The following is a 71,579-nucleotide window of genomic DNA, read 5'->3' on the forward strand; positions in this document are numbered from 1 at the left end:
CCAGCCAGTCATGCATAATTGCCAAAGACGGGTGCTTGTCTTAATTTTCAACCCCGGCAGGTGTTAATTGCACTGAGAATAACACACTCAACAACCAAACCGCTTCTATCCGTCCTCTTTTGTAGATTTCAGTGAGAGCTCCGGGCCTTAGACGCCGGGCGTTCACTTGATCCGGTCACAAAACTCTTACAGGCTCATGTCCAACAACACTGACCTCAAGCGATGGATGACTCAGAAAAGAGTCCCTAAAATGTCAAAATACAAAGCGATCTGTCCTTTGACACACTGGTTAATAACAAAGTCATTAAAGAGAAGAAAAAAAAATCTTTACAATATAGTGCCTCATACAGTCACAACAAAAACGTTCTTTTCCTCATAAAAGTGTTTTTCGCATGGTGTTCATGTTATTGTGTCTCTGTAAACATGGCTTGAATAAGTTCTTCTGTACAAAGAGGGATTGTTACTGACATTTCAGGTGAGCTCCCTTTCGATTTGACCTCCAAATAAAGTGGTAATCAGGTTAAACTGTTCTTTACATTGTTGTCATAACCAATAGAAAAGAGGGTCAAAACTATGAAGAAACAGACACAAGGAGTCGAGTTCCTGTCTAAGTAGATGTAGTTGATCGACAGTCAGTCACAGGACAAAATGCTGCCATACAGCACAGCCCAACGGTTGAATAAAGTCTGTTAAATCAGCTGCATGAAGAGCAATCATGGCATGAGAAAGTCCATCCGATGATGTACATTATTCAAAGATGAAGATGTGTACGCAAGCGTCTCTAATGGCAAATATCTCTGGGCAGTAAATGTCATCTTGTCCTCGTAAAGTCAGCGATATAATCTCAGGTAACACATGATGATGTCATTTTGTTCTGCAGCAGCTCATACAATCCTCTTGATAGATGAGGCTTTTCCCATTTTCCTCAAGTAAATTATCTATTAATGAGCTTTCCATTGATTGTGTTCAGGCCGGTAGTGGGGCTTTACAGCCTCTGAGTTCTGCAGGAAAGAAATAGCTACTGTAGTGTGCATACTAACTGTGCCTACTGTAGAATACAGGGTGAAGCATTTACACATGCAGCATTGCATTGTATAACAAAAAGTAAGAAGTACTGTTCATTATTATTACATCCAAAAGGAAATTCCCCAGTGTATGTGATGGCTGTGCTCAAACTATGTACGTTCATTATTACACTAGTTGAAGTTAAAAGCTTAAACAACGTAACAATCTGAAAAGGAATAATTGACTCAGGGTTTTTATACTATATCGTATATTGTAGTGCCAAGCTTGTAGCTCATGCATTTTTGAGTGGAAAACTTTTAATTTAATCTAACAAAGCAAGTAACTAGTACTATAAAGGCAAGGGCTTGGCAAAAAACATTCAAAAAGGTTTACGTGTATATATATATATATGTAAGTATGTGCGTACATACATACATATATATATATATATATATGTATGTATGTACGCACACATATATATATATATACATACGCACAAACATAAATATACATATATAAATACATACATACATAATACACATAGACAATACACAATAACTTAGTTGAATAAAAGAAACATGACTTTAAACAATGATACCTTTTTTTATATTGTGACCATATGAGATCTTCTGAAATGCTCGCCGTCTGACACGCTTCACTGTAGCTTCTATACATGTCTCTCTCTACGTTTTTGTTGGATGATGGCTGATTGAACTGAATCACACAGAGGCAACAATAAACCAGCTGTGACTGATTAAAGTACAACGCTGCCACCTAGTGACAAAGATATGTTTTTACAAAAATCAGAAGTCAGTTGATTGTACTATTATGACAGTACAATGAACTTTCAAAACTAATCTCAAAATGTGTTGTACCTCAAACTAATCAAAGAAACAAATACTATTTTTCCTCAGTTCCTGATGGTGGACATAAATATTAATGCAAAGGGAAAAAACATCAATTTGGCATCATTTGAATCTTCAAAAGCGATGCTTTTGGTTTACGCCTTCAAGAAAAAGAGACAGATGTATACAAAATAAATCTTAATTTGAGTATGAATCACATTGTTGACAGTGGTTCTCTATATAATCCATGCCAAATATAACTACTACTGTTTACATTAATACACTTATTGACTTTTATAAACTGAGCTTTGCTGCCCTCAGCTGGCAGACTGCAGGTATGAAATACTTACATGAACAATAACAATAGCTTTTTAAAAAATATATATTTTCTAACTTTGTATTTTAGAAGTGTGCATGGTGGTTTCGTGCTTTCATTGAACAATGACTCACTCTTGTTTGTGTTAATGGTGCTCAGCTGTATATATCATCATTACGCAGGAAATACATAAAACCAAACTTTCAAACCAATCCGATCCTGATGTCTTTCTCGCTCTGGATATTTCTGTTTGTCTTCATCACAGTGAGAGATATAAAGCAGAGGAACATTAATGAAGAACAGGCAGCAGATGAAAGTCTATTTTTTCTATGTTTCCACACAGTGAACTCAAACAGCGGATTACAATATGTTGAGTTTTAGGCCTCCCAGCCTTAAAAACAGCTCCAGGCACTACAGTGACCTGACCTCCCTCACTGGCTCCCTCTGAAACAACTTCACATTAGCCCGTTTCTTTCATGTCACACCATCGAAATTATTAGCACACATGCTGCGGCGGTAGTGGGACTTTTAAACTGAAGGTGCTTGTTAGCCATTTCAAGAAAATGTCTCTCATATATTTGTCGGTTCGTTTTGTTCTAACCAGAAACACATGGTTGTTGGAACGTTTTATGCTTTAAATGTGATGAACTTTACAACTCGCTCTGTTTACTGTATGTGGGACACATTCTGCATTTGGATATAATACATCCAAATTTGCCAAAATATTGGGCCTGTTTCCAGGATTTAATATAATTATGTGTGAAAAGGAGCATTTATACAGAAATTTAACTCAGATGTTGAGAGAATGATGAACTGATTTTAAAGTGACAGTTTTGAGAGTGAGCAGTGTTATAAACCGAATGACGACTATACACAACCTAAAGCCATGGAAGTAAACATCCAACTTAAATGTTTAAAAATAGCTCAAATATGATTCTAAAAATCACAATTTTCAGTTAAATGTTTTTTTCATCAAAAAGCAATAGTTTCAGAACAAATTTTCTAAATAAAACAGATCCTCCTGATAACAAAAGTAACTTAATTAATCGCTATTACACCGGAAACGAAGTAACACAAATGTATGTAAACTGCGTTAAGATGGAAAATAGAATCAAACGTTGTATAATTTCCAAAAGAGCACGTGCGAATAGACTTTGTAGTGATAGGGTGCGATGAGTTTGTTTTTGTTAAAGTCAATAAAAACTATTCATTAAAAAACGCCGTAACATATTTTTTGATTCCAACTTCTTCCTAAAGTATTTCTAAATGGTGTTTTTGTTTCTGTAAAGTTCTAAAGTCATTGGTTTCGGTTTATCCGCTATTTAAACGTTTTACAGCTCAGCCAATCAGAACCAATAGATAATAAAATAATGAATAAATAGCCTACATTTGACTGTGTTTAATTGAATTCACTGAGGAAAATATTCAAATCAGAGCATCTTTACCGTAAGAATAAATACTGATGTCTTCATAGGATGTTATATTAATGAATATCTCTGACTTTATCTCAACCTCTCTTTTAAACTGAGCTTTGATTTGAGTTTGAGAAAAGTTTGGCCGCAAAATGTTTGTAAAAGTGGAACGACGGATTAGAGATCAGAAAATATCCGCTACATCTTAAAATAAGTTGTTTCTAAGAAAAACTAACAAACCAAACAAAATACATTATTTTCTTAACAAATCGGTTGAAAGTTTTCAAAATCTAAAATCATTTTAATCGAGACAGCCACGCAGCAGCAGAGTTGGTCTTGAAATAAATAAATAAAAACTTACACAACAGGTCAAAAGCTCTAGTCTCCATTATTTCCCCAAAACTTAAATGACTTTGATGAAGTTGAACTGACCATAATTGTACGTATCCATATATTGAGTCATCTATATTCCATTAATTATAATGTCATAAATTAAACATGTCGGCTTCCACCATTTTACACTAGAAGTTGTGTACACATTTTAGGCCCTCAACGTAACTGCAAGTGTGTCACAGACACTGATTTAAAAATGAAATGATATAAAAAAACCCTTTTTTTTTTTAGCCTGCTGACCAAAACGTAACTCGGCGATTTCTAACACATTCTCTCATTCTAACGCGTCACCTCGTCAGAGCGGAGTTGCGGGTTGGACTCCCGGGGCAGCAGCGGAGGACTCGCGTGACAAGAGGAGGAAAACACGACGGTGGAAATCTGTCCCGCAGGCAAACATTAAAGTGGACTCTTTCATCTTTGCTGCCGCTTCTGGTTTTTCTTGCCCTGCCCCTTTACATGTATGTTTAATCAGAGACTTTCCATAGATTGACCCCAATGTATAATGAAAGAGTAAAAGTGGACGAATAGAACATTTGTATACGGTCTTCTTCAGTGGGAACAAAGAGGAAAGAGGAGAAATGTATAAACTATAGACTGTTTCATACAGGTCTAAAGAATCATCAGAAATATTTTTGTCAATACTCTTATTTTTTTATTCATTCCTATAAACTTTGGCCTTTTGCTTTGGAATTGTACTCACAAGTTTGCTTAATTAACAGTAATAGTAAAGACAAACTAAATCCAATGTCTTTCAGAAGATTTATAAGTTTGTAAAATGTTATTGCCCTGAGGAATTTAAATTTGACAGAAAAATAACAGTTTTCTATATACTGCATATCTGAATATGATCCTCATTAAGTGTAATTTAGCAGTAGCAGTAGACCAGGAGAAAGCACATGCAGGCCATGCTGCAGCTCTAACAGCCCATGTGCTCCCAGCTATCCCTCAGGGGCATGATTTATTAAAAAATATGGATCCTGTGTATAAGCTAATATGACAGAAGTGCTTTGACCTCGGGGGGCACTGCACTCTCCACGGCAGTCAGCTGCTACCTTGAGCGTACTTCTTTCTCACGCGATTCCTCTAGTTGAGCTGGATGTCCATCTTTTCTGCAGATTTACTTCAGTTTATGTTAAAAAAAAAAAAAAAAAAACTATCTGAACCTCGGGGGTCAGATAGAGTGTGCTCAGGACGCCATAAATAGAGGGAGAACATGCTCTATTATTTGGCATCTATCTGCTTGAAGAAGTTTTAAAAGCCTTTTTAAAGTTTGACAAACATCAATTAGCTTTCCATCAAATTTTATTTAGCTAAAATTATCCCAAGAATCAAGTGCTACGTCAACATTTGACCCCAGTTCCTGGCACAGCTAAAGACATTAGCGGTATTAAAGGAGAGCTGATGTTTTCTCATTGATCTGATGTCCCATAAGTCCCGGTATTTGTGGTGGGCCTGTAATCCATCTGAAGTGCTCCTTGGTTCCCACCCCTCACCCACAGCCAAAAGACATGTTTCCTGTGTAGGTATATTGTACCTGCCTGCGGCTGCACTTATCTCATGTGATTAACCTTGATCACTTTAATGTGCATGGGAAAGAGCCGGTGATTGTTGAATCCTAAAGGAAACAAGACACTGAATAAGTTCATTAGAATGATGCAAAAACTCTTTTTTTTTCCCCTAATTGTTCCAATGTTTTTTTTTTTTTTTTTATAATTTTCTTTTTTTTTTTGCTTTTTAAAGAGAAAATGTTTTGCTCTACTCTTTCAGTCACAAAGAAAGGATGGGGAGGTGGCTTTCAGCCGGTTAAAATATCAAGCCTTTTCCTCCTTTGTGCTGAGCTGACAAGGTGGCTCTAACAGGGGTTAATTTGCCGTGCAAGGGTTAAACAAACAGGCGTTAATAGTTTATTCCAGCCAAGACTCTAATGTGTTTTCTTTCGAGGCTTGAGAGATAAAATTCTAACCAACAAAAACAACTAAAAACAACAAAGTTATTATTTTTGTTGCCAGGCCACAGAAGCTTACAACAAACCAAACAGCTCCCAGAATGCCTTTTGGCTTGACCAGATGAATTGGACTCCGGGTGCAGTAAGGTGAGGGCTAATAGGGATTAAGCAGGAGTGTCAGTTTCGATGCTTGTAATCTGGAGTTTTCTTTTTGGAGTTTCTGAGCAGGTATAAAACGCAGATTAAGCAGCGTTTCTGATAAGTGACGGTGGGAGCCTGGAGGTCTGTTTTCACGCAGGGTCCAACGCTGACCTGTTTGACACAAGCCGCCAGGGAAACGGCGTGTTTAAAATCTCATCTGATGGGAACGGGTTCAGCATTTTGAGCCAACAAAATAAAAAGGGACCACTGAAACAAAACAACAACACAGGCGGTGAGCAGGAGTTGCAGGAGAGCTGAAAATCAGACGGATTCGTCAATAGCTTGATGTGGCATAAAGGGGCCTTCTGGTTGACTGCCTCTGTTTAGGCCAACCTCAGATGTCTGGACCTTGCTGACCTCGTATACACTATTGCATTGTAGGCCGTGGCTTTAACCTCAACAGCTTGCATCGCCACAGTAGCCCATTATAGTGCCAGTAATGATGTGGAGGATTCCCCCAGCAGACTATTAATACAGTGATTGTCATCCTGCAGGAAGACAAACATATACACTGTTAATGATACTGGATTAGGACCCAGTGCGTATTAGACGCTTTTGTTTCGGATGAGATGTCGTCAGGAAATCAAAGTAATCAGCAAGAAATGCAGAGATTTGCTGTCCTGCACTTCTCCTTTCGGGAGGACCGTATAAGGACTATTTTATTAGAGCTGATGTTAAATCAAGGAGTAAAAAATAGCCAAATAGTCAGGTATTAGTAATAGAAAAAAGTACTTAACTGCAGTTTAAGGTAGGCTATACTTATGCCATGCTACTTTAAATTGCTCTGCATACAAAGGATTTATACAATATAATCAGCTTATTACATTTTATTAAATACAGTTGAAATGATATTAACATTAAAATACATGTTAATCATCAGTAAGGACAACTTGTAGAGTAATTTAATATATAATAATGTATGTAATCTGCCTCATGAATGGTTTAACTTTTGATACTTGAAGTGCATTTTACATATACAACTTGTGTACTTTTATTGAAGTACAATTGTAATTGGAGTATTCTTATATTGTTGCTATACTTTTCTTCTACCACCACTGCAAATACAAGTCTAATAATTCTTAACACATAATTCTTAACACATTTACATGAACCAAATATATTTTCTGAGTTTATATTTTATTTAAACAAATTAGAAATTTGACTGAATTTCGAAACAATAAGTGATACAAAAGGGTTCTTATCCTCAGCGTTCGTGCAGCAGGAGATGTTGAGGTTAAGTCCTTCATTGCATCATATCTACCTTGTGAAGCTGCAGTGCCACCATTAATTAAGGAATCTTAAACACGCGCCTCTGTGCAATGCTTCACAATGAGGCCAGACATGAAAGGAAGTGTTCGGTAATTGTGGCGTGAGATTGTTTCTAGCTATAGCTTCAAAGTGACACAAAAACATTGTCTGTGTGAATTATTGTTGGAGAAAGATCGTTGGGGGGGGGAAAAAAACAGCAGAAAGTTCTGCAAAAATCATTCTGCATCTTAAATAGCCAGACAGCTGAACTGCATGCAAGCAGCTGAAACATGGAGCCCTTTAACAGTTATTTATCGCCCGCAAAATAGTTCCAGATTAATAGGATGTGGGGTCATTTGAAGCAATTGTGGCCTTTGATAAAATTCCGGTCTCTGCCATGTCTCTGTATGACTTTATGAACCGCTGACCACTAAGCATGTAATGACACGACGCTAGAAGACCACCATCACAGACATGAACGGCCTGTGATGAGGGCTTGCAAATGGACACTGCTACTTTTAAAAGTTCTCCATCAGCTTCTCAACACCAGTGATGATTCCTTTAACGCTTTGGGTTATTGTGTTTAGTCTGTGTGCTTTTTAGCACTGGTTTGACATGGGCGGGGCTACATTTTTTGGGAGGGGGGGGGGGGGGGGTGATGTCACGTATGTGCATGCACCAATCAGGATTTGGCAACATTTGAACCAGAATTTGAGAAAGTTGGAGGCTGTGTGTTTTCTGTCAATAAAATGTGAGACATAGACACCCACACAGTCCTGATGAGGACGAATAGCTGATGTTTGCGTGTGAAACGCTTCTTAAATAATACTAAAGATGCTTTTTTTTCCCTAACTTGATAGACAAATACATGCCAAGTTTTCACAGACTTTAAAGGGTCACACAGCAAAAAGGTTGGAAACCATCGTCTCTCAACCGTTCTACTGAGAGAAAAGATAGTGTGTTTTTCAGATCTTGTGTGTGCTTTTCTATAAATAAATACAGAGCTGTTGTTTGTTAACTGCTGGAGTGGTTACATTTTAAACCAAATTCTTATTCAAATTTAATTTTAAACAAACATCAGATTTGGAAACAATTAGCTGTTTATGTGTTGCCATTTAAAACGTTTCCACAATATAATACTAACCCTCCTTATTCATTACAAACAGCTATACATACCCCCACATACTGCATTTATACCTCAGGCTACATAGCTACAGAGTGAAAAATAAACAAAGCATGTTGTATAATGAGTTTAATCACTTTTACTTGTCTGAAACTCTCTTGTAAATTGGGAATTTGTGTAAAACAATATCTGTGAGGTGTTGCACCCGAACCAGAATCCGGAGTATTAGGTTGATAGGCTATTACTGCAAAAGAGGCTTAAATAAAGTCAAGTTAGGGGCACAATGGAGAACGATTGTGCCACTAACTCCTCTGAGAAAACAAACGGTTTGTTGTTCTCTGCCTCTCTTCACCGATGGCTGGTCACACGGACTACCACGCCGTTCAGTTTCCTCTGTTTGTGATGCTTTATGATCTTTCATGCAGTGTTGTGTGGTGTTTCCTTTGTAAATAAAAAAGTAGAAAATACTTTGATTCAATCAGGGTTGATCAACACGTCGTCTGAAAACCTGCAGCCTGGAATGTTCTGAGCATTTGTTCAAGGCTACTTACAGATGAAAGTAAGCTTTTCATAGTGTTTAAATCCTATTACAACTCCAAAGGCAGTGGTGTTTTACTCCACCGTTCACAGCTTCCAAGCTGACTAAACATTCTCCACCTTCAGCATTAATTAACTCATGTTAAGCTGGAACACACTGTCACTCCATCTACGGACATTTAAGGTGGCATAGGCTCTTTCCAAGAAAGAAGAAGAAGAGATTCATTCTCCATGGATAAGATACACTTGAGTGTTCATATTAGGCTTTATTAAGATTTCTTAACCATGGCGGAACGCCGTCCCAGCCTGTCAATCAGCGTGAAAGTGAGACAGCAGTTTGAGGCCTGCGGTGGGGCGACACTTCACTGGTAGAGAAGAATATCTTGTCCCCACTGGTGGTGCCTGCAGGTATGTTGTGGTTACAACTCACACATAAACATAAAATATATTTGTTTTTTTTACAGGAGTTAAAGCCCACTGGAAAATGATTTTAGTCTTTTTACTTTGACATTTGACCCTTACTGTGCAGAGTTTGGGAGCAACGGTTGTGACATCACAAGTTAATCATGGTCCAGTACGAAACTTAAAGATACAACTATGATGTGGAAATTGAAGCCTCCGGTACACAAACACCGAGAATGGACTTCTGAGTGAAATGGGAGACATTTTGTGTCCGGTAATTCATATTGATCGATTCTACAAGGAGAGAAAGAGGCAGGCCTAGATAACTTTTTGTGGAAAAACCACATCAGACGTTATGAATTAGTATTTTATATGTCTCAAAGCATGTTGTAAGGAGATCTTTAAATAATGGAATTCATATTTAAAAGGAGGCAGCAAGATGCATAACTTAGACCACATGATCACACAGCAGATTTATAGACATTTAAGTAAATAACAAAAATTTAAAAAAATTATACAAATCAAAACAACTGTGGCTTATAACTGATTTTGAACAATAACCATTTTATGTCAGCTGTGACAGGATATTTTTTTAAATCTTTTCTTGAGTTCAAAAATCACAGATATTAATAATAAACATTAATAATAACATTTATAATAACACTAATAACATTTGTAGCACAACACAGATTTTTCCATTTTTTTTCCCTTCTTTGTTAAATGTTTTTAATGTCCACCTTTTTTCTCCTTGTCTTTGTAAATTGAACGGATAAAATAAAGGATTGCCGTGTTTTTGTTGCTCTTGTTTTTTGACTGAGTGAAAAACAACCTTTCTTAGTAATGAAAAGTGAAAATAGCTTCCATGACCAAAAAACACGTCCATGTTTGTGAATACAGGTTATAATAATGATTAATCAAGCAAGTGCCGTTTTATAAAGAAAAGAAAAAAGTGAATTTAAAGGATGCTGTCGCTTGAATGGCGCTATAATAAGAGCACAGAGTGAGAGAAGAGGAGATTTACAGAGTGCATCGCAAATCCAAAGTGTGCATGGTTCGATGTAACCAATAGGCGGTACTGTGCCATTCTTCATGAAGCTTTCTCCATCTCCAGCCCCGAGGACAACACTGTATCCCTGCTTTGGTTTGCTCCCTAATTGACCTAAATACTGGATCCTCACGATCCCTGAAGGCAGACTATCACATAGCTTACAAGAGGAGTCTCCGAAAAACGAGACAGTCTCGTGTGTGTGTGTTTTTTTTCTGGAGTAATTCCTGCCTCTTCTAGACGAAATTTCTGCCTGGATCTCACACAGCGGAGCTCTCGCTGCTCTGTGGACTGCTCCGGGATGGTTTCACGCGGAGCAGAGGACACTCCTGGCTGGAAACAAGACACATTCCTGGTGATGATTTCGTAAAAATCCAAATCTGGGATATATATATATATATGTTTTAACGGTGAAAGCGACAGACGAAGTGAACATGCTCGACAATAAAGCGCCGAGATCGAAGCTGGGTCCTCCGTCGAGAGGTCCGTCTTTCTACATTGAGAATCTGCTGCGGACTGCACACAGAGGGGCTTCGTCCGAGGAGCGCGTGGAGAGCCCGAGCTCCAAAGTTACCGTCCACAGCCCGGTGGTCTGCCCGGGACAGGAGTCAAAACGTCTGGACGGCAGCGAAGTGCTGAACTGGAGCGGGACATCACCAAACACAGTGCGCGGCACCTCGAGAAGTGAGTGCGCCTGTCAGTCAGTATACGATCTGTGCTAATCTGTAGAGTACGGGAATACAAATGTTGTGAACGGGTTTGCTCTCATTCTGTGTGTTTATTCGGGATAATCTGCTTTTACAGGGAGAAATCGGGATTAAAAACTATGGTTTTAACAAGTATCTTCACCCTATACCCTCCAAAACCAGTACACGCGTAGCAATACTAGTCTGGATCAGAATGAGGCTACAGCAGAGTCCAGCAATTATCCATCTCACAAAAATAAAAACATCTCACTCTGGTTCTTCAGCAGGCCACGAGAGGACATGACACTATGGTCTGAGCACGTTCCACCTTCACTTCCTCCGCGTAAAACACCCAAACTCTCCAGTTATCAGCCTGTGTTTGGCATATAGACAACAATATCATTCTGATGCTCCAAACGGACCAGCAGTTGAGATCTGACGCTCGTTTATAATCTTGGAGAGGACAGGCAGCATGAATACGCACGTGTGGTGCAAAACGGGAAATATATCCGATAATGTTTTGCTATTGGACACGAACGAAATTAAGCCCAATCAGTGATTTATTGATTTTTTTTATTTTCTCCACCATCCTCGCAGGTCCACTGTACAAAGATGAACAAACTGTGACAACGAGCGACCGGGATTCCCCAACCCTAACGGGACGGGCGGAGTCCGATGAGCCGGAGGAGAAGGGGGACGATAGTCTGACGGACGACCGAGAGGAGGACGACGCGCGCTCCTCCTACAGCTGTGATACAGGTGAGGCCAAAGTACACAGGCTACATGCCTACGCCTTAGAAAAATAGTCCGCCCCGTGATCTGCTATCTGCACAAGAGGGCACCACGCATGCGCTGTCCACCTGAAACGCTTCCTCTGGCATAAGAGTTGTTTGTCACATCCACAATTTTATATTTAGTTGTTGGCGTTTCACAAAGTTTTTAGTTTGGTGTAGTTTGATTATTTTTCTTGACAGAGGGTATCAGCAGCAAATGTCCACATATATGTTTTTTGTATCAGGGGTGTAGAGAGTTCCTGGTTCAGTGAGTCATGGGCGATATTAGTCCGTAAATACCTTGAATTTCCATCTACTGTATCGGATTCCCTGGATTGGCCAAAAACAGATCCTTTATCAATAAACTATCACTTAATTGTCTTTCCATAAACTCTTAATTATATTATCCCTTATAATTATATAATTATAAGCAGTTCCATTTACTTTAATCTCTCCATCTCTCAGCTGACATGAAAGTGGCGCGCAAGAAGAAGACCCGCACCGTGTTCAGCCGGAGTCAGGTGTTCCAGCTGGAGTCCACTTTCGACCTGAAGCGCTACCTGAGCAGCTCGGAGCGAGCCGGGCTGGCCGCCTCGCTGCAGCTCACCGAGACCCAGGTGAAGATCTGGTTTCAGAACCGCAGGAACAAGTGGAAGAGGCAGATCGCTGCCGACATGGAGGCCAGCAGCGCCGGCGTCCCCTACCCAGCCCAGAGGGTCGTCAGAGTTCCTGTGTTGTATCGCGAGAACGTCACGGCGCCAATGACGCTGACCGGCCTGCCTCAAGTGACGCCACCGATGTTGGGCTTCTCCAACACCATCAACTATCCATTGACTTCCCACTTCACCCACCCGGTGTCGTTCCTAACGCCACAGATGACCGGGCTGGTGTGACTTTAAGGGTGGAGGTGACTTTAAAGAGACCAAGCATACGTGTTCGTGAACTCTTTTGACACAAGTGAATCAAAATAAAGATGCTGCAAACATACTCATTCTAGTTCACTTTCAGATCCTGTAAAGTCAGACGATAATAAAGTAAATTCATCCTGTGTTTAAGTGTTCTAGGAGAATCCATCATGATCTTTGAATGGCTGCTTTAATAACCCTTAAAACAAGACTCTCTCTCTCCCAAATGTTGTTTTCCAATTTATTTTAAACTTAACAAGTGATTTGGAAATGTTGTGCAAGATGTAGAAACTATGATGGATGTTTGCAGTCTTTTAAACTGTCCACAATCCCGTCCTAACCGGAGGACATTTCACACCAGTTTCACGTATAGCTCTATTGTGTGATTCTTTTTCACAGAAATTGTATGGATGACCCACACATATTGGGTAAAATAAGGGTCACTACGACTTGTGAAATGAACCTGTAGCATCCTTGTAAACAAGTTAAGATTTTGGGGGGGGGGGGGGGGGGGGGGGGGGGGGGGGGGGGAATAGTGAATGTAAGAGTAAGTGCACAAATGATATCAATGCTCAACACCAAGAAAACAGATGTTTGTGAACATCTGAGTACAGATTCAAAACAGGAAACCAAAGTCACCAGACCCTGTGTGTTTTGGCCCAGCTTTAACAGACAAAACCAGGCCCCACATTTCCATTTTCTATTTCTTCTGTCTGCTTTTAATCTGCATTCCGAGTCTCATGCAGATTTTTGTCACATGTTTACAAAAGGAGATGTACAAGCACAGCTCTGAATCGTTTTGACCCTCATTTGAGCCCATACACACAATTTAGGAATAGTGTCCTCAGACTGACACGAAATAGTAGAAACTCGATCATTAATGAAAAAGGTGTTTGTGAGATGTGAGCATGGGTGCATTATAGCAATATTCTTTGACACAGTTTTTTTTTTTATTCAAGAGGATTTTAATACAGACTTTTGTACACTGATATGTTCACATGTGAATAAAATGTATGCACAACTTGTTTGGAGGGTTTTTACTGTAGGGCAACATTGGATGTGTTTTCTGTCCTAAATATATGAGCTAAACTATATGCATCAGAGAAGTTCACTTGATGAAGTGACACAACGTATCTTTATTTTAGGTCATATAGTTCACATGACCCCAAAGAGTTGTCAAGCTGCGGTGTGGGAAAAAAAAAGTTTGGTATCAAGCAACCACGATAGTGAGACCGACTCCAACTCTTAATCAAAGGGGAGCTCAAAGGAGCTCCGCAAACGTCTCGAGTTTGCTCAGTCTGGTGCGTGAAGCCAGCGGGCAGCAGTCTCGATGACATAAAAGTGTGTAAAGCTACAATATGGCAGCCAGACGTTTAAATCTGCATCCCGCCCTCATCTGCCCCACAACCTGCCCAATCAAAAGCCGCTAAACCGCAGTCTTCCGGGTCGCTGAAGAGCGTCGCACCTCGCTCCTCTGCGCGCGGCTAGTCGCAGCCGAGGAGCAATGGTGCTCGGAGCGTCCGGAGACGTCGGTGTTTCGGGAATCTCGGAGGAGCCGATGAAATGCCGGGGAACATGAGCAAAGAGGACGCCCCGAGTCGGAGCGCTTCTTTGACGTTCACCATCGACAACATCCTCAACCTGAAGCAGCGGGGCCGCGGGGACTCGGACGGGTCGAAGGAGCAGAGGGACAGTGGATGTAAGGGTGGCGGACACGCGCGGTACGATGAGGCGTGGGACGTCCGGAGCAGGCATGGCAGCGGATCAGACGAGACAGGTAACTGGGAATTTATCGGCCATGCATGTAAACCAGCAGAGAGACTAAGAGAGTCTCTCCAGTATTTTCGTTTTACATTTTAGGCATTTTCAGGCAGAAAAAATAAAAGATGGATGAAAAGTACAAGAGACTGGTGGTATTTCTTGAAAATATCTTCAGAAATGGTCTAGATCGTGGGCCAGAAGTCGTTGTTTATTGTTGTTCTATATATTATTAATCAGACTATTGCAATTATTGTGCAGCTTCTTTGCGGTTTTTTTGCACGCAAGAAAAACAACAACAAGTATGTGCGTTTGCCTTTACCGCCGCATTAAAGCACGTTTTGTCGCTTCATTCACAGCGCAAAGGAAGCCCAAAGTCCACCGCGGGGAGAACACATCGCCGATGACCGCTGGCTCCCGTCCCGGGGCGCAAAGTGCGCACACAGCCGAGGACGCGACCGAGCAGGAGCAGGAGCCCTGCGCGGATTCTAAAGCCACGGTCAAGAAGAAAACCCGCACCATCTTCTCAAAGAGACAGATCTTTCAGCTGGAGGCGACTTTTGACATGAAGAGGTATCTGAGCAGCTCGGAGAGAGCGTGTCTCGCCGGCTCTCTGCAGCTCACCGAGACGCAGGTCAAGATCTGGTTTCAAAACCGCCGCAACAAGCTGAAGAGACAGATATCCACGGACATGGAGGGGCCGCTGGCCGCCGAGCACCTCTCAGAAGCGGGGAAAAATGTGCAATTACCGACTTTTTACAAAGACAGCAGCCTGCTGGGCGGATGTTTGTTACCCATGCCTTTCCCTGTCGTGTACCCGACTGCAACCGCTGCGCCTTACATCTACTTCTCCAACACTGGCAAATATTTCGGCCTGTTTGATGCAGACTGATGCTTCTCTCTGTTTGGGATCAGATGACAGCGTGTGGACAGTCGGACATACGCGTTCCCCTGTTTTGGCTGTAGGCCTGTCACTTTTTTTTTTTTTTTTTTACTTAATAGAAATATTCCCAAATCTAATGTCAACATATCAACTAATCCAAGACATGCATGTGCCACTTTTTGTATTATTATTATTATTATCGTGTTATTATTATCAGACTATTATTATTATTATTATTATTATTATGATGCTTGAGGCATTTGAATAGAAAGCTTAACATCAGAAAAATGTGCGTGTGTAATGTCATCTGAACGAATGTAAGTTAACTCTGCATCAACTTTATAACTCCACGTCACTCACGTTGTCTTCTTCGTCCCCTGTGTTGAACTTTGAAATAAGTTTCTCTGGAGCGACACTCCGTTTCTATTTATATGGCCTTATTATTATTATTATTATTATTATTATTATTATTATTATTATTATTATTATAATTGTTATTGAATAACGAAACACTTGTTTGTTTTCACGTGACCTTTCATATGACAGACTGTTAAACTGTGAATACAGTTAGTATATCATGATGAATTTTGCAATAAAAGTGTAATATTTGCAATTTTACCAGAGTGTGTTGACTGAAGCTGAATAATATTCGGACAAAAGACGTTCTAGCAAAATCAACTTCCACGTTTGATGATTCATTGTGTTTTATTACATTATTTTTCTTTTTATTGTGCATTTGGTCCCGTGTAAAAAAATTAAAGTCTGTTGGAGACATTTTATAAAGTGTGAAAATAGGCAACAAGATAAAGTTCAGAGTTGTCCTCCGCAGTGCCAAATTCGGGGTTAATCCATGGTTTCTTAAAACCTAACTCTGTTGTATTTGCGCGTGCAGTAAACTGGACATAGGTGGAGCAAAAAAAAATACAAATATTTGCTTTATAACGAACAAAGTTTTGAAATAATGCCTAAGTTAATTTCTTATCACAGACAATCATTTACAGTAGTAGTTAACTATCTTGCGTATTTATTAACAGTGGTGGAAAAATTCTGATATTTTTTTCTTAATTAGAATTAACAATGCTACATTGTAAAAAATACTCTGATGCATGTAAAAGTCATGCATTCAAAATCTTACTTGAGTAAAAGTAGCCTACGAAAGAATTAGCATCAAATATATACTTAAGCACGAGCAGTAAAAGTGATATTTATACATAATGGCCGATTTCAGAATAGATACCTTTGGATAATAACCATTGATACATTCATGTGTTCATCACTTTAATGTTGCAGCTGGTAAAGGTGGTGCTAATTCTGACTACTTTGTACTGCTGTGTTTGACCTATATCAGAAGTTATTAGTTGATTTTTTTATTTTGTATGTATAATCTAAATCTGCAAAGTAACTAGTAACTCAATCTATCAAATGAATTAGGTAAAAAGTACAATATTTGCCTTCGAAGTGGTAAAAAGTGACAAAGTGGAAATACCTGAGTAAAATACCTCATAATTGTACTCAACCAGAGTATTTGAGTAAATGTAGTACACCAATGTGTCTCAGCCAATTGCATTAACTCTAGAGAACTCTATACATGTTGTTTTTTGTTTTAGTGCTACCAACATCACCACCAAAGTGTACATTTTTCACTTTTCAACAAAAAGTCATTAATGATCCTTTTTTGCTGATCCATCTATTAAAAGACATAATCTTATTACTCTCTGTTGAAACCATTTAGCTTCATACGTAACTTTATTCAGCATTTTCTATTCTGAAATTCATTTCATTATGACTGGTTATCAGAATCTGTCGTTAACTTAAATCATAAATGTATACACTCGGCTACACTAATATGACTTCCAAATGTAATTCTTTAATAATGTGCATAATCGCATGCACCAAATACAGTTTGGATTATTATTAAAATTAAAGCAGCAACGTGAGGAGAAAATTCATGTGGCAGCACTTAATACAAAAGAGCAAATGGTTTGGACATCCATATGTAATATTTAGTTTCAGATCAACATCTATAAAGACAGCAGGGGGAAGTTCAGTTTAAATATATATATGTATATATATCATTATTTTTTTAAGTGGGTTACAGAAAAGTAAAAAAACTAAAATGTCAAGAACAATTCATGACTGTATTTAACAGAATGTAGTCAAATGGTCAGGTTGGTAATGCTTGAAGTGTTTCATACATTTTGGCCAACGTAGTAAAGGACTTCAGAAAACATCTGCTTCTCTAAACTCAAATTTGACAATGAAAAAATAAATAAATAAATTACATATATATACACACACACACACACACACACACACACACACACACACACACACACACACACACACACACACACACACTTTACCACATCATACTTAATAAAAAGTGATAAAAAGTATTATCACATAAGTTTGGCCAACTGCTCGTAAATGTTATATTCAACATGAGGTTGACAAAAAGTCTATCACAACACAAAACATCACAGTCTGTGGGTCTACTGGACTGTGGGCCGATGGTGAGCGATTTCATAATGTAGAGACTTACAAAAATGTCTCAGTTACCTTAATCATTCTAAACAAAGAAGTAACAAATAAGGTTGGAAAATGCCACTTTATGGGAGTTATGAGAAAAACCGAAACAACCAATGACAGACTAGGCTATGGCATCATTATACACTGAGCACTGATTGTTGATCAATTAATACAGCATTAGCTTTGTGCAGCAGGATTTACATTCTCACGCATGCTCAAGCAAATTTCCAAAAAGCACAACCGAGAGACCAAGAGTAACGTCATGACAGTGTGACTAATGATGTGTCTCTTGCATTCACACTGTTTGACTGACAACTTCTATCTTTGACCAACAAGAAGCTCTTAATTTGAAAGAAAAGCAGTTCTCCTCACCCGAGAGCTGAAAATCTGCTCAAATCAGAGAGTCATGACAAGTTTTTGTTGTAGGTGATGAACACAGTCAGAGGTTCCCCCACTATCTGTTTTTCTTTGCCGTGAGAGCGCATGAGCACAAGTATAGCTGAGTAATGCGTCTCTGCAGAGAGAGCGAGAGAAATGAGAGAAATGTGTTTTTAGGTGGACTTGCATCAGTGCTTCTGGAGAGATTTTCTTCCTAAAGGGCCCAGCAAGCTGCACTTACACACCGTTTCCGGGTCACTTCCCCCTTCAGTGCTGGAGCCTCTCACTGCTTTCTCCCTGTCACAGCCATTCAAGGCCCCGTCGCTGTTAACCTGTGCACTCAACCACTTGGTCTGCCTGCAGATCTCTTGTTTTCTGCACTAAATTCCGGGTCTACCTTTGCGGTGCACGTTGAGGTTTACTGTATCTCATTATTCTCACAAAAGGAAATGAGTTGCTGTTGAACATGTTGCGCCTAAAATGCAAAAACTATAGCGAGGAAAGAAAGGAGTAACTCTTTCACGTGACTTTTAATGCTTCACACAAGTGTTCCCTTACTTTTAACTGAGAGCATCCTTCTAACTTTAGGACTAAAATAATAACTATAACTATTAACAGCACTGTTCCAGTTTGAATATTTAGTAGCGTGATACTAACTGTAAGCTACTGCAGGTCCCAGCCTTTAATGCTACACAGTTGAATTGGATTTTAGGATCACATCGTCTGACTGACAAATGTAAATATTTCATCTTTGGCAAGGATAACCTCCCTGCTTTACAATTTATAGAGTTGATTATACTGTAGCCAGTGTAGACTGAATAACTGAGGATATGTATTCTAATAATTAAAGGCAACCTGCAGCATATTATTACACTAAAGTGCATTTTAAGAAGTGATATCAAGTGAATATGTGTTATGAATACTGAGTGAGATGTATTTAGAACTGTCCAACTTATTGTTGACTTCTTGGTAGTAATATAATACAATATAGGTCTTTGCAAATATTTTTTTCATGATGCAAATTTGGGAGGATGTACTGTGAGTGCAGTGAATATATATGTGGTATATTCATTATGGTGTAGGGACTGTTTGCACCATCACATCTGGGACAAAAATTGAGTCAAGTCAGAGTTTTGTACCTGTGATCTTAGTTTTGCACAATTAAGTTTATCCTTGTAAACTTTGTGTTGCAAGCTGTCTGATATGTGCTTGCTGGTTTAATTTGTTTACGTTTAAATATTTAGCTTTCTTCATGCAAATTTGTTAGGAGGGCACAAAGTTAGAAAACATTTTGCAATCAAAAACCTAAATGTGCCATTAAATATTGAGCCTGCAAGCACAGACCTGAACACGGCTATTTCTAAATGATGAACGTGTGTGTGTGTGTGTGTGTGTGTGTGTGTGTGTGTGTGTGTGTGTGTGTGTGTGTGTGTGTGTGTGTGTGTGTGTGTGTGTGTGTGTGTACCTACATTTTAAGTTTACAAACTTACAATGCAGAAACTTTCAAGCACACCAGTAATAATGATATACTGGTGCATGATTTTAGCATTAACGTTTGGTTTTAGGGTTAAAGGGCCAATCTGTCATTTTCTTCTTCATTTTTTTAGGTTTAAGTATATTAACCTAAATAATTATATAGGTAACTAAGTGATAGAAAATTCCCATTTTGTAAAACTAATCTAATCTGATCATTATTTAAAATAAAGGCAAATTTTACTCCAGTGTTTACAAACATTAATGAAAACACTAATTGGATATAAAACACAAATAATTCAGATTTGTCATATTCTTTTGTTAATTCTGTGTTTTGTTGGTGGTGGGGTGACACTCTTGTTTACATTTGGATCACAGATTGAGCCTCTAAAGTCTAAAGTATGGCTGGATTTAAGTTAGGTTAAAGGTCAGGTTCTACATCGAGCCGGTAAATTAGACAGCAGAGGATGAATGGAAGTCAATACAAATGTCCTCCCAAGTGTAGTAGAAGCGGTTTGTGTGCAAAAGTGCCCGCTTGGCGTGTCATGGAGTGTGTCTGAGACCGGAGGGGGGGGGGGGGGGGTCGGTCGGGTGGGGTTTACAGTCGCCAGACTTCCTGACTCTCCCGCTGTCGGACACTTGTGAGCGCAGCGCTGGCTCTTTGTGTCTCAGCACTCTGCTCTGCAACCACAAGGTTCAAGTGACCCCACCGGCTGCCTGCAGTCTGCCCTGGGCCGGGCTGCACCCCCTCCACCCCACACACACACACACACACACACACACCCCTCCCACACACACACACACACACACACACACACACACACCCACCCAGCCTCGTCTGTCAGAGGCGAAGAAAAATCCATTAAAATCTCAACCTGATCAAAAAGAAGCCCAAAGCCAAGACACCATATGCACTCAGTTAGGGCTATCGATGACTGGCGAGCATTGTGGGGTAGCTTAATACATGCGATTGACTTACTGCCAACAGTGGCAACAAAGACTGTTTTCCTACAAAGAAACAGAGCTGCGAGTTTGGCAGAGTTATTCCGGGCCGATGTGCACCTCAAGGCCATCCAGAGCTGTCAGCACGTTCCTCCAGTTTGACCATCAGTAAAACCACAGAGCACATGGTTTCCATTCGGCGTTAAACGCATGAATGCCGAGCGCTATTGTTTGAAATCATTGATCCCCAAATTGCAAGTGATGATGGTCCCGCTGAATGATTGTGGTGGGAGTTTCTCTCATGCCATTAGCATGCAAATATGGAGACGCGACCAAACTGCTGTGGCTTCGTTTTAATGTCGGAACTTTGTTTGTACGTCCCGTCGAAGTCATTTAAGATCACGTCCAAAATACAGAGAGAGTGAAGGGAGACCAATGTTTGTACTGCAGTCACATAGTACTACTCAGTATTATTCGTACTACACTTGTGCACGTGTGTGTCAGCCAAAGGATCATCATCTCGTCTCCGTCTCAAAAGGTTGACATGTTGTCACATCCCATTTCATCTCCTTAACACAGAGCGACAACTTTCATTGACATTTCCGTATCATTCATTCACCACTGGCGCTGTTGTGAATAGTTGTTAAAGGAGCCTTTTAAGTCTACGTTCACACTTCTTGGCGCCCGACGCTGAAAAAAACAGGCCTATTTTGCTGTGAGCTATCGTTGTGCATTCTCAGATGAGATTTATAATTACTACCAATTACGGTTGGAGCTGCCTCGAGGTATGCTGGTTCTGGAGCAGCCACTAATTGTGGAGCCTGAGCTTAATTTTCTTAACATGATATATCAGAAGTGAGCTGTAACTGATGGAAAATACGACTGTTAAGGCTAATTTTGGGAGAGATAGTAAACAGTGGAGAGTTGGCTAGACATGTGAGCCAGTGATGCAGTATTTCAAAAGCTTAAAGATATAATTTTAAAAAAAAAACACCAATATGATAGTCAAATCTAAAATCAAAAGTCATGGTATTTCCCAGCAGTGGTGTACCAAACTCCAGCTAAGAGGGTGGTGTGTTCAAAGGACTCAATGACACTGCACTTTACAACATAAACAACACCGCATTCATTATGACTCGTAACGTGATAGCGACCAGGGGGATCTGGACCCTCCCGCCAGGCTTTCAGAGGGCTTATTGATCCATTAATTTCATTGACTTTAGTGGTCTGCAGTGACAGAGTGCCTCTGTAAATTGAATGGGGGCTGAGGGATTACAATGACCGTATCTGATGAAAAGGTCCTGCATGAGTGGCGACGACATAAATAAAGCCAAAGGTCATCCATCTTCCCCTATCAGGGACCGGTCCAGTGTGTCAAAGGGGCATCGCAACTCATGCCTGAAGGCCCCCTAGTGGCAAATATGCCACAGCAGTGAAGAGCGGCCAAACATCAGCATATGCTCATCACACTTTGGAGATGCTCAGAAGCAGTGCGAGGACCAAGGCACCTGGAGGATGCTAACACTGAATTTATGTTTGCATCTTTTTCACTAATTAAGGGTTCACGTTTTTTTTTTGATGTTTTAATACTAATTGAACCTGACTATTCTCCCCAATAAATGTCATTATCTTTCATATCAAACAGAGCCAAAGCTGCCAATGAGGAGACTGAGGTCATGTCTGAGGTTTTTGTAACTTCTTACTATGTACATAGATTTTAATTTTGGTGAAAATTGGGCAAGCAGATTGTCAGGACAGCAAGGATGATGATCAATGCTTATTTTATTTTTAAATAATCCCACACATAAAGTTAATTTAGGAGCCGTTCTGCTTGTGTCACATGATCATCAGCAGAGCTCTTTGAAAGGACTCGTCAATATATATATATATATATATATATATATATATAGCACAATGAACAAATCATGTTTATCACTTAAGGTCTTGTAATGTATATATCTTTTAAATATAAATTCCTTTTCACAAGACTGTATCTTGTGCTGCTGCATCAAACTCATTTCTCTAATTTCTCTTATCTAGTATAAATGGGACCCCTCAGTCTTGAGGCAGGAAGTTGAAGTCTGATATGACTAATATCACACCAGCGTGACACTCTTCAGAAACAGATGTAGTGTCAGAAAGCGACATCTCCAGGGATACAGGACCATATTGTGGCCTTTGTTTGCTGTGACATCCCAATATGTATGGCAACAACAGGTCATTTCATTGTGGCCTCTGAGATGAAAAGCCCTGACCTTCGAGGGCACCGGTCTAGCTACATGTCATCTGATCCACGATCGGATGTCTTCCATTTACACAACCACACATGTAGTGAGGCAATTACGAGCAGTAACAAGACTAGCGGAGCCATTCAGAGTGACAGAAGTTATGAAAATCCATTAATAAGTAGAATATGGAGGAACTTCGACGCCCCAGATGACAGAATCCACCCGTCCGATCAAGCTGTCCTCGTCTTTAAGATCCGTGTACACGCTCTGTTACAAAAGACCCACCGAGATCAATAGTACAAGTTGGAGGAAACAGATACTTGAGACTAATGGACACTGGGAATTGCGGCTGATGGGCGCAAAGGGCTGAAATTCATATTGATACCGACATCACAGGCCATTGGGCTCCAAGGGGGCGAGAGGAGGTCACAGGTTGCTTTGACAGCCTACCCCCTCTTAATGGAGGCCTATCGACTGAATTGGGAAGAGGCTACTGCGACTAACTGGGAGGCAGAGTCTGCGTATGCCTGCACTAGAATAAATGTATGGGCGCTTGTACATGTGCACCTTTAGTGTGTGTGTGAATGCAGACATATCAGTTTCTTAACAGTCCTGAGGGACTCTCTCTCTGATCAATAGTAGGTTATTAGTCGCTCAATTCCTTTTTTCTGCTCAGGACCAGGACGGTGTACATGCAGAAATAAAGGGACAAACTTGCTGTTTATTAGTGCACCAATATAACATAATTTAAAACTGCTGCTTGTATCTCACCGTGTGTTTAATGCTTTTACGAATGCTGAATGTCATGAAGTTGCTGCAAACAGCTTTCTAATTAGGAGAACACACACAAAGAGAGGCGCAGACCAGAGCATACTGCACAACTTTTCTCCTTTAAATAATATATATATTACAAACCTAATTATCGTCTTGAAGATTTCATTTTTGAACTTGGAAACAGTCAGATATTCTTACTAACAACTCAAACAGATGAGGTGCTATTAAAAATCTATTATATCAAAACAGATGCAAATATTCTAAACAACATTTCCTTGCTCATTGCTCATCAGTCATGATCACATTGAGCACAAAAGTGAATGGAGAAACAATCAAAGTTGATTTCTTTATCTAGACTGCAGAGATATTGTAGTGAGAAAGTGACAGTTCATTGACAGCTGGTGTATTTCCTGCTGATTTACCCTCCTCTTCCAGGCAATTGGCGTCAGGACAGTAACCCGACCGACATCTCTCACCGCAAAAATGTCATAATCTGCGCTGTAACCATTTTGCTTCCTTCTGAATTGGCGGCATGTGCTCCCAGCTCTGCTCCCCCCCCCCCCCCCCCCCCCCCCCGAGGGCAGAGCAGCTGCACATCTCTCAGCTCATCCAGTGCGACAGCCCGAAATCACAAGTGCAAAAGCCCAGTCATGGGAATTCATCATCGGTAAACACACATATCACTGAGCAATCAGCGGCTGAGTGGAATACAAGTCGAGCTGCGGCTGATGCAGCGAAAAGGACAACTACTCCCCAAATAGGGATCGTTGGATTATAGCCTGAGTGGCATCCTTCCAGGTAGATGCACCTGAGGCTCTTAAACAGGCCGTCTCATCGCCACAGTTAAACCATTACATACGGCTTTAGAGTACCAGGAGAACCACTAACTCACAGCCGCTGTGGGAAACAATCATTACACTCAATAGCACAACAGCTTCATTTATTCCTACGGTGTTCCACATAAACAAATTAAGTCATGGGATAAACTAACTGCACAAACACTTTGGTTGACCGGTCGCTGCCATCTTGGCAGTTACTGAGGCCTCTCTCACCACCAAGCATACATCCTTAATGTTTTAGTCTTACCGTCTTTGTAAGGAAACAATCCAAGAACTTAAGCGTAAACTGCAGAACACACATACCAGCTCAACAAATCAATACAACAGATAATACTAAACAGTAAGAGTAGAGGTTGCCCGTTTGAATTGCAACAAATTCCCACGTTAGAAGACTGATTTGTGAGAATCGGTCCCTACACACGAAGCTCCCACTGACTGAAATAAGCCATCCTTCCTCCATTTTATCTGACTGGTGATGATTTGGTGATTATTTTCAATTCCTACCTGTTCCCACACTGAAAGTCCCTCTGGATAGAAGCATCACTCTCAATCAAACATGAATGCGTCGCACTGTTTGACAATAATGTGGTGCCACAATGCGATTGTTTTCGGATTTAAGAATTAATCAGCAGCTTCCCGCTCCACTTGCCCTCTAAGGCGGGTCTCTGAAGCAGCGCTGGTCACATCAGAGCTGAACAGTGATGCCGCCTCGGTGCCAGAGCTCTGACCCGTTCACCAGCTCTTCGGCCCTCGCCGGAACCCCCAGTGTAACACAATTTGTGACGGTCCAGCTACTTCGGTTTCAACCACTCATCTGAAACAAATCCAGCGGCTCTGGGTGATAAGCAGATGCAGATGGTGCAACACAACTGTTCTGTTGATTGCTGCATGATGGACACTCAGCTACAGGCCTTGTGCAGAAAACAACCATCTACGCTGTGGAAATGCCAATAAGTCAACAAAGAAAATAAAGGACGACTATATTTGCTGGTGATGAATGCTTGAAGATCCTCTCTGCAGTATATCTCAGCTGACAACTGGATCCAGCGTGACAGCTGCCTGAGGTTGAGCCCTCGTCATGATCCGACGCTCAGAAGACGCTCACACAACCTGTCATCTGCTATCTAAGCCACTATTAACACGGTTGTCTCATCAGCTGAGATGAATAATGTGAAGAAAAGGCCACAGTTCACAGCCACTTCAGACTGTCAACAAACGTCCATGTCAATTCAGCTGTATGTCATACAGCACTGAATTTCAAGTATGTTAATTTGAACATTAGCCTTATTGCCACTGGAACATATTGTACATGTGCACAGAGTCAGAATCATCAGAGTAGCTATTTCATATTGCACTGAAAATGGTGTTCGGATGAGTAATACATTCAGGCAAGTACAACAAGGACTGATAATGTATATACAGAACACTTCCAATGTTAAAGGAGGCTACAGCGGCGGAGCACCACACCTCCGGGTCTGTCTCAGGTAAACACTATGAGCTATGTCAGCACAGAAGACTTTGTACTGTTAGCGCTGTTAGCCCCAAACGCTACGGGCCGCCATGTTGAGAGCCGCTGAGAGGCATTTGAAATGCTTGTGTATTATGCACCTTTAAAGCGAGGGGCCTTGCAGGTCTACATTTGCCATAATGCAACTCAACAGCATATTTTTGTTAGACTCTCCCTGCCTGGCAAACATCCATGAATTTCAAACGTGTCTGATTTGTTCTGCAGGAATTCTGTTAGAAATGTCTCTTAAAGACTAAAAGGTCACATCACGTTTCTGTTCAAAGAAATCTACCCAACCTGTAAACTTATGCGTAGTCTGGTAGTGTGACAATGTAATGTATAGTGATAAAACACAGTAGAGTAATAACTTCTCCATCATTGTCTCTTTTGGCTGACCAGGCACATCTGCTCTGATCACTATGACATCATTCGCTGTACAGCTACAGGTGCATTTAGTCACTCAGCCCTCATTCAATTTTGTTAAAACTCCCTGACATTCAGTTATTGAAGTCTGTCAAAGTTTTGTCCCTAGGCTTTTATAGCAGCTATATGTTTTCTACTATAACAGTGGGTCATTCAAAGTCTTTCCATCAGTTGGAAGCTACAAAGCTCAAAGGGGATTTCCGTGGTTATTTTGTCTAGAGTGGTCACTTGATAGCATTGGTTTGTTCTGAAATCAAACAAGGCTTCATAAATATCTGTGCTTACTTGCCTTCAGATCCCCTGCTGTCCAGAAGTGGCAACTCAGAGAGACGGATGCTTTCAGCCATGTATTATTCACCACTTTAATTCCACAACCCTACAAAAGAGAAAACAGAAGAGTTTGTGTTTATTTTATTCATCTCTTAAATCCACAAATAGATAGCTGCAAAATGTTCCACGTTAAAGATGTATGAGCAAAGTGAACCTTTGCTAGTGTTGCCCTAAAATGGTTCTGACCAATATCTGTGCATGTTTTCACTAGAAGTCCCAACACGCGACCAATCTGGAGAAAAGAAACTAAAACGGAGGACGTTTTAAGGGTTAATTAAAACTTGACCTATATAATACCTACAATGAAACATCCATTGTCTTTTTATACCAACATCTACTGATAGCGTCTGAGGTCACCATCATAAGTGCACATACATCACATCACTACAGAGACGAACAATTGATGAAATTTAAGCAACAAGTCCCATCCACAAATGCATTTCAGTAATAAAAAGGAATAGTTTTACATCTTGGAAAATAGGTTAGTTAGCATTCTGTCTGAGAGTTTAGTGAGAAGATTGATACCTACAGAGCTGGAGCCAGGAGGCGATTAGCCTAGCTTAGCATGATAAATGTGTATTTTATCTTTTTTCATTTTGTCAACTTGCAGCTACCTGTACAACTGCGCCAATTTTTTTCCAAACTAGTCATCATTTTCCATTTATAAAGCCAGGTAGTTAGCTATGAGGACGCCTTCATTCTTACTCCTACTAGTAAACTCTGTTCGATCAACCGTTTCTCCGACTGGTGGGAACAACCATCAGTGTGAAAAACAACAGACCTATTTGATTGTTGAACAAATCTGAGATGTGGACGGGGATCAAGAGGTCTGGAAACATGCCTGAGTGACTAACGGGAGTCCCTTGTGAAGAGTCAGGCTAGCCATTTCCCTCTACTTCCAGTCTATATGCTAAGCTAGGCTAATCACCTCATGGCTCTATAGTGGTGCACAGACATGAGGCTTGTACCAATCTTCTCCTCTCACTCTTGGGGGGGGGGGGATCCCCACATTTCTTTAATCAGTTACAGAGTTACTAATATTAAATAGAAGGCACATGTTTTTTTTCTCTTTGGACATTTACCACTCCGACATGAGGAACAAGTCAAAAAATAAATAAATAAAAGCTGTCAGATGAGCGCTGGTCAAAGCCATCTTTCAAACTCAATTGTGTTTAAACTCATTCAAAATGAGAGATGTTCAAAGCCATCCTCTCCCGTAGACTGAAGCACTCTCCAAAACTGCTTTGAGATTTACAGGGAAGTGGCTGAACAGATTGTTATGTCACCATTAGGGAGCTGTAATAAAGTCATATTTCTTTTGCATTTTGCATGACTGGAGGGCCTTCCACTCTCGCCTGTCTGCTCCTCTCACATCAGCCTCCATTAAGTGGAGCAGTTCTGGGCTGCAGGTTTTGCCTCGCTGCTGCCAGAGAGTGTCTGTGCCAGATAGCGTTGCATGATTACACTCAGCAGCGCACAATTTTGTAGACAGCGTTATAGCTGGAGAATAAAATATCTTAGGCCTCATTAAACGCCCACACATTTGGAAATTAAAAACCAGTTATTCATCATTGGGAGGGGAATAGGGATATCAAAATTAAGTGGTACATAACGAGCTACAAGGAGATGGACTGCTTAATGAAAATGCTGTGTGATAACGACCAAACCTTTGCCATAAATCAACAGTGAATGGGGAAAGTAAACTTTAAAAAGGTATAAACTGATTTTTTTTTTACAGTTGAGTGCGTTTGTGGGATGAGTTTAAATAACTGCAAGCTGAAAAAAATGCCCACAACATGCCCAATGGTCCTTCTTCTTTTTATTGCACCGTGGTGTCAAATTCCCAAGCATCGCTTGCATGTGTCATAGTTTTTGGAGCAAACACTGGAAATGATTATGATACTGATAAACAGTGACAATCGAGTGCATAAAATTCATTGTGTTTCCTCTGAGCTGTAAAGCACTAGAGCTGTTCTGACAGATATTTCTTTGCCAGGAGCCGATGGAAACAGAACAATAATGTTTTCTGCTGCATATGTGAACGTGCTATAAAAGAGCATGCTGTCATGTTAATGTTGTTCATAGTTTCAAGTGGTTTCCTGAATATGTGGGCCAAAAATTGCATGGCTGCTCATGAATATTTTACCAGTTGCTAAATTAATAAAAATAAAATCCTCATTGTCAACTAGCAAATGATAAGGCAGCAACCATCGTTATATAGAAAATGTCCTCTCTGTCTGCTGCTTGAGGGTGGAAATCTTTATCTCCCAATAATTGAGAGTAAATGTAAGAGACTTAATTAATCATGTTGAATACTTAAGAAAACTACCTCACTGGAAGAACGAAGACATACCATGTTATCTTGCTTTTAGCTGCATAGTTGCACATTTATGGTGATAACAAATATACCTAGTGTAGTTATTCATCACCTCGAGCAGCTCTGCTTTGCCCTTCTATCATAAAAAACATAAAGTCACTAATTAGTTAGCTGATGTTTGTTATGGAATGGATTTTGTATTAGAAGGACACATAGCAGTTCTCTTGATTGATTCATAAACCTATATGAATACTAAGTGGATTATCGAAGTAAAAGAAGTAGGAGAGACTGAACAAGCCACACATTCAGGAAGGAGCATAAACCTTACGACTTATTAAAAACACTAGGCAGCAGTTAGCAGCAGAATCTTGAGTTCTGACCGTAGACGACCCTGCAAATCCTGCAAGAACGCCAATTGTCGTACCGAATCAAACATGGACGCCAACCAGTGGCTTGCACTGTTTCTAAGCAGTTCAGCAAGGGCGAAAAAAAGAAGCAACAAAGCGAGTTCTGGTGAGATCGTGCTGGGTGGAGAGGCACGGCACTGTGTATGTCTCCGCTTATGTTCAAAACTTTACAAAAAAAAAAATCACTGGCAGCGACTGGATCTGAAGACATAAATCTTTACATATCACACACTGTATGATTTTATCTGACTGTCAACACCAGCTGACCCAGACTGGAACAGACCCGGTCAAACTTGGTCCCATCGGATAGCACAAATCATATTCATAATCGGCTAAACAGTCCCCTCCTTTAAGAAGCATTGGAATTGTTCAGACACAAATAAGAGTTAATGAAAACAAAAGGAAGAACTTGCAACTTTAAGCCCCTCGGTGGGCTTCAAAGAATCATGGCCCTATTTCAGCGACAAATAAACAAATCGACCACAAAGAGTCTGCGGTTTGTAATCCCGGACCTCAACAAGCTTCATCTCTTCGACACAAAACTTCTTAGGGACTATAGTTAGTGATGAAAAATGAAAAGCGTTTGTAGTGTCAGGCCTGTAGTACCCACTCTGTGATACCAAACAAACTTGTTGAAGGATTAGATTACCGGCCTTCCTCAAGTGGGCGTAGCTGCTGCTTTGGCTCTTCCTTGTGCCTCTCTGGGTTTGATTTGAGCCAAAAGAGCCACAGGACACAACTTTTAAAGGCATTAGCATTCTCAGCAGTCACCCAAAAAAAAAAGTTCAGATCATGGTAGTTTGAAGTGACAGCGTGCTTAAAATACAGTACATGAAGGTGAGAAACAACCGCTGCATGCTAACTACAAACACATTATGTAAGGAACGGTGATAGGCTCATGCCCTTTCATCTGCACAGTCTGTTTCTTACAGTATTTCCCAACGCTATAGTGTTACATCTCCTGGGTACGGACATGCTAATGCCTTAAGCACTGTGATTTTATGATGTGGTTCTACGCAATTTGGATACTGTGATGAAATGGTTGAGAACAATTGTTCTTTAACTCATTGTCCAAGTGTTTAGTCTAAGTCAGGCAAAACAAAGACAAGTAAACCTCCAGTGTTTAACTCAACCTGGCTGTTTATCTTGTGTTGTCTGTACATTCCGCCGGTTGCCATTGAAATCCGTCCGACGGAAAACAGCAGACCGGACGGCAGTTTTATTTTGAAAGTCTTTAAACTCATTCTGAAAAGCCAACTTAAAACAATCTGCACACAAGCATATTAATTCACCAAATTAATGCAGGATATGCCAGCTCTATGTTTAGCAAATTTATCTGGAAAGTGTTCATAGTTGTCCAAACTGAAGTCTATTTAAAGCATTTTGTCTGATTTTTCACAACAGTATTTATAAAGCGTTAATTAGGGCTTTCACACTTACATTTAGTTCCATTGACACACTATTTCATTTCTGTTACACTACCTTTACTGTTTCACTGTGAAAACATTGTTTTTTTAGTTGTTTTGGACAACTAAAACCAAGTTGAAGCTGCCTTCTATTGTTGTATTAAGCTTTTTTAAGTTTGGAATAATGTATGCCTTTTTGTCCACTGCTGTACGTCTTTTAGTCCAACTTGAATGATCGTGTTTTTTAACCACCGTTTCCACAAAGTTTGAAATGCAATCCATTCATAACATTCTGAAACATCCTGTTTACGGGCAGACTGGGTTGAAAACAGAGCCCCTGACTGACTCTCCAAATGAGAGTAATTTGGTGTAATTGCACCACGGGTGAAACCTTTGAAGACCCAGTTTGCTTTGTGACTGAAACAATGATGATTAGAGCTTGTTCACTTGTCAACTGCAAACAGGAGAGTGACCACGTTTAAAAAGCAGATCTTTCTATCATGCAAAACTTAGTATCCTATTTAAGTATACACTTTAAAAATGCATACTTCCATACAGTCTTTTGTTTAACTAATAATACAATGTCAAAAGGCTTATTTGCACTTTTCAAAACAGCTATCTTTTAGATAACCATAGTTATCTAAATGACTGAATGTATAAAAAAACATAGTTATCTAAATGACTGAAAAGAGGGTGATCAGCTATACAAACGGGACCCAAGAATATATTTACATTTTAGCTGCAGGGTTTCAGTGACAAACAATACAGCATGAGCTAACTTGAGGCTTGAAAGGCTGCTGCTCACACCACATGATATAGATTACCTTTAGAGAAATCTGGGCACCTATTAACACCGCTGTTTGATCTCACTGGCACAAATTGATCCAAGGTGAAGAAAGTGTGGCGTAATTATGATTGATGATGACAAAAAGGGGAAATGATTTGTGCCTTTAAATTCTCAGTGAGAAAGTTGTTCCTTTGTTAAAAGTCCACAGTAGGAACTAGAAACGTGGCGATTCAGCTGATTAGTAGTTCAACTTTATTGTTATTATTATTATTATTTGGGTCACAATCACTGCAGTATTGTTACAGTGGCACTATGCATTTTACAAAGCATTTCTGTTGTTTGGTTCTAAGCTTTGTAAAACCTTTGGTGCACACTGCAGTCCGATCTATACTGGACTTTTGACTCCAATAATTGATATGTTGATTGATACGAGTTTTTAAAATCTGGTAAAAAAATAAATAAATCACTGACAATTTTTTATTTTTATTTTATTTAAACACTGTTGAGCTTGAAAATAGCAGTTCGACAAAAAAGTCACTAAAGTCAGTCAGCAACATTCCATGTAATCAATCTGATAGTTGTTGAAGTATTTATTGACCTTTGCCAAATGTGTGGCTAATAATAAACTCAGTCAGTCTGCTAGACAAACAAAGATATTGCAGAACAGAATTATTACTTGTGTGCAGTTAGCATTATGTCTGTCATAAATCCAATATTGGCCATTAATATCAGCCAATTGCGGGTCAGGCTCCAGTACATGGAGGACAATTTAAGCTACATGAAGGAACTGGATACACTGCTTGTGCCGGAAATTGACAATATGGAGCACATTACGCCGTACGCACATCTGAAACACATTAATACAAGTACATTTAGGTTTATGGCCAAGCCCCATGGCCAAACATTAGATTGAAGGAGAGCACATTTCATAAAAAGATCCTGCCTGTTAACAGATGGATTAAACTTTACACACACATTCATTGTTATGTCAAGAAAAAGGAAGAAATTCATCGTCAAACCAGTCTATTTATGTTATGGTGTCAACTTGGTGCGTATCCTGCTACTGTCTCAGGAGGGATATAAAGTCAGCAGCCCAAATCTGTGACATATTTACAAAGGGAAAAACATGTTTGAGACACGATTGCTTTTCCTACTTCCCCACAGAGACCCGAGCCTTTAACATTTTCCTCCAACAGCCTCAATTGAGCAGGAAGGATTTTCATGATGGCAGGGCATCTGTAGCTCGGTGTCTAGAATAACTCTCTAAATAAAGAATAGAAGCAATCTGCTCTCGTTTCACTCAATGCACCTTTTTTCTTCCCTGTTGCCAGGGGGATGACCGAATGCATTTCATATGCAAGCGTCGCGCTCCACTGCCTCCTGAGCACAGAACCGAATCATGTTCCACTTTAAAAGATGTTAATTTTACATTTTTAATGACTGGCTGATGGCTTAAGTAAGTGAGTGCCGCTTACAACGGACGATGGGATGTTCTAGAAATCCGCCTCCACACACCTCCAACTCCTCGTCCTGGATAAAATGATCTCTTAGAAGGACGGAGATGGGACTCTTGTTAAAAGAAAGAAAAGTGGGGTGGAGTGCATATTTGTGTTCCAAAAGATTGTAAATGTTTTTATACTGAATTCAAATTTGAATGAAAACTATACTTTCTTTTGACCACTCTACACATCATGAGTTAACATGCTGCAGTGGAATCCATGAGATTCCTCAATTTCATGGCTGATTAGCCTGATGCCAGGATTATCTTATGTTATTTTAAGGCAGATAATACAAGATTATGACTAAATGGGATCTGTGAAATCAGCCGGAAGACGCCGGGGCCTCTCTCAAAGACAGATCTGCAAAATGCAGTTCACGCTAGGTAAAGAGGTGAATTAGCCGACCAAAACTCTATATCCAAAGGGAATATTTGACACATAAATCATCTATGTACCACGCATTAAGAGGTCACAGCTACTGCAGTGGAATTTACACAGCTTTTAAGCTTGAGGTCATGTACAATTTTTGCAAACACCTTCATGTAAATTCCACACATCCCACTTCCCAAGGGCTAGCCAGATTCCCAATGTTGGGAGGAGAGGTTTCAACGTGTCTCAGATATGAGCTAAGCGGTTTGTAGCACAAGTTCTGCTCGCTTTTTCCTTCTTTTTTTTTTTTTTAAGGGTAATTAGCTTGTGCTCAACGCTGTCACGTCCATAAGGGCAGCTGCTTTTGAAAAAACAGGGCAAGAAAACAAGAGGCCAAGCCTCCCCAGGGTCAGTGCCCAGCACAGCCTGGATTATGGCACCAAAGGAATCCTGGGAAGCGTGTATTGATTTGGCCTGACACTTGCTGCCACATTTAGCTTAGCCGCTGCTGACTCGCAAAGGCTTCAAGCAGTTATCTGCCATATTCTCTACTATCTTTAAAGAGCAATGAGAAATTACCTCATGCCATAGAAGATTTATCATCACATAATTAGCTTGCTGCACCTAACGGCAGATCTCTTTTGACTACTAATACGAGCTTAAAGTTCATGTGCAGAGGACTATGCTTAATTAACTTGTTAGTATGAGCATGCTGAGACGAAACACTGGCCTTTATACACCGCATTTGTTTTACAAATTGTCTTTGAGCTGCGCTGTACTGCGTCAGTTATCTGCTGGATGCTACAGACAGCACTGATGCTGCCGGCCCCTGCACACAACCATGGACAAGTTTAACAACGCTGCAGTTGCTATGAGCATATATTGTATTGCTCGATTGGATATTTTGTCAGAAAACAAATGAAATACATCATCAGTGAAAATGTTACTGACGCATACAATAAATAAATTTTTTGACTTGCCAGATATGTTATTTCACAACATTTCCTCATTAAGATAACAGGAAACATAATACAGACGGGATCGCTTCAAAACATATTTGATTTTACCAACCAGTTGTTGATGGACACTGCTGCTGCACAAAGCAATGTACAGTGTAAAATATGCAAGCTAATTTAAAATATTTAAAGTAATTTCAAATGTTAGTGGGAAAGCAATAAGGAAGTATTAACTCTTCGGAGAAACATTTCATTTTCTCTTCATGATGTTTAACTGACAGTGGCCTTCTAAATTCTAATCACATGTGTTGGTAGACACATTACATTTCCTTTCAGTACAAACCTGTACCAACAGTACAAACTATTTGTACAGTAGTTCGACAATAAATAAAATCTCAGCTCAAGGTCCACTTACAAGTTTTCTAATGCAATTCCAACAACAAGATGTTGTGAGATACGGTCTTCCTCGTGGCTTCAGGCGTGGGTGGCGCCCTTGGTCTTTGTAGGGCCCACCATTGGCTCCTGATCCGTAACTCTGGTCCCGTCGCTGGGACGAGTTTTAGGTCTCTGGCCACGTGATGAAAACTGAGCAAACTCCACCTGCTGAAACAGACCCATGAGACGCGGTTAAAAGCTCTGAGTGGACCTTAAATTTAAACTAATTAAATGTCTTGTAGCCTATACTCACTGCAAAAACACTTCTATGGCAGTGCATCTACTGTATACACCATATATTATGTAGTATGCAAATGACAGTTCTTCTTTATCCATTGCACAAACTAATGAATGAGTCAGCCATTTAATGCTAGCATTGGTTTCTGCTAACGTTGTGGCTTCACCTTTTTCCAGTAGGCATCTAATCAAGGCACTGTCACATGTGTGTACACCCAAGAGGAGAATTATTCTGTTTCCATGGGATGTGCTGTGAACAGCAGCATCAGATATTTCTCAACAAGCATCTCCCAAACATGAAGCAAAGGACAGGAGTTACACCAACGAGGAAGACGAAGGTCTGAAGCTGCGAAGGCGGCATGTTACCACATTTTGTTTTTGCAACCAAAAGGCTTACAAGAACCAAATATCCAGCTATCCATCCACAGCCATGCAGGACTGCAGAGAATCTGTCAGTTTAAGATTATGTGTTGCACAACCATCTTTAAGGCCTGAATCCTTTGCGTTTGTAATGTTCAGTGAAATTTTGTCCAGTGTCATGAGCAGATTTGACTCCTCACATGCCCAGTGTTCACATTTCTACTCAGCTGTAAACATCTCATCACCCAGTGTTGCTGCTCTGCATGGTTCTGGGCAACTACTATGTGCAAAGAGCAACCCTTGGCAAATCATCCAACACTTTACCCTTTGGAGCACCCATTGGCTTTAAGTGGCCTAACGCCATCTTATTTTATTCATGTTATGGCACTTCTGCCCTCTTTAGTCTGGCTTTCTCCTGGAGCAATAGTATAAGTCTCACCGCCTTTTCCTCTCTACAACTGTCAGCCGGATCGGATTTCTCTTCTTTATCCGAATGTTTTCCATTTAATTGAATTCCTCCGAGTAACAGTTGTAACATCATAAGGCATCTTCTTCTGCATCTCTGGCAGCTACAAATGCAGTTGTGGGACCGCGCTGGATGAAATGGGCAAAGACAGCTTTGCAGTCGCCAGGGGTGTTATTCTAAGATCAGGCTGGAATCAGAAGTTTTGTCGGTTTCAGTTAACCAGGGCGCTGCTAAATGGCTTAAGCCAAGCATCAGTGCACCCAGCGAAGGCTGTGAGATATTGCTGCATGACAGCTAAAGTAGCTGGGTGCATCACAGACATGTACCCAGCCTAAAGAGCCCTCGGGCTTTGTCTTCTTCATGACTGACTTTTAAGTGTTTTATCCCTGGGACACAGCGATAATGTGCATTAAGATCAAGAACACTTATTTCAATTGTGCTTTATGTTTTATACTGCCGTTAAATTCGGCAGTGTCTAGACTGCGCTTTACTGAGAATAGCTCGCTCCCATGGCTTTAGGTATGCTAACGTTAGTCCTCACTATTATCTTGTTGTTTTAAAGTGAGGTAAAAAGGCACAAGCAGAGCCAAATGATTTCCTTCTGTAAACATGTTAATAGCATGAATATGCTAAAATTATGCCTCACTCAGTCTCTTGATATAGATATGCATCGTCTGAGGTTTAAAAGAGAAGGCAGATTTTTTTTTTTTTTATTCTTTCAATTTTGCCATAAAAAGACCAAAACCAACAATAATGTGTTGACACTTTTGGACTTCCCCATCCTTTTTCAGACGTGAATTTAAAAAAATCCTAAAAGAACTGGGCACTCAAAGAGAAGCAAATAGTGCATTTGTTGGGCACTATTTTCAGCAGTGTATGTGGAATCAATTGAAAATAAACTATGGTGCTCATGTTTATTGTGATGGAGAAACATGTCACCCAGTGTAACGGTGTGGCTCACTGATGTGTTTTTAATAGTTTTGGAGAAAACTGGTGCTCTACGGCAGAAATGTGTATTACAGTTTGGCAACAGATAATAATAATAAAACACATAGCCACATTGCTAAAACTATGCATTATAACTTAAATCGTGATCCACTAAAAGGATGTGTTGTCAATTTAGGAACAGTAGGTTGCTGGAAAATCTGGTTCTGTGATATTATCACACTAACAAATAAAATGTATATACAGTATAAACCTTAGCAAAAATCATGAGTAAAATTAATTCAGGCTATACATTTACATGCACTGCTTTCTTTTCGGCTTTGGTTGCCTCTTGAAGTCTCAAATTCCAGACTGGTAAAATGGTGGTAAAATGACTTCGTATTTACTATAGTGTGTCACATATATATAATTTCTTTGAGAGTCCAAAATTAATATACTACACAATTTTATTAAAAAAAAAGGAAAATATGCATACATGTGCCAATGTAGTAAAGACGTCAATCAAACTGTGATTTCCAAAATATTTTGAATTCATTTTAAATTTTAAATTAAAATGTTCCAGTACCACAAGCAACAGTACATACTTTGTGAGGACAGCTGTAGTATGTGCTCAAAGTAAAAATAAAGTATATGATTTGGAGCACAGTAACGCTCAAGAGTTGTTATACTGACAGTTTGAGTACACTTAATTTTGTCCTGTGTGGACACACTACAAACTCAAAAACATAGATTCAGTTTGGGGTGAGGACACTTAAGTGTGCTGCCTCACTCCTCATACAACATTTAGAGCCCTCACACGCTTCAATTCCATGAGGGTTAGAAGAGGGAAAAGGGTGCAAGATTGTGTTGAAAAACTGCACAGGTAAACAGTAAATACTCTCAAAATGGTAATGCAATAATAAAAATAAAAAAAAGATCCAAGATCATTTCAAAATCTTCAAGTTCCAGGCCTAAAGCCCAGAAGAGAGACAGAATACGAAAGCAGTGTAATACAACACCTGATAGTGTGACAAAATATTCCTACTCACTGACACAATGAATTTAACTCCAGGTAGGAAAGTCCATGTGTTAATATTCATACATTCATGGAAAAGCTCCAGGTACTGCCATTACTTAAACACGCAACCTCAAACTTCATCAATCAATCCCAAAATGTGGGAATCTTCTCAAATCCCAGAGAACCACATTGCTTGGTGCTTACTCCGTTGGAAAGTACTGACAAAAAAAATTATCTGGATTTTTCTTGTGGATACTTTATTCCATGAAGCTTTACACCAAACCAGATTTGAGTTATTTGTATCGACCAACTCAGCAAACAGCTGATCCACTCTGTCATCCAAACAAACCCATGTGCTTTCTATCAGGTCAAAAATCAAACCTAAACAGAGCATGATACTGGAATATGAACACGCAGTTCAAATTACAACGTAAAGACAACACACGCTTACCTGTGTTGTCAGGAGACATGAGCAGGCAGCGCCAAAGTTAGACTTCTTTTTTTGTTAGAGAGAAGTCTGAAGACCCTTAAGAGATTATCACTTCCTGGAAACCTGTTACTTCCTGGAGAGTGTCATGCCCAGGTGGGCGTAAACAGGAACTCCAACCAATCAAGCCCCTGGCCTTGCAGTTCAATGCCATGTCCTGTCTTAAAATCCAATTTTAACAGAAAATACGGCACATTTTACAAAGCAATGAATGCATCTCAAACTGTGCTGCTTTTTAACATAAAAATCAATCATGCTGTCTAATATGAATTCAAATCATATGTACAGAGTTAAGTTATAGAGACAAGGAAGATATGTGTAGTACTGTAGATAAAGTTAAATACACAGAGTCTGGGTAAACATGTGCTTATATGTTGAATTCAAAGAAAATGACAAACGACATTTGGTGCACATATCATGTCCCCCTCAGGATTTATAACTTTGGTGATCCCCTGTCTTTTCATTTAGCACCACCATCTGGTCAAAATCATAAATTTCTTCAACCCTTGGTTTACGACCAATTACCTGCCAAACTATTGACATTCCCAGCAGACTCAGCTGTACTATGTGTTTATTAGAAAATATTAGTATACTTGCAGGCCAAAACCAAGTGAGAGAATCTGATAAATAATACCTACTAAACATCAGCATTTTAGCATTGTGAGAGAAGCATAGATATATTCCCAGGCTCCTAAGTTTCCCACCTGTTTGTGTTCTTAATATGACACGTTAACAAGACCTTTCAAAGGGTTTTATCTTCTCAGCAATGTATGTTTCTCTAGGTCAAAAGTTGAAGTCACCCACCTACAGCTTACAGCATGACTGATGTTTGACTCAATGAAACCCACACCTCAAATTTAGTTTTTTATCTTTTCTACATCAATATCTCCACTGTGGCTGAACAGATTTTTACCATTTGAACTGCATTTAAAATGCCCGTCTCCCTTCATTCTTTTACACTTGAACTGTGAAGATAGCCCTTACCAATCTCTTGCAATATCAAGCATATAGGACCCTGGGAACACAGGGGAAATGGTAGCATGCCGATGTTAGCATTTACGCTTTGTAGATTTAAGGGTCAGCGCTGCCCCTAGTCTACCAGGCCGAGGCCTATGACTTGAAAAGGACTGAACAAGCAGATGCCATGTCCACAAAGACCTCCCCTTTGATCCCTCGCTATAAGAGAGTATCTGAGCGTTGCAGGAATGAATCAAAACAAATGAACACAATCAAACTCAGGAGGAACATGTCAACAAACACGATTCTTCATCTGAGCCTGCAGGTCAAATTAAAGCCTGTGTGGCCTCTTTGTACGGTGACCCCTGACCGTCACGCTGAAGGAGAAACCCCAAATATACCAACAGCACAACGCAACAAAAGAAACTCTCCAATCCTCGACGTACCTCCCAAGTTCATAAACACCAGTAGTCAATCAGTCTCTTATTATGAAGGAAGTGACTCACAATCGGGCAGCTGTACTTTCAATTGTTATATTCTGTTGTGGTTCGGGATCCCAACACTATTAAAGTGGAATCACCTTAACCCAGTTGGACCAGCTTCTGTCATAGCTGAGGGGTTTTCTACAAGAACGTTTGGTGGGGTTTTGTACACACTCACGCTTGACTGGTCGCATTATCTTTGCTTCACGTGTTTCCCCCCCAAGTTTGTTCAGGGTCTGTAACAAAGAAAGTGGCTTATTATCACCCACCGGAGGAGTTGTCTGCACATGTACGATTCGGTAATTGCTGCCGCTTAACAAGCAGACTGAATTGGACTTGACATTGAGCCATTATTAGGAAATGAAATGCTGTTTTTGCAATTATGGGAGTTTTGCAGGGCCCATAAGAAAATTCAGTTACATCCACATAGATGCAGAAGTACTGTGTGATGTTTGAGAGTATAATACAAGGTATTCACTTGGTGTTCAATAAACATGGGTGTAGCTTATGAATGAAAGGAGTTGAGACATTTTTTTTCACTGAAATGTAGTTGCTTTTTCTGGATGATGTGTAATTGTTACTCAAAACAGACTTATTCTTGTTACTTTGTTTGTCAAGAAGAAGGAATTGAATAACTTCAAACAATACAGTTGACTGTGGAAGGATCAGTAACAGCATTAGTGCAATCCTGACTTCACAGGAGCGATCTTTAACTTTTCCAAAGGACACACTTGTGGCAGAAGAAACTAAAAAGCAGAATTAACTGAAAGAAGTCTGCAATCTATATTTCATACTGTTATAAAGCCTGTAGCTGTTAACAAGATACATAAGTTGTTCTTTAAATCATGGGCTGTATCTTAAGTTACTGCTCCCACAGATTTTACTGCTAATTCATTTTCAACTGCTTCCTTTGTAAGAACAAACTCATCCAGAGAGACTGAATGCTTAATTCTAAAATATACTAGAATTCCCTTTACAAACTGTGTTCATCAAGTTGAAATTTTACATTTCAAGTGCTGTTGTTGGGAGAAAAATACATTTGTAGTTTCATATTTGAGTGTAGTAACTGAATATGCCCGGTATCCTTGGAGCGGTGCTGACCGGTGGGAAACCACTGTTCATGGATAAAAATCTTCTTGTATCAATTCTAAAATGATGTTAAAGAGGAAAGACGGAGGGAGTAAGTGGAGCAAAAGAGTCATACTTTACAACAAAGGCTGGAAGACTTGGCTGGTTGATCCCATGTGCCACCAGAATGCACCTATTATTTACCATTTTTGATCATTTTGAATTCATGTTGGAAGTGTTTTACCACCAAAGGCACAACACAAAGCAATCAGCATAATGTCAATTTACAGTAAAACTACTTGTGGTGTTGTTGCTGATGGAAAGTAATGCTTGTCTTTTTTTGTCTCTTTAATGATTTTATTTTTTTACTTTTCTACAGTATTGTGTCCTTTCTCTCTCTGCTAATGAGAGTCATATAAAAAGTTATGAAATAAAAGTAACCCCCCACTGAACACCTACTGGCACCTGGTTACACTATGTTCACATGGTGGACTGAGCGTTCATTAACAGTCATAGTTACAAACTGATCTTGAGTAGGACATAAGCGTATTAAAGCTCCTTTGAGACCAGCTTCACTGAACTGAAATGAGGCGTTACCTACCTACTTGCCAGCAGCATGATGCTTATACAACATGGCAGCTCAGGGCGACTCTATGCTACTTTCTCAGCCTCACCAAGTAATTGGTGACCCAGCCAGCAACCCCACCTGACATGGGCGACTCGAGGAACTGGTCCCAGAAAAGCAAACAGGGTCAATCCTATACAGAATTGGCGTATGTTACTCTAAAAAAGCATGTGACAAGAAAAACCAGTCATTCATCCCAAGAGAGGCACAGGCCTGTTTGACACAGTGTTTGGTTTAGACTTCAGTCCCATCACTCCGGACCTTCTGCGGGAGGGATTGTGGTGGCATTAAAGTCAAGTTTCAACATTCCTTGAAGAGGCTAATTTGTGGAGCAATGAAGCAATCTTTTCTTAGCTAACTGACAGATACACTTACTGGACTTGAAGCTGAGAAATTTTTCTCACAAAATTTCAGAATGTCAGAAAATCCACCTGTGAGATTCTTAGAGAGCATATATTACCTGCCAGAAATCTTTAGTCATGCACTTGATGTTGTAGCTCTTATGGATCTCTTCATGCCAGATGTATGCTGGCAGCATTTCACAGTTTATCATGTATTCATTTGATTTCTGAGTGCATTTTTTTCCCCGAGGCAAATGGCTATAGCTTTTATATCACGAGTACACCCAGTTTGTTCCTCTGATGCAATGTGATTAAATCTAATCTGTACGCATTGAATCATCATGTGCATAATGTAAAACAAAGACACTGAAACTTGGTGTCCAGCAACCAAAAGAAGCATTGTAAATATTCTCCAAAGTCAGGGAATGTTCAGCTGATCCATCAAATTACAATGAGCAAAAGAAAGCAGTAGAAATCCAGAGAAATATCAAAGCAGATCTGTTTTTTAACCAGCTAACCTGTGCCGCCTCTCTATCATATCCTGTTGGTCTCAAGATCTTTATAAAGAGAAAGATAATACTAAACACTGGACCTAGAAACAGATGCATCAAATTGAAGAGAAAAAAGTTTACTTTTCCACACAATTAGATCTGCAGTGGGATCTGTGTTTGCGTTTGTCACAGTGCCTGTAGCATCCAACATCACAGTATTACTTTTGACCAAAGAGCGTTTGTGAGACTCTTGAAATCCCTTCTCCATATGGACACTGAGAAGAGGATCACTCCCGAGAAGGCTCTCCAGAAGCCCTTCATCACAATGGACCATCTGGTGGACGATCTGGACACCAGCTTGTAGTAAGTTACTGTGTCCGGTAGCGGCGTGGTTGAATAGATTTGCACTCTGATGGCCTGACTCACCCATTGATTGTCCTCTGTTATTCAGTGTGAACGAGTGCTTCGATAAAATGCTGGTCTGTCCAACGGAGGAATCAGAAAAGGAACTTCTTTCTGATGACGAGTCTTCGGCTCCACCGTGTACAGATGGCGCAAGCTCAGCTGCTTTTTGCTCCTGTGATGATATTAGAAATACGCCTCGCTCATCTGATGGAGCAGCAGCTGCTGGAGTCATAGACGCTTTTGGCTCAGCTGAACCCTCGGTCAGCCATAGTGCGGCCAGTCCTGCTGAGGAGACACCGGCCACTGACGGGTCACCTGATGAAGGTCCACCTGCTAAAGTTAAGAAGAGCTGGCTGAAGAGAATCCACAAGTTCTTTGGCAGGACAATAAGGACATGTTTAAAAAGAAGAAAATAATGTTCAATGTATATCTTTGTTTGCACAAAGATATATATATATATATATATATATATATATATTTAAATGTGTTTAAAAAAAATTAAATAAACACAACCCTTGCAGGTATTTCAAGCATTCTCTTCTTCCAAAATCGATTGCAGCCTCAATGGGAACTTCAGATATGTATAGATAAATATCTATTCCTAGCCCTTAAGACTGCAAAAAGGATTTTACGGAAATAGGCAAGAATTATTTCTAATAAAACCACATGAAAACCATATAAGTACAGTTTGCTCTCTGATAAAATGTACGTATATACATGTGTTTTGTATGTGCAGCTCTTCACCAGCAGATGGTGTAACAATCCTTTAGAGTGGCCTTTGACCTTGACACCAGCAGTCATAGGGTTCCCTGCTAACTGTATTGCAATAGTCTTTTCCACAGCAGACATGTCGGTAAAAACACAGGTGTAATTAACGTCATTAATGATGGCTGCGTTGCATGGCTCTGATACAGGACTGCTGTATATTTTTAAGTACACCTGAAGGTTGTGAAATGGTTGTATTTAGTGTTACAGGATTGCCCCCACCCACAGAATCATTTAAATAAAGTTGCAACTTTTAATACTGTTACCAATAAATGTAATGGAGTAAAATGTACAATATAAAAAAGGTGTCATGTGTTAATGCGACTGTGTAAACTACTGTAGATGGAGGTCTCTCCTCGGCCGTGTGGCTGAGCGGGTTTGATGCCAAATCATGTGTTTGTGTTTTGTAAATCCCCCGAGAAGCCTGGTGTGTTTTTCACTGACTCGTCATTGGGTCAACTAGTTCACGGAGCGGACTGATCTCTGAGATTGTGTAATGGTATTCCTCGACCTTTATGCGGGGGTAATTTGCTTTTCCCATGCTTCTTTCATGACCTTACAGAAAGAGCTGTTTTCTTTATAGGATTTGGGACTTCACTGGACCCTGGGGGTGACAACGCTCTAGCACGCTTTACTCCAATTTGTACTACTTTTCATTGAGGCGATCTTGTGTCCACTTGGCTTTGTTGAGGTGAACTTGTGTTGTTGTAGGGTTTGTTTTTTTTGGCTGCATGAGATGAATTTGGCTGAGCTCATTACCCTTTTATTTCTTCTTTCTTCTCGTCTCAGTTCTATCAAGCAGATTCTCCAGCTTGGTTGCAGCACAATACACTTTGCTTTTGCTCTTTTTTTCATGCTAATGCATTGACTTGGTGCATGCTACCTCTGTTTTTTAATAGACTCACAAAATACCCATTTTACTTGACAGTTGTGAATTATATCCCAAAGTTTTAGCTTTCCACATGAGGAAGCAACAAAATAAGTTTCAAATTTACAAAACATCTTTCCTGCTCAGGTGTGTGGAGGGAGGATATGTAAACACTATTGACAGATGTTTCAGTCAATTAATCAGATCATGTCTAATGTCATAATGAGCCCAAGTATATGATGCTTCATGTTAATGGGTTTTAAAGACTTTCTAAAATATTCAAAATGAATTATGACTTACTTTAGTACAATGTTATTTGCTGTAATATATTCAGAATTAAGATGTGTAACCTACAGCACGGCAACAGCTAAACAGAAACAAATGCAAAAGGAATCCTGAAACCCTATAAAATATCTGAGCATATTGTTCAAGACACACCTGCACAGAACTATTTGTACAAATTGTACACTGTGTGGAAGAAAAACCAGACCTCATGGTTTGCATAACTTGGGCCAGAAGTTGATTGAGCCTGCCCCCTAATGGCCACCTGGTTTCATTACCTACTACAATTGTTTTAATGTTGTTTTTGTTTGAAAAGTAGCTGAACAAATAAACTTGTCTTCCCAATATGTCAAAGAAAAGAGTGCTTAAGTGCAGCTGTAAGGACTCACATTGTGATTTATTACAATAATTGATACAAAAGTTATTTATTACTGGTGTAAAATTGTTATAAAAGTTCTTTACATTCTTGTATTAACTGAAGTAGTGTTGGGACCAAACAGAGCACTTGTAGGTAAAAGGCTCAAAGCTAACATGAAGGCCAGCCAGCTAGCTATTACACATTTCTGCAGTGTGACATCAATAAAAAGCAGCACATTCATTACACAATAGCTTGTTTTGTGTGTTTACGGTAGATATTCTTCTTCTCTAATAGCGTTTGAGCAGCCAGGTCGGTGCAGAGCCTCCCGGCTGGACAAAGTAGTTCCACCACCAGGGCTTCTCTGCCCTCTCCTCGCGGTTGAGACTCAAATCCGACACCAGGGTGTAGCGCTCGTACTGATTATACGGGTCAAAGCGCTCGTAGGTGCCCATTGACAGGATGGCGTCATCCTCCTCTTGCGTGTCGAGCTCTAGCGCAGCTTTCTGCAGCACAAAGTCCACCCGGCCCGCTCTGTGCATGTGACGAGGCAGGTGGACTTTCTTCACGCTTCTGGAGTAGCCAGGAGCCGAGGCGGTCACGACGTGGATGCCAGGGGTGAGGAGGCGCCAGTAGTCTCCGTTTTCAGCTGGGCAGGGAGAAGGAGGCTGAGTGATTGGGCTTACATGCTTGTATTTGAGTGGGACATATTTGAAGGGGCACTCCACTAAATTTACTCTACAGTCATCACAGGGAAAGTCAGTGCTATAAACTGGGGGGGGGGGGATTTGGATGGAAATAGGATGGATGGTCGAGATGTTTACAACTTATATATGCCCCAATATTGACCACTCTTTTATCTGTCAAAGTCACATAACTTTATGGAAGATGGTAATAAATGGCTGGAGGGCCCCTTAATAGAACACATTGTGTCATGTTGGCCACAAAAACTTGGAACCAGATCTAAATGTCATAATTTTGGCTAATTCATATGTGAAAAATGGTGCATCTTGTTGGCAGCTGATATTAATTACCTGTAGTAATGTCATGCCGTATTCCTCTGACTGATATTCGTGCACCTGTGACGGCGTTTCCCTCCACATCTTTAACGATTCCTTTGATACCTCCATGGGCCTGAGGAACAACACAAGACAGATGTGATTTTCTGGCTGATGTATTCTGCTGTTTCCCAACCCGCTAATATTCCCGAACCTTTGACTGCTCCAACACATTGGTACTGGATCGGAGCATGTCGAAGCCAAAGATCATGATATCAGCAAAAACAAGAAGGCTGAAAAACTGAACCATAATCATGTTCTTACCGCTTCCATAAATGTGATTAAAGCCTCGTGGTTTTCTTCCCAGCCGGTATACAATTCCTCTTCAGCGGGGAATTTATCACAACCCAGCTCCACAGTCACCTCAAAACAGTTGCTGTGAAGATAGTTGAAGTCTTGCATGCCTGATAGAGAGACAAAAACAAAACTGCTTTACCCAGAAGTCTATGAGAAGCCGTGCTGATCTTTCATCCTCCACCTCTCAGAGGTTCCTCCTCACTGCTTCCCTGATTTCCGATCGTGACTGGTCTTACAGCGACCCCTAGTGGCTTCATCTGACATCTCATTTGTATTGCAGAGTCAGAAATCAACACTGAAGACATTGTTACTGAGGGATGATGTTCAATCATTCAACTCACCACCTGCAATGCTGGACCACTGTGCTCCATTAACAGTTCCTTTCTGACTGCTTGTACGAGACGATCCACACCGGGCATTTTCATTGGACATTGTCTCATGGGCATTTGCATATGTTCTTGCAAGAAGCTTGAATACCTGAGGAATTAAAAACCTGAGGGTTATTTCTCTCCTTGAAGTCCATAACAGACGGTGAGATAAACATAAAGTTTTGAAATATGTCCAAGATTGAAGACGCAGGGAAAATGAATGTTTTATTTGGATGTATGTCAAAGAGCCATGATCACTTTCATAGCCCGCTCACCTGGTCGTCCGGTGTTGGGGAGAACAGGTTGCGCTCCAGCGGGTGTTTGGACAGATCGTAGGGGTAGGACACCACCAGGTCCCCACCATGGAAGTTAGCGGAGAGCACGAACGGGATGGAGCGGATCCATTTCATGACAGCATAAGTCTCTGGTGCAACCTGGATTGCAGCATTAAGACTTATTTGGACCGAGAAATGAAACAAATCAGGTTTATTGGATTTAAAGTGGTAGAGCGGATCCTCAGTAATGTCACCCATTAGACAATGAAACATCATGCACTGACTACATGACCTTCATGGATAAGGATTCATACTGTACCTTACCAAACCAGTAATAGTCTGGGATTGGGATGTGGTCGGTGCGGTAGCGCGTCTGTCTGCGTCGGCTGTAAACGACGGATGTCAAATCGGGGAAGTTTCTGTTCAGGTCGATGTTCTGAGCATTGCTCCGGCCGATGTTCCAAGAATCGTATCTGGGACCCTGAGGAAGTCACACATTGGTGTTTGAGAAAATGAGCCATTGATGAATATTATTAATTTAAGTATTTATGATTTAAGTGACTGATCTGATCTGGATTTCAAATTTAAACAGTAGGATGCATAAAGTAATTGAAGGAAAGCTCCATTTGCAACTGGCTTACTGCTGGTATACTTATTAACAACACTTCAGTCTACATGACATTCATCAGATATCTGGATGAGCACTGCAACAGTTCCATAAACATGTGCACTAATGCTGGGTAAATGATATCAGTAATATTATGTACATATGTACTTACAAATGAAAAGAATAAATATGAATTCACAAATTCAACCTCATGGTTTTGGTATTTTATTGTTTGACTTCTGGATAGTTTGGGATTGTTATATGGATATTGTTGCTCTTTAACAACATATTTGTCCTAAATGTAAGATCTAAATCTACGGTGCATATTGGCATGTTTCCCTTTGCTTTTATACTTTGATTTTTGTTGACCAGGGCTACAACTACTTGTTATTTTAATAATTGATTAATCATTTTTCAACTAATTGATTTCTATCCCTGAGAAAATATTGACTATTGTAAATGCATGCTTCCTGTTTTGAAAATGCTCTGCACTCATGCTGCATTGTATCTAAATATCTTATCAGCTCAGGTATATTCTGCCTGCTGTTTAACCGTAACATTTAAGGAAACAAACACGGTTCAAACTGCACAGCGACAAACGTATGTGGCGGTGGAGAACCAACCTGCTCCTCATCATCACTGTAATTATTGTCCTGGAGTCCAGAAACAGCCAACTCGTATCCGTCGGGGTTCATGGAGGGCAGAATATGGATGCGGGTGGTGTTGATGAGGGTCTGGATGCGCTCGTTCCCCAGCTGATACTCTGAGCACATGTACTGAGCCAAGTAGATCAGCAGCTGGCGGCCCAGGACTTCATTTCCGTGCATGTTGCCGATGAACTTTATCTCTGGCTCCACTACAGAGGGTCACATTTACATCAACTGGTCTAACTTCCTCAATGATGACGATGAGAAAGAATCTACAAACACGACACAAGCTTTACTTACGCAGTTCATGTTTGCCGGGGTTGTTTGAGAACTCTACCACGAGCAGCTCCCTGCCCTCTATGCTACGGCCGATGCTGTACGTTCTCGCTATGTCGGGGCATTGTTCCTCGGTTTTCTTCAAGATGCTGATCATCTGAGCGTTGGTGTGATAGGTGAACTGCATCGTTGTGGCGGGCTCCTCGGGGAGAAGAATTTCCATGCTGTCAACGTCCTCTCCATCCGGCTCTGCTGTAAAGACAAAACATCAATGTGCTTTTAGATCTAACAGTGACTGGCCACATTTTAGACCCATCAAACAAAAATGCTGTGTACATTCTTGCAAAGCCGCCAGGCTATAAATAGATTGTTTGAAGAGTCTGGTATGTCCTGCAGAAACCAAAAAGAGAGTGGAAGGTCGATATACAGTACAGCTGACAGATGAAAATGGTAAACCGGCTGATGTCTGCCCTTATTTTTGTATTCACACTTTGCAAAAACCAATGATAACTCCAATACCACATGGAACACATTAAACCTTCGTGCTGCCAGATTTAAATGACCGAGAAGACTACTGATTTAACTGCATGCTTTGCACAATGTAAAACTGCTATTATAGGCTCAATCTTCTTCCTCTTAAACAACAGCCTGCAAGTTTAACAGACCCTTTTCCATTTAATATGAGTTGAGTTGTATATGGAGACAGCAGCCATATCCCTCTTCTTCTCTTTTTTGATTTGATTTGCTACACGTGTACGTGTTGTGCAGCACGCTACGTATACATTGTTCAGAGATCACTGTGGGAAGAGGTCACATGATACCAAAACAGAAACAAGGACATCAGTTTGAAATTAATGGGAATATGGGAATAATTATCAAGTCCAACCTGCTGCCAGACATCTGAACTAAATTCAACATGTCTGGAAAGGTTTTGCAGTACAATAAAAAAGTGAGACACTTGCATTTAGTGGTACAAGTTAAGAGGATTCATTTTATTGGTAAACTTCAAGACTCTTTAATCCTACTGTCCATGCTCTCACATGGCTCACACAGGATTTCTGCTTTCAGTGGCAGCAGAGTACCTTTCTTTATCTTTAGAAACTGTTTTTGGACTACTGTCAGACAACATTTGCCTTTCTGTGGTGATTTAAGGCGCCGTTTGTACGGCTAGACTGCTAATAAAAACAGATGACAATAGCCACAGGACCCAGTGTAAGTGAAGGTTCATGTGGGGAAATAAGGCGTTGAAGTTGGGATGTATTTTGAGAGGAGCCACATGAGCATGTGTGCGAACCAGATGCCTGCTCTGTTGAAACTCAAAGGACTACGCTTTCTCATGTTTCTCTTGCAGATGAGGACAAAGGGTAAAAAACAAAATATATATATATTTAGTCATACCCAAAACAAAGGTAAGGTCACCAAGGTTACAAAAACCAATGTACTGTAATTAGTTCTCACCTCTGAGGCCCTCCAGCGGGTCATAACATCCCTCTTGCTCACTGACAAAGAAGCGATCGCAGTCCAGGAAGTAGGGCCAAGCCATCTCTATCCCCTCAAAAGCGTGGCTGCATCTCTTACGCACCGTCTCACAGGTGGTGCGACAGGGCTTCAGCACCTTACCCTTCTCGCAGCGCGGGGCCAACACAGAGCAGCCCAGCATGCGGATCTCAGGGTTGCACTCTCCCCCAAGCAGGGATTCGACAACGCTCATGAGGAGGTACTCGGCGCCGGCCTCGGCGTCTTCGCGGGTCTTGTGGCCGAGGATGTTTGGGAACATGGTCTGAGTGTAGGCCATGTCGTCGCAGTAGGACAGTAACACATCTGTGCATTTGGCTGAGGTGGTGGTGGGGAAAAATCTGATACGTTAGTACCATTTTAAAAGTAAATGATGAGCAATCTCACTTTATCTAGAGATCCAGACGTGTATCTCCATCCGTCACACACTTAATGATGAGCCTCACTGTGCTGTCTTCGATCATCTAGCTCCAAATGTTTCTATTATCTCTGGAAATTAGAATATGAATATTTCACAGCGTCATTGATCATCTAAAAATACACACGACGGTCTTATGGCTTTCGGACCAGATTCCATTAAGACTACGCCCAGTGAGACTTATGTTCTCATCCTTTCTGTTGTTAAACACATTGACTCACAGGGATGCAACTCGTACAAACACTTGACCTATCAGGGAGAGTTAGAGCCTGATCATTCACCAGTGTGAAAAAAGTATGTGGTTTTTAGGCTCAAACATCAAAGAAAGCTCACATTTGTGAAGACAGACATTCCAGAGAGATGATCAGCTGCTGCAACGTGAAGCAAGCTGGATGACAAAAAGCTAATGTAAGACATCACTCTTCCTCCATGCCCCAGGGGTACTTACGTTTTTCTTCCACTGTTGGCTTGCACTGTCCTGCAAGACACATCAGCATGACATAATTAGCTTGACACCGTGGCAGACACTAGATGGCAGAGTGGTCTCTTCAGAAACGCTTTAGAAGTGGCCTACAAAGGTACTCTGCTTGATCTGTCTCCGGTTATGCCTCAGCAGCTTTATGAAATGCCTGTCCGTCTACAAACGTATCATTAAGTCACGAAAGTTCAACATATCGAACAATATTGTAAGTCTTGATCCTTAACGTTGAAAAGCATGCTCTCATCTGGAATATAAAGTACCACGTTAAGCAGTAGGCCAACATCGAATCACGATCGTTTTGTTCCTTTAAAAGTTACTTTTAAAGCATTTTTTAACTGCATCAAAGTCAGCTTCTGAATCTAAAACGCTACAATCTGCGCACGGAAATGTGTATAAGTCCTGCAGCAGGTTCCGGATGCACGTATAATGATATTAATAAAAGTATCTCATCGCTGAAAACGGAATAACTTTACCTCGAAATCCCGGGTCACACCGTCGAGGAGCACACGACACAAGGACCAACAACTGCAGAAGGATCAGCAGCATGATGCTCGTTTTTCCGTGGTGTGTTCTATTCCGTTTCGATGTGGCACCTCGCACACGCAGCCAGTGGGTGTGTGCGTCAATTTCCCAAAGTCTGTAGAAATTCCCCCTGAACTTCCCTCACTTCATCACACGTATTGCGGTCAACTATCAAGTTACAGAGGAGGTGGCTCTGAGGTGAAATAAGGACATTTGCGTGGAAATGAGAACGTAACGTTAGATTTTGAAAATATGCGCGCACATTAACGGAGATTTTGTGAAATGGATAAAAAAGGCAGCATGCAGGCAGAGTTTTTGTTCCAGGAGACTTTTTGACTCTGTAATCCGCTAACGGTGACCTGTGATTGATTTTGTTTCTGTTGCATATTGCAATGAATGCACAAACTGGGCCACACTTACTATAATGTTGAAATGACTTGTTGTTCTCAAAGATACATCCTAGTGCTGAGTTTTAGGCTAACACTAAGGACCATAGTTGTGACACCACCTACTGGTTTCTGAAAGGACGTTTTTGATGATTAAGTCTGGATTCTTTAGGGTCAAACTTTACCATCAAACTCCATCTTGGAGCCAGAAAATCCACATTAAAGCAAACAGGAGGAAGCTGTGTTGCAGCTGAGATGGCGGGAGCTGCAGCCATCCCCACTAACTGCAAAAGACTATGAAGCAAACAAGCACTAAGCCTTAAAATGCTCCTTAATGGAACAATGATTCTTAAAAGTTCCACCAAGATAGACGGAACAAAATCTTTGATTGTCAAGAGAATTCATTAATTTAGTTTCAAGACTCATCCGAAGTGATTGCCACCTGACCTGATTTCTATCAATGTAACCTCATCATCAAGTGAACGTCTGGCTCTTCATCCTAAATTGATGTGCCAGGAGCACACAGAACATTGTGTCATGCTACCGACATTGAGCTTCATTACTTTGAGCTTGTTTGACTCACTCAACTAATTATAGGCTCTTCTCTCCTTCAAGATGAGCTGATCTGAATTAGCACATGATTATTCATCATGCAGGGAGGCGGGCGCAGGACAAATGGCAGGACCCTTGGGTACAAGACTGGATAGAGTGTCTCGATAGCAAGCTGGGCCCTCTGGCTGTAAAGAGCGGAGTGAGTTGAGGGTGGTAGAAAAACCACTGTATGCTAAATCAGGAATAGGAATTATGAATTATACCCACAGTAATGTATTGTGCAGATTATCGCACACATACATGCAGTTTCAAGTGGGTTTGGAACTCTTTAAACTCACTCAGTTGACTCAGTTGTTGTCCTTTAAAACATATTTTTCCATGCATATGGAAATATGCATATACATATGCGGTTCTAATCACTCACTTTCTCCTTTAGCAGTGTCCGATGATTGAGGTTAATCAGATGACGTGTTAATATTGCCAAACCCTGGCTTCAGTACCACCTTGAGTTGCTTTTTAGCGTGAACCGCTTGGTTTTGGTGATTCCTTCACTTCATGCTGCAAATAATTACCGTTGGCCTGTTTCCATGCATAAAATTAAGTCTGAGGCAGAATAAATCCAAATCACAAATTGGCAAAAAGGATCTTTGACCCGTCTCTTTAATTACACTTGGCAAAAATGCTACTGCAACAGAGACATTTACACCATATATATCATCTTTGATATAATTAGGGCCACAAAGCAGATGCAAACAAAACAATGTGATGCAGAAACAGATGACGGTCAACCAGTTATGTTTCCTTTCCAGTATACCTGTATCCATCAAGTTCAAATATTAAATCAATTATTTTTCCATAATCCTGATCTCGATTTGAAAAAAAAGACCCACTATTTGTCATTTAGTGTCCAAGAATTTAATTTACAAACTTACAAATTAAATCAAAGAACATTATCTAGATTTAATGACATTACTGTGAAAACATTCATATTTGTAATAGCTTTATAATTGACAGCTTTTATTGCACATTTTCCACTTACAGCTAATATCACTGCCAAAAAAGAGGCTTACAGGGGTGGGGGGACATGTGCATAAAGAACATCCAATTAAAAAGATTTTTAATAATGAAGCAGTTATTCTGGTTAAAGTATAGAACCTCTGAAAAAGTCACATATTCAAATCTGGCACATACACAAAACGGTGAGTTTAAAGCACTTTGAAAGCATTGCTATGCTACACCACATTGCTTCCCTTTTATCTAGACAAAAAGTTGTTCCTTTACAATGCAAAATATATAATAATATATTGTAAATATCCATAGAAACATCTTCTCCAGTCAACTGGCAAAACTAAGCACAGTCGTACAAACACTTTTCAGTCAAACGTGGGCTACCTCTACTACATTCAGTTTCAAACTCTCACTTAAAAGGAGAAGTCGGGTGATTTTCTACGTTTTTCTTTCTGTCAAGAAATCCCACGAAGGGACCAAAACCAATGATGAATTGATCCTACTAACAAGTGTGTAGTCAAAGATCTCAATCTTCAAATAAACTTTCAAATCACATTGTCCCTGGACGTGTGAGAACGCTTGAATCATGAGGGAGTTAGATTTAATTGAATAAAACATGTGTCCAAGCATGCTTTGCAGACTAAGTGGTTTAGGAACTTGGTGTTTGGTTAAACGGCCACTATTTAGCATACACCCCTACTGCCCCCATGAATATGTGTATTAATCCACGTCTGAAAAAAGTCCTCTAAAACCTGTTTTAGAAATGAAAAGTAAATGTCCATGACCCGTTTTATAAGATCCATACACCTTTGGGGTGCCTGGTGGCTGAATTTAGATGTAAAGGGTATAAGTGCAATTTTTGCTTGACCTGTGTTGGATGCCATACTTATACTTAAACAAAGACAAAAATGCAACAACAACAAAAATAAATCTAAAAAGAAAAGGGTCCGCAAATATCGATAGATGGAGAAACACGTTGTCGGCTTTGGTCTTCTCATTGCACTTGTTGACAATAAGAAAAACATGGAATATCACCAGCTTCGCCATTTATCATGGTGTAAATGTTATTTGCCTTTGGCTCCTGTAACTATAGTAGCTCTGAGAGAATTAGACAAAGTGCATCAATATTCAGTGACTGACATGACACTGCAAAGTAGTCTAACATGGTCGATACAGAACATGGCAATAATGTGCAGCAGTTGAGTCTCCATACAGTGAGAGTACGCTATCCAGAAGCAGGAGCAACATAGTCTCTCCTTCTTTTCACATCTTCGCTCCGGCACCTGTCGACCATCAGCTTCTGCCTCCGTCCCTGCGTTTTTGTAGCGGAGGAAAGGTCACTACATGTGGATTTGCAGAAATCATTACAAAGTGGTCGGTAGAGTACAAAAGGCCACTTTGTACATGTGGCTCAAAGAGAAGAAGGAGCCGGTGTCCAGCTGTGTGTTCCTTCACCTGTAGATGAATCTGAACCCGTGACTTATTCGATGAAATTGATTTGTCTGATCTGTGTGCGCTTTGTGTGTTTCGCCCATCGCCGATGAATCACAGATCGCTTGTTTGCCAATACCGTCTGAGGCCAACGTCTCCACATCGTCCCCATCGCTCCATATCTGTGCTTTCCTTCACCGCTTCATCCTCCCCCTCATTACTGTCTTCTCATTCTTCCCCGCCCACTATCTTCCTTTCTTCTGCTGTCTCTTCACCCCCCCCCCACCCACCCACAACCTGTCCCCTATTCCTGCTCTCTTCTCCCTGTCTAACAATATCCTGTCCTCTCTGTCTCTCTCCTCGTCCTTTTCCTCCGCCCACCTTCATCCAGGAGGCAACCTTTATTTTTTGCCTGTAGTGTGTCTCTGCCGTGTCCGCACATTTGCCATTAGCTGATCCTCTGGAGGCAGTAGTCGTTCTCCGTGTCCAGAGAGCTGTTGTGGCCAGACGAGGGGTACAGGTCACGGCGGAGCAGCCTGTTGACGACAGTAACCAGGACCTTCTTGTACTGCTGACGTAGGAGGGAGTAGGCAAAGGGGTCGGACGCAGCCTTGCTGTATGTCAGGCACTTACTGATGATTCCCCAGTGGCGGTTGATGTCCACGAAGGGTATGAGCTCGGCCAACCTGAAAGGGCGGCAGCAGAAACATAACCAGACAAAACACATTTAAGTCAGAGCTCTGTTTTTAAATGTTTAAAGTGAGTTAGGTAAGACTGCCTATCACATAAGGGACTTTAGGACAATTATACGGGGACGTCAGGAGTGGAAGGGGGGGGTCGGGGGTTATGTGTTTTTCTCACAAGGGAGGGTCGCCTGACATTTTTTAAGAGCAGGAGATGGTTTTAAAAAGCATCTTAAAATTAATTTTAGCCTTCTTTTGAGTTTTTATCAATTGTATGGATTGTTTCAAAAGGCTACTTAAAAACAAAGAAGAAAGTGAAAGACAACACACATTGTAATGTGTAGGCATCGGAGAAAAGCTTAAAGCTGCCAATATTAAATGCAAAGCACTATCATTATTATTATTTTCTTTTTAGAGCCTAATTGTAAGGTAAAACGTATGATAACGTATGTTTTTTTTATTTATTTCATTGTTTGATTTGGTTTTTAGGTATTTCAAATCAAACAGAATTGTTTAATACCACTGGGGACGGCTTTGGCTTTTCAAAAATGTAACCATAAGCTTCAGCCCCCTTCACACTCCAATAATATCTGTACAGTTCTTTATGATATGCTAATTAATGTTACAGAACAAAAATGTAATAAAAGCATAAGGTTACCACAGAGAGTGAAGAATATTACACTTTTACCATTAATTGATGTTCATAAATGCTACTTTAAAAGCAGAACAGAGGCATGAATTATCATAATTAGATGTGACTCAGGGCACTTCCAGTGGCTTTAGGGTCAGGGTTTACTCAGACGCTTTTTCCTTGTTAGTGTGTCCTTCCTCTTCCAACCCAAATGTCAAACTGATGGATCACCAGCACCACATCTGGCTGATAACCCCTGAATCATTTCCTTATTTCTCTGGGATGTATGAACTGTATTTATTGTACATTGTATTGTGTGTTTTTCCAGTAGAAGTCACCTGTTTCCGCAGAGACTCTAATGTGACTTTAAGCTTCAAGTGTTCAATTGTGCCTCATCTGATCTAATGCAGTGACAGATCTGTATCTTCTAGAGGACAACACGATCATGCTTATGTATTGTTGTTAGTAGGGTCATTTATCTTTTAAGTTGTTCTACGAGAGTGTTGCAGTGAATTAAATATCAATTCGACTCACCTTGTAATTACATAAGGAGCAAAGCAGATGATGAAGGAGCCAATGAAGATGCTGATCTTCTTTGTGGCTCTCTGCTTTCTCCTCTTTTGCTCCGCTAAACATCTTTGTTTGACGCTGAAAACAGCAGAAGACTTTTAGACTGTGAATTATACATTTATAAAAAAGGCCTGTGGCCGAACAAAAACGCATGCGTATAAATAATTGAGCAAAAGCATTGGGTGAACTACCTCGGGTGAATGTCGACCAGCAGGAAAAGAGTCTGCATGGTGATGATGTCAATCCTCTTGCAGTGGAACCTGGCGACTTTCAGCACCTTCAAGTAGGTGAAACACAAAATGAGCAGCGACAGGATGAAACTGGTGGCGTGGAAAACCACGGTGAAGATCGCGAACTTAATCCGGTCGCCGCCTTCCTCGCGCGGCTGCAAGGTGCAGGACGCGTACGCGTGGTTGTAGTTGACCCAGGAGAAGAGCAGCGCCGTCAGGGAGAAGGTGAAGGAGTGCAGCCAGGAGTAGCACACCATGATCAGCGCGTCCTTGTAGCGCATCTTAGCGGAGTAACTGAGCGGGAACACCACCGCTATCCACCGGTCTATGCTGAGAGCCGCCATGCTCAGCATGGTGTTCGCGGTCAGGAAGGTCTCCAGGAAGCTCACCGTGTGGCAAACGCAGTCCCCGAACGGCTGCTGGTCCCGGATAATCCCCAGCAGGGTGGCCGGCATGTTCAGAACCGTGATGAGGATGTTGCAGAAGGACAGGTTCATGGTGAAGACGCCGGGCACCTGTCGGCGTATCTCGGCGCTGTGGACGAAACATAGCAGCACCAACAAGTTTGACGACAGCGAGACGAGCGCGACCGCGACGATGAACAAAGCGAAAAGGGTTTCGGCAAAGTCCATGTCTCACTCCGGAAAGTCCGCTCTCGGGTTACCTGCGCCTGTTGTCGGTAGCACGCACTTCAGATCGACCATGGTCACCCGTCGCTCATCTCTCCAGCGGCGCCCTTTTTTTCCCAATTAAATCCGCGTGCGTCCCCTCCAACTTCCAGGAGCGCTGTCCAGCGTGCTGATCCGAGCAGCCGCCACCATCTCTCTCCCCGAACGCGTCGATTATTTCCCATTAACGTCCGACAGGTGCAGGTGGAGAGCGAGTGATGCGGGGCGTGAGGGCGGCCCACTCATCAGGCAGATCTGGTGTAGGGGACTGAAGAGGACCAGCATGCCTACTGAAATGACTGATGGTTTTTACTCATCACGTGCGTGAGCTGGCGATCACACCCAGAGACTTGGGAACAACTTGTTCTCGTCACAAAACACCCAAACTCACACCGTCTTCCCTACATATTGAAGAACTTCTGTGTTCTGTGTTGGGGGGTTTTCCCCCTCCGCCCGTTGTTTGATTTTCTTTGAGCAAATAAAAAAATCAATCATCCCGCATAAGTTATTCACATGCGAGTTTCTTGAGTCGTCCGCATTGATCACGGCACCGCTCAAAATCAATGTGGATCTGGAAGCAAAGGGCGCGCTGAAATCCAGCTCCGGGATAATTGGAGACGCATCTGCCGTGACCAACCGAATGGCACCAGGTGCACACGCGCGCCGGAGTGGCACGGGAGCAAATAGATTTATTTTTTTCTTCTGAAGTTAATTATTAATAGCCCCGTGGCTGTAGATTCACCGTGTACGATCACAAAGTGTGTCCGTCATGCAGAAATAGACAAGAGACTAGAATCAATGTTAGATTCTGTTCATATCTTTGATGATGTTGTAGTTATGGAGACTGAAATGTAGAATAACAGACAGCGGACATATTGTAGGCCTACTGATGAGGAAACCTAGATGTCTTGTTTTGTACTTCTACTGGGAAGGACACTGAACAGTGCCACTGCCTCAAGCAGCCCATCAATCAATCAATCAACACAAAATAAATTGCATTGCAACACCCGATCTCCTCTGAATATTTGATTCCGTCTTCTGAAACGATATGTCCAGCAGACAGTTGAACCGGTGTTTTAGTGTCAAATCCTGTGGAGATATCAAACAATAGACATTAATGTCATTTCTTGGCATCAGACATACTAATAATTTGTTCAGAAGAGGAAATAAGTTTCCAAAAGCCACTTTTATTCTTGATTTATCAGACATTTCTTATTTACGTCCATCCTGCCATTTGTTTTCTACTACAAGGTATTGAGGTGTTCTCCACTGTTCCCCAGAATCAGCACCTTATGTTTCTTTTGTTTTTAAAAAAAACACAGCATAAAACAGTACAAAAGTGGCTCCATTGTAAACCACCAATGTTCGTTTCAGTTCGACACTGAGCATCAAAATCCAAATTGGATCAACATGCATCAGCAGCCGGTAACAGAAGTGCACTTCAGAAGTGTTTGTGCTCGTCGCTGAGTCCTGCCCGATTGTGGAGAAGCCGGTGTAGACAGTGACTCACTGGGGTCAGACGCAGCCTGCAGGGGTTTTGCGTATCTTTTTCTCGTTGTATTCCCTTCATACGCCCACTTGTTGTGAGGCCTATGGGCCTGTGCCTGAATCCCCATCCCCTCCGATTAAGTGCATTGTTTTATTTATGTAAGAGTGATACGGTATCAGAGAGTTTGCTTTACTCAGGGCCTGTCTGCTCGTGAGTATTTAAGTGATTAGGTGAGTCAGAATTAAATGCGGTTTAGGGAAACCCTGAGGCGTACGTGTGAAGTGACATTCCTTTTAAAAGCATCATAACCACCGATGAGAGTCTGTCTCCCTAACTGTGAAGCTACCGACGGTACGCGTGTCCCAGTGAGTGAGTGTGTTTTGGAGTCAGAAAGTCAGAGAGACAAAAGCAGAAGTGGGTGATGTCAGTCCCCTACAAACGAGTGATCAAATGCCTGGGAGAAAGCTACAGCTGGGCTCCCAGGGGGAAAGTGCAAAGCTATTTATAGGCCTGATTGGGTGTCACCTCCAATATAACTCTCAGCGCCGGTGTATTACCTAACCAAGGTATCAGAGTGAAGCACTGAACGCCGCCTCGGAACCGCAAATGAGATTGCTTTTAGAGGATGCTTTTATGTGTTGAGTAATCAGCCGCTGCAGTTTTAGGTTTCCTCTAAAAGGCTTCAAGGACCTGTTGCAAATCTAACAAATGATTTCAAACACCAAACACAACTGTGGCTCGCAGAGTCACACGGCCTCAAACTCCACGTTTTTGTGTCTCTTCACCCAACAATAAACTAAATCTAGTTTGTGTGGTAACAGAAAAAGGGGAAGGACGCTGATCTCCAGCTCTGAGTTTGGGCAAAATACACCAACTTGCAACTGATTACGAGAAGTAGATCCTTTAGAGATAAGATGAGCTGGACATGCGCAGTAAAGATGCAGTTAGGAATAAATACCCATATGACCATATAAAATGCCCCTCAGCCCCTGCTGAGTCTTTGTGTGTGTGTCATCACGGCACAATGTGGTCCTGGAGACACTGCTACTGTCAAACTACCGCAGAGTGGTTTTTGAGCACTTTGCCAGGTGTTTATAATGTTGTCCATCTGTGGACAGATTTTGTGTTTCACAACCGTTCAAGATGCAATCAGGAGTTCGGTGGGTTCCCCTCCCCTGCCTGGGAACCACTGACTTAGTCCAACAACAAAGCAAAGAAAAAAGACCAACATTCTCCGGCTCCAGCTTCTCAGATGTGAGGATTTGCTGCTTTGCTCTGCCTGATATCATACAAACAAAATCAGTTTGGTTTTAGACTGTTGGTTCTCCAGAATGAGCAATTAGAAGATGTCTTGTTATAGGACTACTTGTTGAACTTGAGAGGGACATTTTTTGCAGACTAAACAAGTTAGTGATTAATAGTGAAAATCGTTGGTTGTTGAGAGGAGTACAGTTCACGGACAGAGCAACACAATGAATGTTGTGTTTTTGCAGGAAGAGAAGACCAGCACACACCGAGAGCAAAATGGATGTTTGTGGTCACCTCACGACCTCAGCCTCATAACAAAGATTCCTCGGAAAGCTTTCAACTCTCCACTCTAACCGGTAATCTGACCTTCACACAAACAGCATCCTGGTCACCTTCAGGCAGCAAGAGAAGCGCCTCAGATGTTCACAACAAAAGTGTGACTTCAGCACAGTAATGAAATCCCCCCGGCGGCGCTCTATGGTACCTGGGATGTCACTTGGAGCTTTTACCTGCGCTGCATTCTCAGGGTCCCGAGAGTCAGAGGCTAGGAAGGGGGGGGGGGGGGGGGGGGGGGGGGGTCTTAGGTCAACCGTATATAAGTTGGACAATGGTATGGCTTGTCTCAGAGTCACAGCACAAGATCACACGGTGCCTTTGGACTCAAGTAGTGCACAGGCCCTTAATACTCTCATCGTGTGCTATTCAATCACTGAATCACTCATAGATCCCATCAGTTATTTGACATGTTGTAGCCCATTTATTACTGATTGTGTGTTATTTCTGTTACTGTCAACCATTTTCCAAAACATGCAAGGAATTTTAGATTGATTGTTGATAAAGTTATTAAAAAAAATCCATCAAAGTCAGCATTTATTCACCTTTATTTAGTTTGACATATTCCTGTCTTTATAATTAAGTTAAGATTAAGTTATCCTATTATTGGGTGGTAGTAAAATTGGGCAATAAAGCAATTCATAGTATTAAAGTAGTGGTAAAAATAAGACCCACAAAGAAATTGTGGACTTTGTAAAATAAGACTAATGTGGTCGTCTAAAGTAGGAAGGAATGGGTTTGGAGCTAGCTGCCATAATAGAGGCAACACATTGACAAAAGAACTAATGCATTGATAGATTTGGTCTATTTAAGAGATTGGCGTACAACAAGAAATATGTGAAATAACACCAGCGTACGTTAAGAACAGTTTGTACTTGCAACTACTTTACAATGTTGTTGGATAATATAACTCTTCTATAAATGTGATGGATTATTTCAAGTTTCAGTTCCCTGTAAGTAGATTTTTTGATATTGAAATGAATTAGTCGCTAGCTGCCTAGAAGGTAGGATATCAATTTAAAATCTCATCATAATGCTTTGGAAAATGAGCTAAAACATGCAAAACCACCACATGTTCCTGACTCAGCACACTCTTTTTGTCAGCTTGTCTCTCAGCTCAGTTGCCTTCAGGTGTGCATATAAATAGCTTTGCAAACGTGTGTCCTCTTTATATTCACAGTGAATATAGCACCATACATCAGCAACTTCAAATACCGTGCAGACGTTTACTTTTCAAAATAGATTTTACTCATGATATTAAGGACACCAATACAGCAGGTCTGTCTAGATTCTCACAACAATACAATTTGTTAACTACTTTTGTGGACCCAATTATTTGAGATGGTGTCCATGGTGACCACATGGTCAGCTCATATTGAGTAGCATAAGGATGGAGACCTTTAAAACGTGCCGTGCTTGTACTCATACTCCAATGAGCCATCAAATACAGATCAATATGTGATCTTATGTTTAGCGTTGCTTTAAAAGTCTCCATCAGAAACCAATCCATCGTACAGGCAAGCTCACCTGAAGTACCGAACCACAGCTTCTCACATACACATCATAAAGAAGAGGGCGTGTTCCAAAAAACAGACATTTTCCTGCTGCACACTGCCTTTTTTCTTTTTATTGAAGATGTGAAATTTCCCAGTAACCAGTGAGGACAAGAAAGACGTGGGCCTGTTGTGAAGGACACCTCAGGATTCTGTTTACAGGGTTAGTAGTGGCGTGACAGATGGGCCTCCTCCACACGTCTCAGTGTATGACAACACGCCTGCAGCACCACACAGAAACAAAACTGGCCTCACACATCTGCCGGACACTATGGATGTGTGTGTGTGTGTGTGTGTGTGTGTGTGTGTGTGTGTGTGTGTGTGTGTGTGTGTGTGTGTGTGTGTGTGTTTGTTTATTATATGTTACACAGTAAGAAAAGACTGGCAAAAACAAAGACAATAAAACCTTTTGATATCTCATATGTAAGGTGAATTGTGTTGTTTTCGTCTTCTTCTTTTTTATCATTATTAATATTGTTACTATTATTATTAGGATACAGTTGCTTATATTTCTGATTCACACCTACAGTTTTAATGCCACCAAAACATCACGTACGGAATCTTGCACAATTATTTGTGGATGAGGGACTGTTCTTATTGACAACATCTCTATTTATTAATATCTTAGCAACCGTGTACAAGCTCTGTTCTCATTTCAAAATGCTCACTGTTGTGCAATGATCAAGCATACATAAGTTCCTTATGGTGACAAGTACAGGTTGTTAGTTATTATGAGTTCCTATATATTTATTTTATTTATTTGTTTATATGTCAGGGACAATGTAATTAAACAATAGCGTGATACAGATGTCAAGGCTAATTTGCGATCCCTGTCCCTGGTAAGGCTTTCCTGACACGTCATCATTGACAGGAGTACAGTTTAATTGAACACATAATAAATAGTGACATACAATACAATCATTTAAGTGGGTTGCAGAGGTTTAGGTGCATTGATTTTATTGGTGTACGTGAGTGCATGCATGCATGTAGTCTTTGTGAGTATGTTTGTGCGTTTATCTAATCTGTGTGCGTCTGTTCCTCACATGCGAGTGTGTGCGTGATCAGATGTAATGCATTCAAGTCTACAAAGGCCCGTTCACGCCCATTTTATTTATAACTCAACGATTGTACAAACGTCACTCAAATTTCATAATACTCTATTATACACCGATCATCTTAACTTAAGCTGGTTATGATGACATGTAAAGGTTATGATTGATCATGTGTTAGATAATGCATTTTAGTGCATCGAGGCTTATTTAGTCCCATTGTATTTACAACTTGTATAACAGCTATAAAACACTCACTGCTGCACATTGATGAACTGTAAGATCATTACGAGGACATAAAAGTGTTTATGAGTTGTACATTATAATGCATTAAAGCCTCCATTAAATCCAATCGCATCTATAACTCAGCTAACACATTAAGGTCAGCGAGCTCTCATATGATTTCCAAGTCAATAAAAAAAAAATCATGCACATTGCATTAACACATACAGCAATCCCATGCATTGTTCCTCACACAATCATGGTCTGATGTGATTGATTGATTGACTTTGATTGACTTTGATTCAATCTCGACCTCACTCTGTTAACTCCATAAAAAAAGGTGCTCCTGAATAGACAGCACCTCCTGTGAAGAAAAGAAAAGAATAAAATAAACGACCTTTTTAGCACCTGCGTTTTCGCTGGTGTTTTCCCAGACATCTGATACGATATGTTATTGAAAATTGAGGCTCAGCGCTGCTGGTTTGGCAAACAAAAGGAGCATGAAATAGCTTTCACGAGTGCTGTGCAGCTGCCACAGGTAGAGCAGGACGGACTTGTGATGAGTCATGTTCCCATAGCAACACCCCAGTCTGGGAAGTTATCGCAGCATCTCTGGCAACACATGCTCCCTCGCTGTGGATGTAAATATCATTTACATGGGAGTAATTGTGGCCATCCAAGGATATTATGAAGCCTCTATTATCTGCTGCAAATTATACTCTTTTTATGGTATTTGTGATACCGGAGGAGTATTTTGAAAGCTTAAATGATGTGCATGACATCTATGCATCGCTATAAATTTCTCATGGGACTTACTCACCTCTCCCGATCCTCAGATGGCCCGTTTTTTATCGAACCTGAGCAAACAGAATGTTTTGGTCCGCTGCAGGTGGCCAAAGCTCTGTCAAACCCTTTGCTTTGTTCACAATGAGCCCTCTTTTATCTGGAGACCTGAAGGACAGGGTGGAGAGATAGCGGGGGTGAGGGAGAGGCACAAATGGATGGCTTTGACCCAGTGAGGACAGACCAAATAAAGCCACATTTGAAAGGACTCCTTTAGTGTTTTATTAATAACCCAGCGGGCGACGCCCTGTCTATTTATTGATTTCTTCATCAATCCTTTCATATACAGTCAAATACTTCATGGAGCTTTGGAGCGTATTACACAAGCTTCCTGGACACCTTTGCAAAGGATACGAGGAGGAATAGTGCAGGAGTTCAGGATTCTATCAAACTGCTGACTACAGTATTTGTATTGGATCTAAAGTGCATTCCTTGGACTCGGACCACAGGGGCCACAAACACATTGTTATTGCAGAAGGGTTCATGACCACACGCTCATCCAGCGGGCAAAGCAACCAGGAAAAAAACTGTCTCTTTTGGCGGCGGCTGCTCCCGCAGTGCACGAGCAGACTGTAACCTGAGGCTGAGTGGAACAGATTGACAGTGAGCCACTAAGCACATTGAGCAGACACACTGCATTCATTATCATTAGGCAACAGGAGCGCTTTGAAGCCAGCCGGGGCTCCGGTGGGCAGACGGAGCAGGCCGGCAGGCACGTGACGGGGCATTCTAGCTTCTGCAGCAAACTATGAAAAGAGCCTCATAAAACATGTAGGCCCAGTGATGAAGAAAACATTACTTAACAAGCCTTTTACAGGGATAGTGTAACACACAGCCCGACCCAAACTGCACCGCATGTGAAAGCTTTGACCTGATTAACAGTGTTGAAAAACATTACCAAGGTAAAACAGCGTGCCCATGTCAAGGTCGTCCTCATTAGTTATTCAATTCTGACCTCTTATCACATGACCAACGCGTCATGGGTCGCTTGATGAACACTGAGCTATCTTAATAAGCTAACTTGTGCTGATGAAAACACAATGCACATTGTGAAATATATATATTTACATTTTCATTTGAGTAAATTCTTGCTGTTTTTGCCAAGTGGCTGATTTTCCGTAAAGGATGAATTTCATTGCAGTTACTATTCTTGAACCCTAAAAAATGTAACATACTCAAAGAAAAATAACTGTTAAAGAAATGTCCAATTAAATGTGAATATTCTAAGACCTAACATCCAGTGGATCAAGGAAATCGGTTCAAAGACATTAAACAGAGCCACACACACACACACACACACACACACACACACACACATCACTTCCAGGATGGCTGGAGTTCTGGTCCTGCATTGGGTACAGTGAGTACTATAGTGTACAGTACAGCTCTGTAAATTATCCATCACTCTGTCCAATAAGGGTCCCATCACTGTTATCCATAATAAAAGCCCACATGTAAATGACCCTCTGCAATTAGTGTACGCCATTATACCATTACAGTGTGACACAGATGGATTTCATGGCGTGCATTTGACTAAATTACTAAATGCTCATCGTTATTCATTGCTGCTGTTGGATGAATCACACGTCCTGAGAAATTGGTCACTATTTCCTGGTAAAATTCAGATCACATGATTGGTATTATTAGTATATAGTTTGTTAAACTAACTCAGCGCACAGGAGCATGTAAATCAGTTTCAAATCAAGTACAAATTCAGATTTTGTCTAACTATTTTCACAAAGTCCATGTGACAATTGATGGTTTGCTAAAACCTCCCTGAACACCGATTGTCAAACCAGCTTAGCAACCATAACCAGGCCAGCTGGTCTGTCTAGCTTTGTATATCAAACGTTTGTTTTTATTTCCTCCAATACCAAGAAATTCCAGAACAAATGTAATAATAACTGCCATTAATTTCCAATAATGTCTATCTCTTTTCATTGTCAACTAAGAATATTAATGTAAATAATTTCCTAATGATGCAAGAATAAGCTTTATCTTATGCACTTTGTGAGTTTTCCAGTGTGTGGAAGTGAACCGCGTCAGGCTGCGTTTTACATTTTCTTTTTCTCCAGTGAATAATGTTATGAGATCTATAATTTCTCCGTCTCTCTCCCTGTGCTCCGGCCCTTTGCTGTAATAAATACACATTGACTCACTCCTTTCTAGCTCTGCCTATTTCCTTTCATACACACACACGCACACGCACACACACACACACACACACACAGATCCAAAGCTGAATCCCCAGTAGTGGCAGTTTGTCCTGCCCGTTTGCATCTCACAGTACCTCGGCTCTTACTCATCCTTGTCTAACCTTAACTGTGACCCGCCTGCCTTAAAGGACAAAACTCCCCCAGAACGCTAGGTATCCAAAAACATCTGCTTCGACCATCCTTCAAGGCATTTTCCAGCCTCGAATGGCCTTCAAGGTGTGGACTCTAAGTGTAGTGACTCATGCTAAATAAGTCTCATGAGTCACGAAGGGCCGAGCAGGAAAGTAGTCACTACACACACACTCAACCACCTTCCGCTTTCTGACACAGCAGAGGCCCACAGTCGTCGGATATTTATAAGGATTTCACGGCTGCATGGTGGAAGCGTGGATCGGCGTGTCAGGTGCACAACAGGATTGCACAGCGGAAGTCGCTGGCTTGCATTGCACAAAGAAAGTGTGCTCCTGTTCTTTAAAACAACCTGCTGTCAAGGCATCAGAGAGCGTCACGGCTTCAGGACTGTGCTGCAGGAAGGAGTCCTAAAACCAGGAAATGAGTTTTCATTTTGGCACTTTCTGGTTCTCAAAGTCAGTGGGTATTTTTTGATGGGTTTTTGATTAGATCCCTGAAATACGGTCCGTGTAACAGAAGCTTTAGAGATTTTAAAGTTGTGCTCTAAGATATAGAATATGTCAATAAATACCTCTCTGGTAAATTTGAAGCTTTTAAGTGTAAAAAAGCAGTTGCTGACATGTGGTGAAGTGAGACTACAAAACGTGAAAGTATCATACATTTGTGTTTGCCACATAACTTATGTTATGTCCTGGCAAAACTTGTGCCACTTCTATTATTAGCCTGGATTCTCTATCTCTATCTAATACTAGGACAGAGTTTTAGTCTTGCAAATTGTTCTGATTTCAATAATAGTTTTGCTTCTTGGATCGTATTGTAAGAGAAGCACTGATGGATTTGGGAAGTTTGGCCAATGCTGTGAAATAGAAAAAGGTTTCTCAGCGTGTCCTGAAATGAAATGAAACGTATCATTATGTCGTTATGTTGCTTTTCAGGAAATATGAAAAATGAGTGAAAAGCCATACAGTACGATTTATCTTTACAGTAAACCAGTGAGCTCAGAGCAGCAGTAGTGTGGCTTAAGCACTAGTGTTTCAAACGAAGAGATGACAAACTGTCCAGTGTTGGAACCTTTTCATGGGAGGTTCATCATTAATTCAGATACATTTCACAAAATAAATCAGTACAATTTAAGTGATTTAGCAGCTGTGAGCAGCCAATATATCAATGTGTGTTGACAACACACAACCTTCAATTTTTTTCAGCCTGTCGTGGAAGGATTGATTCTGCCACACGGGCAGATGTCATTACTTTTTTAGCGTAGTCCATGCAGTATTAACAAGAGTTACGTAACCCTAATCAGAGAAGTAAAGTGAGGCTTTGAGAAACCTCCACACCAGCGAGCAATTTCTCGTCAATCTTTAATTAAGCATAAGGTGCAGCGTTGATTCATCCTTTCTCGACGAGGGCTATTTTCAGCCACTGTCGCCCACTCTTACCCTCTCTGGGGAGGCAGAGAGTTTTTAAAAGCAAAGAAGGAGCTAAAAAACATTGCTGCTCAAGGACAGACTAGATGGAGGAAAGCCATTTTAACGCAGATGCCATTTTTTTTTTTATTGTGGAAGTGCAGTCTGGTTGAAATAATGAGAGTGTCTGCTATATGTGGCTTTGTTTGGTGTCATTTAAAATATTTAGAGGATCTCATTAGAGATGTGGAGGGGGCATATTCAATCACAGGAAGTCCCTCTGATCCTGTGTTTTGGCACTTGATTATTTTGGACACTGCCACCAAGATTACATTCATAGTACAAAGAAGAAGTACAGTCTACATACTTCAACATGAGTCTGATTTACAACATTTTTTTTTTCAGTGCTTGTTCACTGACTTGGTAAGAGAGAACCAGGAAATCGTTAGCTTAGCTCAGGGAAACAGCTGACCTGGCCCACAAATATGCCTACCGACCCATCAAAAACAAGTTTATTGTTGTTTGTTCCATCCGCACGCAAACAGAAAAGTGAATATGACAGTTTGAGGTGTTGCGTTGTAAATATTTCCCAACAAACAAACGTTCATCTGTCCGACGACAAGCTCTGGGAAGTCACTTAGCTGCACTGCTGTTAGCCAGCATGTAATTAAAGAAACACAAATGTATATTGTGTACAGATTAATTTATCGAGCTTTAAAAGTGCAGCAATTCTTCGACCATTGGACAGAGCCAAGCTAGCTGTTTCCCTCTGCTTCTATTCTTCATGCTATGCTAAACTAACAGCGTAAACTAGCATCATACTTAAAGACATGACGGCTGCATTTATCTATATCTAACTTTTTAAAAATGCATATTTCCCAACTTGTCAAACTATTCCTTTAAAGGTGGCTACTGTTAGTGTATTATTCATGTTGATTGTATTCTGCTGCAGCACAAACAGGACCTTTAGGTGAGTCATATCTATATGCTCCAGTGGCCACCAACAGCACAGCGTCAGTCATGTCTGTGATTTGACACTGTTTGTCCTCCCCTGTGCAGCCACATGTATCCGTTGAACTGTTTAACCCTTCGCTTATTGGCTCCAAGCAAACACACACGCAGCTAATACCACGCTGTATTTGGAGAGGCTGTGCTTGACGAAATGTTAACACGGATGCATGCACAGTTCAAACGCGGGATTATGTCAATCCATCGTGCAGCAGAATGTGTTCAATCAGGGGTGTGACCATAGTTTTAAGAAAAGACTAGTGGGTAATGCAGTGTGTGGCTTTCTTCTACTTAGTGTAGCTGTCAAAGCGTGGCGGCCCGTATAGGCTCAGCTGCTTTTGTACCATCTGGGTCACCTCGGCCCGTCGCCCATGGTAACGACACCCTCTCCAGGTTCCTGCCTCTACGGTAACCCCCATTTTCACTTCGCTGATGTGAAGCTGCTGAGCTGCTCTTTTTTACGTCGGTCGGATTGCATTTTCTTTTCTCACTTTGACAAGTCTGTGAAGAGCTGGATGCTCACAGCACTTTAATGGTTTTCACATGGTGATCAGCTAAAGGCGTGATGTCACGCTGAAAGCAAAACGGATTATGTAATATTACATCATGAAACCCAAATTGAATGTGCTTGTGTCCCACAACAATAACACAATACTGTTCATCCCTGAAAGCTGCTGATGCAATTGATTAAAGAAGGAGATATAGACTTTTTATAATGCATGTTGGTTGTATAGAGTTTTAAGAACAATATGGAGCACTTGGATAACAGTCGTGCTGATTGTGTCATTTCATTTTCCCAAATGGGCCTACTGTTTATAAAAAAAAAACATTTAATCAATGTGAAAAAACGGTAAAATTGTCTAGATGTGCTGATTTATTTATTAGTGTGTTTATAATTATGCAACCAACTGTTTGCGCACAAAAAGTGTTTTTATGATTTTTTTGTTTACATTCATCTCCAGCTGTTCTTGCCCTTAACATCTACTACTGATTCATCTGTGAATCAGTTTTTTACAAAAAAAAAAATCATCTCTGATCATTTAACTGTGATTGTTGTTGCAGAGGAGCCATTAACATCTGTCCTGGGCTTATAATGCTGCAGTGTTTGTGTTGTGGATATCGGTTGCCTGCCACACAAAGTCCTTGTTTAACTTAGAGAAAGCTAGAAATGCCTGTGAACAGAAATCATAGTTTTATGTGTTTCATCCTTTGGTTTGTAATTACATGGAGAACTTCACTCTAAAATTCTGAATAAAAGGTCAATCTGAATAATAAATGGCGTCATGTTGTGACGACACTGATTCTCTAGAGTTCATCTGTTCGGGAAGAAGCTTGAGAACCAGTACTCTACCACTGAATGCAGACGTATTTACTTGGAGAAACAAAATCACACAAGTGGCTTCCCAATGAAAAGAATACCTCCTTGATAATAATAACCATGAAAATAAACCAACAAATACAATAACAAAATAGAGCCTGCAAGCGTTATCACAAGGCAAGCACAAGCTCTTACACGAATAGCACTAAGGTTTGCCCTGCTGCAGGTAACCCAATGGAAATGTGCTCTATTCACTCAAGCGTTACAGAAAGCTCAGAATCTCCCTCAATAAAAAAGTTAAGACAGAAAAGACATCAAAAGGGCTCAAAGAACAGCGTTTCTGAATCTACTAAAATGAGGTCTGCATTACGGAGCAGGTCCAAAATCACCCTTCTTAAGCCCTACAGAATGGGCGTGGTCACGCCCTGATTGGCCGCTCTAAACTCTTGATTAGGAGCCGGTCCCCGCACCTTGTGCAGCAGGTGATGTGAATAACCCTCTAATCAACTCAGGGGAATTGTGACATTCAGCTAAAATTAATTAGTAAAAGGGAAATAACAGCAAGAACCAAAGAATGAGCGACTGCTTCAATGTAAACACCGAAAAGAAAGAAACTAATTGCATTCTGTTTTTTTGAAAACAGTTGGTTTGAAGCTTTTCTACAGATCAAAATTTCTCATGCAGATATGTTACCTCCTCATGTTTCCCAGACCCTATAGAGGCGCTGAGATTAAATTTAAACAGGTGGTAATTTGAATATATATTCAATATGATTAGCAGAAGACTGGGAGAGTGGGAATTCACACCGCGAGGCATCGTGTTTTGTGCCGAACACGGTATTAAATTAACATCTCATAAAATATTAATTGAGTGGATTGGCCCCCGAGTGGCAATTTCAACAGGCAAAAAAAAAACCCATAAAATGATGGTTT

At 40.8% G+C, this 71,579-nt stretch overlaps 4 protein-coding genes and 1 long non-coding RNA gene across 6 annotated transcripts; 2 read left to right on the top strand and 3 right to left on the bottom strand.

Annotated features, from left to right (window-relative positions):
* The first annotated feature begins 10,906 nt into the window (after positions 1 to 10,906).
* LOC137874888 (homeobox protein HMX1-like) lies at positions 10,907 to 12,824 on the top strand. The gene is made up of 3 exons (XM_068713863.1): positions 10,907 to 11,156; positions 11,756 to 11,917; positions 12,397 to 12,824. The coding sequence occupies exons 1-3, from the start codon at positions 10,907 to 10,909 to the stop codon at positions 12,822 to 12,824; spliced, it is 840 nt and encodes a 279-aa protein (XP_068569964.1).
* A 1,171-nt stretch (positions 12,825 to 13,995) lies between these two features.
* Positions 13,996 to 15,670, top strand: hmx4 (H6 family homeobox 4). Its single transcript, XM_068713796.1, has 3 exons — positions 13,996 to 14,022; positions 14,325 to 14,613; positions 14,954 to 15,670. The coding sequence occupies exons 1-3, from the start codon at positions 13,996 to 13,998 to the stop codon at positions 15,484 to 15,486; spliced, it is 849 nt and encodes a 282-aa protein (XP_068569897.1). The 3' UTR covers positions 15,487 to 15,670.
* An 11,190-nt stretch (positions 15,671 to 26,860) lies between these two features.
* On the bottom strand, positions 26,861 to 38,620 carry LOC137874354 (uncharacterized). Its single transcript, XR_011103294.1, has 3 exons — positions 38,533 to 38,620; positions 35,057 to 35,244; positions 26,861 to 26,946 (listed from the first exon to the last, which is right to left on the bottom strand). It is a non-coding gene; the product is annotated as an uncharacterized lncRNA (long non-coding RNA).
* A 6,610-nt stretch (positions 38,621 to 45,230) lies between these two features.
* On the bottom strand, positions 45,231 to 51,787 carry LOC137874538 (carboxypeptidase Z-like). Of its 2 annotated transcripts, none has more exons than XM_068713274.1 (11): positions 51,623 to 51,787; positions 51,117 to 51,146; positions 50,194 to 50,568; positions 48,760 to 48,987; positions 48,436 to 48,668; positions 47,525 to 47,686; positions 47,206 to 47,364; positions 46,904 to 47,039; positions 46,530 to 46,669; positions 46,242 to 46,341; positions 45,231 to 45,856 (listed from the first exon to the last, which is right to left on the bottom strand). In XM_068713274.1, exons 1-11 carry the CDS (start codon positions 51,693 to 51,695, stop codon positions 45,498 to 45,500), a joined length of 1,995 nt encoding a protein of 664 aa, XP_068569375.1. In that variant the 5' UTR covers positions 51,696 to 51,787; the 3' UTR covers positions 45,231 to 45,497. The 2 variants fall into 2 exon arrangements, with proteins under 2 accessions (XP_068569375.1, XP_068569374.1); XM_068713273.1 differs by having other exon boundaries at positions 48,760 to 48,984; positions 51,623 to 51,775.
* A 3,577-nt stretch (positions 51,788 to 55,364) lies between these two features.
* Positions 55,365 to 58,410, bottom strand: LOC137874889 (G-protein coupled receptor 26-like). Its single transcript, XM_068713864.1, has 3 exons — positions 57,124 to 58,410; positions 56,897 to 57,010; positions 55,365 to 55,734 (listed from the first exon to the last, which is right to left on the bottom strand). The coding sequence occupies exons 1-3, from the start codon at positions 57,792 to 57,794 to the stop codon at positions 55,497 to 55,499; spliced, it is 1,023 nt and encodes a 340-aa protein (XP_068569965.1). The 5' UTR covers positions 57,795 to 58,410; the 3' UTR covers positions 55,365 to 55,496.
* Positions 58,411 to 71,579: the final 13,169 nt, after the last annotated feature.

The sequence above is a fragment of the Cebidichthys violaceus genome, unplaced genomic scaffold (assembly GCF_023349555.1).
Source record: "Cebidichthys violaceus isolate CVI_PGR_0920_01 unplaced genomic scaffold, fCebVio1.0.p SCAF_19, whole genome shotgun sequence".
NCBI classification, from domain to species: domain Eukaryota; kingdom Metazoa; phylum Chordata; class Actinopteri; order Perciformes; family Stichaeidae; genus Cebidichthys; species Cebidichthys violaceus.

What these genes read in the sequence shown, in the direction of transcription:
- LOC137874538 (XM_068713274.1), bottom strand. Translation starts at nt 51,695, where the DNA reads ATGCTGCTGATCCTTCTGCAGTTGTTGGTCCTTGTGTCGTGTGCTCCT. An exon ending in TAATCACATTTATGGAAGCG is followed by an intron (nt 46,342 to 46,529) that starts GTAAGAACATGA and finishes GTTGTTCCTCAG; the next exon opens with GCCCATGGAGGTATCAAAGG. An exon ending in ACGGCATGACATTACTACAG is followed by an intron (nt 45,857 to 46,241) that starts GTAATTAATATC and finishes CTCCCTGCCCAG; the next exon opens with CTGAAAACGGAGACTACTGG.
- LOC137874889 (XM_068713864.1), bottom strand. Translation starts at nt 57,794, where the DNA reads ATGGACTTTGCCGAAACCCTTTTCGCTTTGTTCATCGTCGCGGTCGCG. An exon ending in CTGGTCGACATTCACCCGAG is followed by an intron (nt 57,011 to 57,123) that starts GTAGTTCACCCA and finishes TGCTGTTTTCAG; the next exon opens with CGTCAAACAAAGATGTTTAG. An exon ending in GCTCCTTATGTAATTACAAG is followed by an intron (nt 55,735 to 56,896) that starts GTGAGTCGAATT and finishes CCGCCCTTTCAG; the next exon opens with GTTGGCCGAGCTCATACCCT.
- LOC137874888 (XM_068713863.1), top strand. Translation starts at nt 10,907, where the DNA reads ATGCTCGACAATAAAGCGCCGAGATCGAAGCTGGGTCCTCCGTCGAGA. An exon ending in AGTGCGCGGCACCTCGAGAA is followed by an intron (nt 11,157 to 11,755) that starts GTGAGTGCGCCT and finishes CCATCCTCGCAG; the next exon opens with GTCCACTGTACAAAGATGAA. An exon ending in CTCCTACAGCTGTGATACAG is followed by an intron (nt 11,918 to 12,396) that starts GTGAGGCCAAAG and finishes TCCATCTCTCAG; the next exon opens with CTGACATGAAAGTGGCGCGC.
- hmx4 (XM_068713796.1), top strand. Translation starts at nt 13,996, where the DNA reads ATGACCCCAAAGAGTTGTCAAGCTGCG. An exon ending in CAAAGAGTTGTCAAGCTGCG is followed by an intron (nt 14,023 to 14,324) that starts GTGTGGGAAAAA and finishes GCGCGCGGCTAG; the next exon opens with TCGCAGCCGAGGAGCAATGG. An exon ending in CAGCGGATCAGACGAGACAG is followed by an intron (nt 14,614 to 14,953) that starts GTAACTGGGAAT and finishes CTTCATTCACAG; the next exon opens with CGCAAAGGAAGCCCAAAGTC.